The sequence below is a fragment of the Ctenocephalides felis genome, unplaced genomic scaffold, assembly GCF_003426905.1.
Source record: "Ctenocephalides felis isolate EL2017-DRISC unplaced genomic scaffold, ASM342690v1 CF-g0.4_SCAFFOLD_00845, whole genome shotgun sequence".
Classification (NCBI taxonomy): Eukaryota; Metazoa; Arthropoda; class Insecta; order Siphonaptera; family Pulicidae; genus Ctenocephalides; species Ctenocephalides felis.
The window spans coordinates 269,582-341,670 of NW_020536999.1; the positions used below are offsets into that span (position 1 = coordinate 269,582).

A 72,089-nucleotide genomic window follows, 5' to 3' on the forward strand; every position below is an offset into this window, starting at 1 on the left:
CTGGAAAAAAATAGAAAAGAGTTATGAGATTTCTTTGGGATAAAAAAATCAGGTATGTTAGTAATAAGTTATATTACTAGTTGGTAAATTTGTTGCGTAAACTAGGTGTTAATTGATAGATGTGTCTTGTAAATTTTTATCAGTCTTCTAAATGTTTCATGAATCTGGTAAATTTTTTATGAGTCTGGTAAATTTTTCACTATTTAGATAGTTGAGACGTTATACAATCAACATGGTTGATTTTTATCTATTCTGTTCAAACTGGTTGATTATCTACAAACCAAGTGAATTACCCATAAACCAAGCCAATTAGTCTGGTCATTCGTTACTTAAACGAGTAGTTAATTGAGCATTATGGAAAATTAGTAATCCATCTGTCCAATCAACCAATTAATCAACCAAACTGGTCAATTAATAAATTACGTTGATTTTTATGGATCAAATCACATGTAGCCCTATATTTTCAGCCTCATACCACAACAAACCCCTATTTCGTAAAAGTCATTTTAGATCTCGAATCAATTTTCATCTTAGTAAATGCTTGAATCATACTATAGAAAACTTATTTTGATGAGTATTAATATGTAACAAATATATGTGGCATGCGTTGCAATGGGTAAACCATTCAATTTGTATTAGCTGTTTCTCTAACTTATATTGCAGACATATTTACATTTACAATCAGTTAGTTATTTTTTCTACTAAAAATTTTCTAGAAATAATTTCTCATGGCTAAACGTTTGTCGGGTCAGCTAGTACATATATATATATATATATATATATATATATATATATATATATGTATATATATATATATTATATTGTGATAAAATTAATAATTGTATTGACGTAAATTGTAAATATTGAATTTAAATAAAGTATCTATCTATCTATATCTTCTTATGTATAAAAATGGAGCTCTCGATCAAATGCTCCGCTAAAACTCGAAAACGATTTGGTTAGTCTTAGAGTCTGAGATATTATTTCAAAATCTTCACATTTTTAATTTGAAAATTTTTGTAAAAGCGTAATTTCAATTAAACAATGGACGGTGGATAATACATGAAATGTCAAACGTTTTTGATAGATGATGTTCAATTACGTTTGATAGGATTTCTTACGTAAATGTTATTCAATAATGATTAAATTGAAGTAAGTAGTTTTGTTTGTAGTTTTATTTGTACACAAAAACGTTAGTAAACGGGTCGCAAGTGTTACTAGAAACCCAAAATATCATTTTTTTGAAATTCTAATATGAAAATGCACTTTTTAGCATATTTTTCTCAAACACGGTGCTCTGAAAGATTTCATTTTGTCGAATAACATTTTTCCAGTTATAATTTCCCAGAATTTATCGACAAATAGATAGTAATATATGAAGGTCCGGGGTTAAATAGGTCCACCAACGATGTGTCAAAAACCAGTAAAGTTAAGCATTGTTTAACAAGAATATTTGAAAGTATAATGAAAAAGATGTATAACCAGCTATAACCTTGATTCTCATGACTTTGCTATCGGGAGATAAACGGCAATTTTTGAAAATCCACAATAAAAGTAATTTTTCCGTTGATAGCTTTTTAGCATCAGTTAAAAATGTAATTATTTTGTAAAATACCTTTAAAATTAAAATAAGTTCCAAGTTACCCCGCCTATCGGGTAAAAAGGTCTGGATAACAAATTTTTGAAAGCAGCAAAAAAGCACATTTCTACAATGGTGAAGTAGGTGGCAGTCTTACTAAACGTAGTCAGATAATTGTTTTTGGTTTTCACAATATAATTAATATTTGCTCAAAATCAAATTGGACCTTTGTGCTTCGCCCTACTCTATATATATTAGGGTGGTCCTTAAAATGGCTCAAATGGTTCAAATTGATAAAAAACAATTCTCTGAAAGTTTTAGCTTTTAATATTAACATTTAGATAGAGCGCAATTCAATCAAAGTTTCGTATGGAGATAGCATGGAAAAATTTTCAAAAATTCTTAAACGCTTGAAGTACTAATATTTTTGATTCTCCAGAAATTGTTTAGAATATACCTTACTTAGCAAAACAACGTTTGCCGGGTCAGTTAGTATATTTAAATACATATACAGTATACACATTCTATTTCTATTATAAGTGGGTGTTATATTTCAGTGCGCATGTTATTATCGTTATGGTCCTCTGGGCTGAGCTTTTCCACTTTTCCACTTTTCCACTTTAACGAGATGATGGTGGTGTACGATGACAACCCGATTTTCCTTTTTATGGAAATTAGTTCGTTTTTCACAAGAACGGTTATTACTTTATACAAAACTCATATGGCGAAGCTCAAAGAGCATAACTTCTTCATGTACATAAAAATTTAGTGAAGTTAGTTAAAGTTGGAAAAAGAGATAAAGGAATAAAGGTCTCACTCGAGTTTTATGAATTATACTGGAAAAATGGTTGAATCTAATCTAAAAATAATAATAATGCATTTTATGAAACAATTATATAATGCATACTTAAAAATTATATTCAGGTATTGCAAACTCAACAACAATGGTCAAAAACAACAAAACTAACAACGTTAACAATACATTCGTCAAAATTGACAATCTAGTTGTTTATCTGCTGATATCAACGTGGCCCTATTTAAGGCTTTGGCTAGTTACACCCTTTTTACCCTCTACTTTAAATTAGTATTGCAAAGAAACACCATACTTTACTTGTTTTTTATTTTATATAATTCTGGTGGATCTTATTACCCTGATTTTTTCTCCTTTATTTTTCCAGATTGTTTTCCTCGTGTAAAAATTTGTTTCACGTGTACGAATTCAATTAACTGCGGTTAATTATTTATTTTTCATCCAGTTTTCGCAATCAGCGACCTTTCGCATAAATTAAAATTGTATGCCCTAGTAGCCCCGACCCCCAACCCTTAGCCCTTAGTTCCTGCTCCACTTCTGTTAATGAAGTGCGTTTGCTTTTTTGTCTTGGAAAACTTGTTATTCGAGCATTAATAATTAATTAACCTGAAAGAAAACGGAAGTAGAATTATTTTTCTGGAGGAAACGCTGGATGGGATCAAAGGTGCTCAAAGGTAGAGGATACTGGGATAGATAGATAAAAGAGTAATATTTTTGTTCTTATTTTTCTGTTTGTAAAATGCATATATGGGTGTATCATATGAGTATGTTTGGCTCCTTCAGCCGTGTTTTTCTATGTCAATGTCAAATGTGTGTTTTTACGAGTGTTATTACATTGTGTGCGACCCCAAAAGGGCACCGAAATCCCTTGTCTGATGAGTGTAATTACTATCAAGTTGCCTCTCCTCGGAATCCCTCTAAGTAGTTACGAACGAGTAACAGAATAAGAGAGTACTACGTACGTTCTGCGGATTCAAATCTGAGAGAATGTACACTCAAACATACATACATATATACGTACATACATATACCTATATATACATAGAAACAGATTCCTGCGTACATACTCCAAATTTAATCTATTTACCACTGAAGATGAAATAGGATTGTGTCAAAATGTTTGGAAACAATCCAAATTGACAATGTTTTAGTCAACTTTGTAATTTAAGCAGTTCTTATTTGTACATTAAAGGTTTTATTACTCAAGTTGGTTATAAATGCACGCAGCGGATAAATAAAATTTAAAATTGTTTAATTAATTTAAGAATGCATTCGGTACAAACATTGTGACACAATTGGATTAGTTTTGTATACTGTGGTTACACAAGTTGTCTTAAGGCAAAATGCCACTTACACCTAGTCAATTATAAAACGGCCGCCTGAGAAGTTTCACATCAAAATGGTTGAAAGCAATTATATATGGTTTTGTGCAATTTATTCGACAATTCAGTCATTTTATGGATTTAATCCTAGGATATAATATATATATGTATAAATATATATATATATATATATATATATATATATATATATATATTAGGGTGGTCTTTAATGTGAAGATTTTCAAATTTCTTTGCTCCCAAAAATTCAAATGCTTCCGAATTAATGAAAAAAGAACTCTAAAAAAATTAGCTATTAATATTAACATTTAGATAGTCCGCAATTTAATTAAAAGTTTCATATATTTTTTACCGTACATCATTTAATAAGTTCTTGCGCCATCTGTGATAGCAGACTTTCAGCACTTGTAATTTTTATGGCTATTTATTACTGATAATTTGAGAGTCAACATCACTAATTAAATAAATATTTTGGTGCAAAATTAATTTTGATCCCATGACGAATAAATATATCGTTAAACAGTCCACATAGATTTAATTAGAGCTTAAGTGATTTAAAAATATTTTTAAATGGCGTAATATTTGAGTTCACAAATACTACCACAGGTTTTTTTTTATTATATTTTTAACAGCAATCAGAACCTTCTATGAGCTGTTGGGCTGAAACTTCTCCTTACATCGTATTTTTAAATGATAACCCAATGGTTAATCCATCCATATTTGATGATTCTTGTTATTAGAAATAATCTAATAGGGCTGACTTTTTATTGGTGCAGCAATTCCGGGCAAGGGCTATTTTCACTTGGAAACATATTGCTATCTATATTTACTATCACAGGTGGCGCAAGATTTACTTAATGACATAATAAAAACAAATAAAAAATAATAAACTTTGATGACATGCGTCTATCTCAACTAGTCATACACATCATCTATTTATGTCGCTCTTTATAGGTTTTTATACATCTTCCTATTTTTTGTTATGAAATTTATGTTAAGTTGTCTTTGTATTTTTTATTTACTCACTATCGATTACTATCGTCGCCTAAGAAGTTTCACTTCGGCGTGTTTCCGGCCAATTCATTCGATAATCGTGTCGTTTTATGTCGGTAGGCACTTGTACAACTAGCGCGAACAATCCGCATATATATAATGGAGCGTTAGGTACGTATATTTCGCGTAAAATGCAAATTTATAATTTGTTCGGCGCGTTAGCGAGTCGGTACAATGGAGATTATATGGTTGGTTCTGTCAGTTCCAACAGCGTTCAACATTTTCCCCAGTCGAGCAGAGCCCCAACCCCAACCCCAACCCCAACGTGTTGGGGCACCCGCCCGTCCCCCCCATACAAGCCGACAACGATTCAAGTGCTTTACATAACCTCAAAAGCGTTGTAAAGTTATACCGGCAGACAGGCACGAGTAATACCGACCGACCGACCGCGTCTGTACCACCATACCATCAGAATAGGAATCGGAGAGATTTTTCTTTAGAAAATCATTAGAAAGGATTTTTCTTTATATTTTCATAATAATCAATTTGACCGTCGCAATTAGAAGTAAAACTTCTTAGGCGGTGATTCTATAAACTATAAACGGTAACGCTTATTTAGTTTTTTACTTCGCACTCTAGTATTTAACCACATTTTTAAATTTTCTGCAGAGTGGAAAAGTAAAATATTTGTATCTAAATTATATAGATTTCTCTCATGTTATGAATATTTTTTTGCCGTTATCATCATTTGTGGTATTTTGACTTGATTATATTCATTTTTATTAACTTTTCGTAGGGCAAGTTATAGTAATCGCAAAAAAAATCGAAAATGAAAATTTTTATATATCTTCACGTTTTAAAACCTTCTGAACATTTTGGCATACTTTAGAAAAAATGGATGTATGTGTGTGTGCATGTGCGTGTATGTGTGTGTGCGGATACAAATTTTCGTCGACGATTTCGGGAACACGGATGAAGCGATTTGAACAATTCAAAAAACATTTGATTCGTATTGATAAGGAGACGTGCTGATTAGTTTTTGGCGAAGGCCAAAAACGGTAACTCAGTTTTTAAAAGAACGGATCGTCCGATTTGAATAATTCAAAAAACATTTTATTTGTATTAACTGAGTGAAGAACTGTTGGAAAGGCAGGTGCAACGACTTCGGAGATACGGAAGAAAGAGTAAAAAAATGAGCCATTTGGCAGTCAAAAATAAACATTAGACATATGCGCATCAAATAATTAGATATTTTATAGAGATTTTAACAATAAGTATAAATTTTGTTTACATTCCTATGGGTTCCGTACCAATATGTTTATTTGTTACACGGCGACGCGGCGCTTACGCGCTTCGATATTTCGTCTTTATGCAGTTAAATCAGTACGATTGCTTTGAAAAAAAGTTCAGAATTTCCAAAATATTTCAAAATAAATGATTTGAGATAGAATGATTTAATATGGTTCGAAATTCTATTAAAAGTTTCAAATCATTGATCAACTTTAACTGATTATTATTATTGATTATTTTTAATTACTCGAATTTTGAATTGCGGTACGGGAAGTTCCAGCAATTTGCCTTAAGGCACGATGCCTTAATTGCCTTAAGACAGAATTCCACTTACAGCTAGTCTGGCTTTTTTTTTGAAGAGAAACTTCTTAGGTGTGAGTAAAATTTAACTACTGATCACGGTTAAGTGAGTTTTGTTATGCGAGAGAGATAAAAAATGACAGAGTAAAAGTGGGAGTAAAAGAGACAGAACTGTACATCATTCAAATTATTAAAATTTATCATATCTATTATGTGTATGTCTAACATCAAAAAACGACTAAATTATTACAATAAATACCCGCCCAAATTAAATTTTTGAAGAAAAACTTCTTAATGGATTCTATACGACGTTCGAAATATAAATAAATTTTCCAGAACTAGTATCTTATAAGTATAAATTGCGCTACACGAGAGAGACAACAATTTAGTGGTACAAGGAGAGAGCCATAGACTAGAGTAAAAGAAACTATGAACTTTTCTGAAAGAAATTCCATCAGTTCACCTTTCACATTTTAGAAGACAAAAATCTAATGGTAAAAAGCCACATGCCAAAGAAAAATAGAACAAGATATATACAACGATGCTCAACTATCTGTGTCTCTCACCCTTTCTCTATCTCTATTTTTCACAATCTCTAATTTTTATTATTGAATTTCCTTTTTTTTCTACTCACCGCTTCCTGATTCCCTGGTCGCCAAAATGGGCGCCAACCTCGGCCCTTCGTCCACGACAGTTTCGGCGTGCGCCCTATAAAGCTGAAACAGCTCGGCGACGCACCTCAGCCTCAATTTGCCATCTTCGAATAATTTCGACTCCAGCGGCAGTTCCAGAAAGATGGTAGTCTCTTTCTTTTCCGGAACGTTTGAAGTTCGAGACGAAATTATAGGTACTATGGTCGTGTAGGGACTTGTCGGAGGATTCTGCTGCTGTTGAGGCGGCGGCGGTGTCAGAAATCTTCGAGATCTACGAGGAGCTGAAAGATAAAAAAAAATAGAAGTAGATAATTGGATTTACAATTAGAAAACGTTTGTATGTCATTGAACTACTCCTAAACGGGTATTGCAATTTTGATGGAACTTTTTGTGTTAGTCCGAACAGGTTTATGGATGGTTTTGAAATAAAAACAATAATAATCAAGCAGATATAAGGGCGACTATACAGAAAATGAGTCACGATGTTTGTCCCGAATATATTCCTTAAGGGGCACAATTAGTGTGAAATTTTCAAAAAATCGAATTTTCAATTTTTCCATATTTCGATAGGTTACACCTTTAAAAATAACATACCAAAATTTTAAATCGATATCTTAAATAGTTTTTGAGTCACAGCCATTTAAAGAGTATTTATATAGTATATAGTATAACGATCATTTAATCTTTGAACGCGTTTTTCTCGAAACAGCATTTTTCGAATTTGCTGCAGCGATTACTCAAAAACAAATGATCCGATCACTATCAATTTTTTTTTACATATTCTATATATAGTTCTCCGTAAAATGAACTATCGATTTTTTGATCGGATCAAAAATCGAATTTTGGTAGTCCAAAAACGACCAAAATTTTGGGTAAAATTTGACTTTTTTTTTAAAAAAACGCCGTCATTTTGTCAATTTTCGATTTTTTTCTTTGTCGTAGTTTATTTTACAGACAATATTATCTAGTATAACAAGATTTTTTTTTAATTTCATCCACGTAGAAGGCCGGAATCCCTGCAGCAGTGAAGGGCATTTTTTTTGTCACGCTGTTGTAGATCAACGATAACTTAAAAAATATTAAATTTTTTTCTTCAACAATTTTACTATGTATTCTTAAAACATGTATAAATATATTCCTAAAATTTTGAAATGTTTGATAAAGTAGTTATTTTTTTTTAATATAAATTCCCAAAAATCACCTTTTTTAGGCGGTTTCACTAGTTGTGCCCCTTAACAATTGTAACTATAAATTTGAATCTTATATTTTAATTATGTCTATCTATAGTAATAGTATAAATATCAAATTTAAGTCAAAATATTGTATAATCAATATTTTTTTTTTTTTTTTTTATTGTTTGAACAGCAATCAGAACTCCTGTATGTTCTATAAGCTGTTGGTTCACGATTTAATACTACTTATTTATGAGAGGCAATCCATCGATTAACCATTCCCTTATGTGTGGGATATTTTTAATATTAGCTCTTACGTCTAATAGTTGCGTATGATTGGATGTTGCAGCTATGTCCACGAAGGACGATTTCCACTTGGAATTATATTGTGATCTATAATCCCAAGTGGAAATTTGACATCAAAGCTGCCTGATGTCGGGCTACGGCGGTAACGGGAATCGATCCAGCGAACCTGGAACTAGTTGCTGCTAGCCCACGCTCTAACCGATAACGCCACCGCCGGCCTATATAATCAATAATAGCAATTAATTTTGATATGTTTCTTTAAATTATTTAAGTACTTCAAATACACTTTTTCATTTAGCTTAGCAGAAACTAGATAAAATATGCTAACTAGCTTCACTCAAAATTTCCATCAATTTTAAACGTATTTTTTAAAAAATAAAGGCATGAGCGAAGACGCACTTTTCACAAAGCCTGATTCATAATATTTATTAGCATAATTTTATTCTAATAAAATAAATTATTTAATACATTTAGCATTAGTAAAATATTCAGTGCATAAATCACGTATCAGTTGATTCGCGTTCATAATTAATTACGTTCATTTATTTTTCATTGCCGTTTTCAGCGAAAAATCACAATTTTCCGTCCGTCATGCCGTGACGAACTAATAATATGTGTTAACAATTTTATAAATTCACAAAACACCCCCAACAAAACCCTCCTATCCATCCCAAAGGGTAGTTACAGCATAGTGGATAGACAGGGCGCTAAAGGGCTGTTGAATAATAATAAAGTTATAGAAAACTAACTTTATATTTAACTTGATGACCCGACTTTGTCCTGTACCCACATCTACATTTTTTCAATATCCTATACTAATATTTACCGTTTACCTAAAAATAATAATTATTGTTTTTTTTAATTACCCTTCATGCCAAAATGCATATACATTTATAATAAGAGCGATGCTAAATGTAGAACTGCTTTATAAAATGATGATTTCTACACTATATTGGAAATTGAAGTCTTTCAAACGGTATAACATAACCATAACCATAATATATCACTGGTACTTCATATTGGATTAAATTAATTTAATTTTTTATTATTTAAGATATCCAAAATTGCATCTTAAATTTCTCTTAATCGTTATCGTGAGGGCCGAATTGTATGTATTCATATTTACATTCCATTTGTTGTTATAAAGCGAAATTTGTACGAATTTTAAAAATATTGTGAAAAGATTAGTAAAAGATACAAAGAAATTATATATTGAAAAATAAAGCTATATTGAAAATTTAATACCCGAATCGTATGTAGGCGCCCTTTAAGGCGTGCGCTCGTATTTTTCGCATGCATCGTATCAAAAGTATGACCGGCTCTGATTAAAGCTTACTTAATTTCATATTTTAAGTGAATTAATTTGTCATATTTGTTTATATATGTATAATTCGATCTGTCATACATATACTGTATTTTATATTATTTTAATTTCTGGCACATCTCAGCTGCTTTTCGGCAATAATATTGTAGACATTTCATTTTTCTTATTCATAATCATAAATTTATTATACATATTCTAATGTTGTCTGGGTTCATGAGTAAATTGAAATTTTTGGCAGATGATAGTTTTCATTTATTTTCAATGCAAACAATGACATGTCGTTTTTTGCAATTTTTTTCATTTATTTCTACAATATTGCACATACATCCCAGTACTTTATAATCACATACATCCTAGAAAATTTCCTTAACGAACTTCAGAAAGATTTATCAAAATCCGAATAATCGTTTAGGAGGAGTATGCAGTGCTTGTAATTTAATATAAACTCTATATAATGGCAATAAAGCTAAAATTGATTCTACGTTTTAGTTAGAAAACGATTGAATATGAGAAAAAGATAAGGGCTGTTTTTAGGGTTTTTCCGGCAATTATAACATTTAAAAAAAATAATTTGCCAAATTGGTCTAGGCGTTATCTAGTTATGCGTTTACCAACACATTTTGCAATTCATTTCTATATTCGAGATTAATAATTTTCTATTAGATTGAATTCTCTCAATTCGTTTGTCCAGTAGGGTGTTTTGTTTTGTGCAGTCTGTAGTTTCGTCATGTTTATGTTTAATATCGCGTTTCACACTTGATAAATCTTGCGTGTTTCTCTTTTTTCTATTACACTGTATAATCGAAATTTGTATAATTATCAAAATCAGCCCTGTTTTCATCTTGCTCCCTTACTAAATCATCAATTCCAGTTGTGTTAGTATTTTCCATGCTCTCCATTTCGCGTTTTCATCATTTAATGATTACTAACGCGTCAAATGTAAAACCGCGCCGCCGTCGATGTTTGCATTTCGGATTTGCGACAAAACAACAATTCAACAATTCAACAACAATTGAATGGGCCGATTGTTAACAGTTGATAGTGATCGAAATGATGCAAATAACTGAAATTGTTAATTGCGGTGTGAATAATGCAAATATCCGCCCAACAAACAAACTAACTAGTGGTAGTCGATACACGTACGATAAACGCAATATTATTGACAGGCAACTTGTTGAATAGTGGAAGTTATAGTAATAGATATCGCTGCTGTCCGATGCCATGATGCGGGTTAATACAGTGTTTTTGTAGACATGTTGAAGTTGTGATGAGGTTTATTCAAAAATTTTATAAGGGAGTGTATAAGACAGTTTTTATGGGACAGTTATAAATTTTATCTAGTTTCTGCTAAATTAATCAAAAAAGAGTGTCCTGAATAAAATATTTAATTTATTTATACAAATGTAAGAAAATATTCCGAGTCCATAGAATTTTCACAGTGCATTACGGCGAGTTCTAACTAGCTTTAATTATAAAAATTGCATGGGAGTGTATAAAATAGTCTATACGCAAATGTAATAATTTTTTTGTAGTTTCTGCTAAGGTAACTAGAAAAGAGTGAGAACTTTTTTTTAGTCATTTGAAAAATTACAAAAAAAGTCCCGAATACCATACAATTTTCACAAATGTAAATTCAAATGAGTTTTAATTTAAATTTTTATATGATGGCGTATAAAACAATTTATACGAAAAAGTAGTAATTTTTTTCCAGTTTCTACCAAGCTAAAAAGAAAAGAATGCTTTCAGAAAAGTTTTCATATTATTTGAAAAAATATAAAAAAATGTTCCGAATCCATATAATTTTCACAGTACATTAGGGCGAGCTTTTGGTATTAATTACAATTTTGTATGGGGTACAAAAAATATATGTAAATTGTAAATTTTATCTAGTTTTGGCTCATATATATAAAATTGTTCTAAATTTTATTGAAGAGTGTCCAGAGAAAAGTTTTTAAGATATTTACACAAACGTCAAAAATTGTCCCGAATTCATTCTATTTTCACAAAACGTTAGAGTGAGTTCAAATTAGCTAAATTTTTAATTTAATTTAAATTTTTTGTATAAGTGTACATAAATCAGTTCATATGAAATCGTGATAAATTTTACCTAGTTTCTGCTGAGCTAATTAGAAAATAGTTCTTTAGAACAAATTTTCTTGTTATTTGAAGAATTGTAAATAAGTTTACTAAAAATTATAGTATCAGAGTTACCCGGAACAATTTTTCAAGTTATTTAAAAAAATGTTAAAAAACATCCCTGTATAGTAAATTTACATGTAATATTTAGGCAACTTCAAACACGGTTTATACAAAAATTTTGTGTGGAAATTTAAAAGCTTGTTTATGTCAATTGTTTGAAAATCTAATATAGTTTTTGCTAAGCTAACTAAAAAGAGTACGTAGAACGAATTTTCCAAGTAATTTGAAGAAGTGTAACAAAATGTCTCCATATTGTAAATTTGCATAATATATGAGGTATTTCAAATTCGTTTATTCCAATTTTTTTGTATCGGAGAAAATTGTTTATGTCAAATTTTATTAAATTTTGTCTATAATTTTCTGAACTAAGTTGATCGAATTGCCAAGAGCAAAGTTTTGAACTATTCAAATAAATTCAAAAAAAATCATCGCGTGTATTAACAAATTTGCAAAATGCATTGAAAGTAATTTTGAATTCTGCTAAGCCTAGGATATGATTTGTATCGACTTTTATTACATTTGAAATCAAAACAAGTTTTGTAAGCATTTTCAAAATCTTGTTTTTATTTTAATATGAATTTTCCTCCTTTGAAACGTCAAATACCGATAATAAAAGAGAAATAATATAGTTTTCACAAAAGACTGATCTGACAAGCAAAAAGCTTATAATCGTATAAAACACACCACTCGCAATCTATCGACTTCCCTTCTTGTATTGTATTGGATAATAAATCTATTTTGTGCAAAATATTTGCAATATCGAACGATATCGAGAACGAGATTTAATACGACTGTTGAGAAATTTATTACGTGTTTTCTCGATATTTGAAAACAGAACAAAAACATTTTGAGCAGATGAAAGTTACAAAACAATGTTAATAAATTATGTTCGCCTTTAGTGATTTCGCCTTTCTGGGCCCGATTTATTAATGGATTCTCTCAACGATATGGAATATCGAAGACTTCTTGCAACAGATTTTTCACAATGAAGACTTCAAGCTAGTTTTATTATCATTGAAATTTTTTGTAGAGGAACCTATAAAATTGTTAATGCAGACTTGTAATAAATTCTATATCATTTATGCTAAGCCTAGTTAAGAGTGCCCGAAATTAAGAAAAAAATGTCCAAAATATCACAAGTAACGAATTTTAAAATGTATTGATACTTGTAACATTGCATTGTGACTTTATACAAAATTTTCATACATCACGTATGATGTATATCCGTTCTGTATAAATAGTCTTATAAGCCCTCTCACAAAATTTCTGTCAAAACCACATTGAAATCGCGACATTAATGCATGTTATCTAACTAGTTGCTTGACGTACACTAAAATAAAGTTTCTTCCATTGAAAATTTTATAAATATAAAAATATCTCGAAAAAATATTTTGCATTAACTTATCTAATGTAATTGTTTTGGACAAGCTCTCTTATTTTATTGCAGAAAGATAAAAAATAACATATTGCAATTTCTTTATAAACACACTCTATAAATTTCTATATAAACTTCGCACATTTATTTTAAAACACGTAATTATTTTCAATAATAACAGTTTCAATTTTCAATTACTATCTACTTAGAAAACTTTTTTATTATTATCTTTATACAATTACAGAAAAAAACTGTTCAAGTTTAAAATAAATTCATGAACAAAAGTCGGAGACAATTTTTATTACTTGGTAAATTATTCTGTAGAACAAAAGAGCAAATAAATCTTCGGCGAAATCTGTTTGAAATGATCTTATTATTATTTTGTAAATAACGTTGTAAAAGTGAAAAGATAACAAAATTATATGCAATAAGAGAATATAAATAATTAATGTCTTTTTGGGTATTTTTATTTAAAAAAAATAGATATCCAAATAAAAAAATGGGGGAAGCAAAAAGTAGTTTAATTATAAAATGCATTAAAGTTCGTAATTAGTACTCTTACAAAACATTCTAAACAACTTGTTTTTTTTTTTTAATTAACTTCCCGTAGGGTAAGTTATTGTAATGGACCGAAAATCGAAATTGAAAATTTTTACATTTCTCGACGTTTTGAAGGTTTCTGAAAGTTTTAGCATACTTCAGAAAAAATTGATGTGTGTGTGTGAGTGTGTGTATGGATACAATTTTTCGTCCACGTTTTCGGGCGCACGGATCAACCGATTTGAATGGTTCAAAAAACATTCGATTCCTATTGATAGGAAAAAGCTGATTAGTTTTTGGCAAAGGTAGGTTCAGCCGTTTCGGAGATACGGAGCAAAGAATGCAGAAAATAGAAATTGACTTTTTGAGAGATCGGAGTATCCGATTTGAATGATCTAAGAAACATTCAATTAGTAATGATTGGGAGAAGTGTTTATTAGTTTTTGGCAAAGGCAGGCCCAGCCATTTCGAAGATACGGAGCTAAATATGTAAAAAATGGCAGTTTTTGAGAGAACTAAGCGTCCGATTTAAATGATTCAAAGAACTTTCTGCTTGTCTTAACAAAATAATTGATTTACAAAAAAAAATTGTATATATATTTTTTTTTGTATATCGAAAATAATTAAGATTTTATTTTTATTCTGACTAAAGTTCTAATATACTTTAAACAAATAATTCCAACTTTGGAATTCAGTTTATATAATTCTTATAAATATTAGACAATATTACAATATTTATAATGATCTATTTGAAAACATTCAGTATTCCTCGAACATTTCGTTACGGTACGGAAAGTTCCAGCAATTTGCCTTAAGGCACGATGCCATACACCCTACTAGTTTCAATTTAAATTGCAAATGATCACGAGGAATATACTCGTCAATGCACATTACTCTGACACTTCTCCATGACGAGTATATTCGTCATATAACATTTATCTCACCTGTCTTGGTCTGCTCGTATCTCGGCTCTCCCGGATCTTTTTCCGGGCTGTTCAGCCCGTGCACTATGTTTATCGTGTTCAAATGTTCCGGAGAATCGAGAAACTGGTGGACGTATAAGTTCGTCAAATGATCAGATCCGGAATCGTTCAGGATGGAACTTGTGAACGGCCTGTGGTTCCGGTACATGATCTGGTTCACCTGGAAAAAAAGAAAAAATTGAACATTGAAATAGAAAATTGAAAGCTGATTGAGTTGGACATGTTGATTATTTTTTGATCGGAAAATAATGATTCGAAAAGAAGATGTTGATAAGAAAATCGATACAGGTTACTTTTTTCATATTACTTCAAATATTTCAAATATTTCCAAGAAAACTAATCAATTTTAGTATTTGTCATCATAATAGACATATTGAAGTTCAACATACTTAAATTACAATTTTCTAGCGTAATTGAAAGTAAATTAAAACATTTTTCAAAGTTCACCTCTAGATAAGAAAGACATGGACAATCAATAATAGCGGCTTCAAATAAGGTTTTTTCTTCAATTATTTTAAATATCGCAAATAGTTCCAAGAATATCTATCAATTTTAGTATTTGTCGTTATACCAGACATATTAAAGTATAACATAAAAAAATTACAAGTATCTAGTATACCTATAAATAATTTAAAACATTTTTGTAAACTTTATTTTCTCAATAAATGAGTTTTGTATGTGACATTCCGGTTGCTTTTTCATAATGTTTCAAATATCTCGAATATTTCCAAGAAAACCTGTCAATTTTAGTATTTGTCCTCATAATAAATATATTAAAGTCTAACATAACTTAAAAAAAATACTCTCCTAGAATTAAAAATAATTTAAAACATTTTTGTAAAATTTATTCTCTCAATCAATCAATTTTATATGTGACCTTCCGGTACTTTTTTTATAATATTTCAAATATCTCAAATATTTCTGATAAAACTCATCAATAACAGTATTTGTCATTATAGTAGACATATTGAAGTTTAACATACTTAAATTACAACTTTCTAGTGTAATTGAACATAAAATAAAACATTTTTCAAAACTCACATTTAGATAAGAAAATCGTTAATGCCGGCTTCAAATAGAACTCTGTTCTTATATTATTTCAAATATCTTGAATATTGTCAAGAAAACTTGTAAATTTTAGTATTCGTCGTTATACTAGACATATTAAAGTATAACATAAGAAAATCACAAGTATCTAGTATACCTATAAATATTTTAAAACATTTTTGTAAACTTTATTTTCTCAATAAACGAATTTTGTATGTGACCTTCTGTGTACTTTTTCATGATATTCCAAATATCTCGAATATTTCTGAGAGAACTTATCAAATTTGGTATTTACCATTATACTAGGCATATTAAAGTATAACATAACTAAATTACAAGTATCCAATGTACTTATAAATGATTTAAAATTATTTTGTAAAATTGATTCTCTTAATTAATCAATTTCGTATTTGTCGGGTACTTTTTTATATTATTTTTAATATCTTGAATATTTCTAAGAACAACTATCAATTTCAGTATTTGTCACCATAGTAGACATATCAAAGTATAACATACGTAAAATACAACATTCTACTATGATTAAAAATAATTTAATACGATTTTACTGAAATTTACATTTCCCACTTAACAATAATACGATATACATTGTTCATGTATTTGACGCGTGTTTGTTTTTTGTTCAATATTGTATATCATTTAAATAATTTGTGTAAAATAGCTAGTATGTTTGGCAAAGTATAAAATTGAATAATATGCAAAGGCTCCATACAGTACAAGTACAAATCACACACCAATTAATTTATTGAATAAAAATTCGATTATTTAAACATGTTTTTGAAGCAAAATGTCGCTCGCCACCTTACTTATCCGATTTTTACGAAAACCCTTCAGGGTGCACGATTTTCTTTCCTCGGGTTTGTCTGCCATAAAAATATATTATCACAATAAAAGGTCCTAATTCGTGCATGAATTAGCAATAATCTCTGATCTATAATGACCGCTCTGGAGGCAATTCTAGATTTTGGTCTAAAAAGAACGCCGTTTTCTCTCCTTTTTGAGATTTTTGTATTCAGCAAACGTCAGGAATTAAGTACATCTCCTAAACATTTAGGAGAGGTCGTTAGTCGCGATCATTCTCTCGCTTTTATTTATTTTTTTGCAAGGATAATGGAAATATAGAGGAGGATTTAAGGACTTAGCCGCCCGTAATATTTATAGTAAGAACAAGGCAATTGGTAAAGGACAATTGTTCAATTTACTGAGCACACACTTGTGGGTGATGCAAATTGCCAGTTCAAATTAGTTTTATTCAAAAAAAATGTATTACAGGATATAAAGTGGTTGATGGGAATTTATATTAAATTTTATCTAATTTCTAAAAAGCTTAGTGGAAAATAATTCCCTAAACAAATTTGTCAAGTTATTTAATAAAATTCAGAAAAATATACTGAATATTCAATGGTGAATCTACGTAATATACGAGACTAAATTAGTTTTATTTAAAATTTTCGTTTTGGAGCATATTAGATTTCCTATACAGAAATTTAGTAAATTTTATCTAATTTCTGCTTGAACTAATGAACTAAAATAGAACGTACCACACAGAATTTTTAAGTTATTGTGAAAAATTGACTTCAATCCATATGTTTCAAATTACGCAATACATAATTTAGACAAACTGTATTGAATTTTTTTTGTATAAGAGTGTATAAGGCAGTTTATACAAAATTGTTTGAAATTTTATCTACCTTCTTCTAAGCTAGCTATCAAAAATTATACCGAATAAAGTTTTTATATTATTTAAATAATTGTAAAAACTGTCCTGTATTGTATTATGTAGCAAATTTGAAAAATGCATTGCTTGTGAAATTATTCAAAAATTTTGATATTGGTGTTTAAGAGATTTCTTATACAAAAATTTGGTTAATTATTATTAGATAAATATTAATTAATCTAGTTCTAGCTAACTAAAAAAGTTTCCAAGTTATTTTAATAAATGCTGCAAAATGTCATTGTAATTTTTGGGAAATATTTTGATAATTATTCAAGAGCATGAAAACTTATTCCAAAGCACTTTTTTCAGTTAGCTCAGCACAAATAAGATAAAATTTACAATAATTCTGCATGACCAGTCTCACAAGCTATGATACTAATTTTTTTACTAAATCTAGCTGGAACTCGTCAATATGCATTGTAAAAGTTCATAGTACAATATTCGAGATACTTTTTTACAATTCTTCAAATAGCGTGAAAAAGTTCTATCATAGCACTCTTTTTAAGTCAACTTAGCAGAAACTAAATAAAATTAAATCTAATTTGGTATTAACTATCTTATAAGCCCTAAGACTATAACTTTGCATAAAATGAGTTTGAAATCGCCTATATGTTATATGCAAATTTTCAATGTTATACTAAGGACATTTTTTCTACAATTCTTCAAATAACTTGAAAACATTTTTCACAACACTGTTTTTTACTCTATTTACTCTTTTTTCAAGTAAACAGCTTAATATAGTTCTATGCAAAAAAATTGATAAAATAAATAGTTGAAGTTTGATTTTATGTATTGGTCAAATCTGCTACATAATAATCCTGTCAATTTCGACATTTTTTTAAATAACTTGAAAACTTCTTTCGAAGCAATCTTTTTTAGTTAACTTAGCAGAAACAACATAAAATTTACAATAATTTTGTATAAACCGTCTTATAAGCTCTGATAGTAAAATTTTTAATAATTCAGTTTCGCCCCTGTCCATTCTACTTGTCTATACTATAATAAACGGGACAATTTTTACAATTTTTTAGATAACTAGATAAGTTTGTATTGTACACTCTTTTCTAGTTAGCTTAGCAGAACTTAGATGAAATTCACTGATATTATGTGTAAGCAGTCTTTTATAAGTTCTGCAACTAAAATTTGTAATAAATCTATTTTGAACGTCGATTTTCATGCAACTTGTGCTTCAAGGTAAAAACGCCTTACTCACGCCTAGTTCTATCACATTATCCGTTTAATTTTAAATATTTCCCAATCTTAAATCTTAATTCGCCTGCTGAAACTTATTAATCAGATTCGTTTATCGCCTTTTGTTGTTCGTCCATCCAACTAAATAACTAAGGAGGCGCCTTCGCCTTTCGTTCGTCCTTTAGAACAAAGTTGTTTCGGCGTGATAATGAAATCTTAATAAGTCGAAAAGATCTGATCTGATCTGATTAGCTTTCAAAGAACACTTTTAACCCTTTCGAGACAAAACTCTCATAAAACTTCTTTCTTCAACCCTTTACAAGAATTTACAGGCTCCTGTTTTTCGGACACAACTTTATCTCGCTCGGGAGATCGTAAATTCAAAAATGACTGTTGAAAATTGAAAGCGCCAAAATGGAAAATTTATTATGACCTCGTTATTATTATCGTCGGCTGGCGAATTGAAAAGTTTACGGGGGAAAGGAAAATTTAGATGAATAAGGGACTATTGGAAAATTCTTCTAAGTTGACTTGCATAGAAGTTCCCAAGTTATTCGAAAAAATGTAAAAAAATGTCCCTAATATTACGTAACATTGCATTATGAGTTTATTCAAAATATTCGTATCGGAGGTTATCAGCTTTTTTATATATAATTTTAGTAAATTTTATCTAGTTTCTGCTAAGCTAACTAAAAAATAGTGTCTATGACGAAGTTTTCGAGATATGTGAAAAAAAAAGAATAAAAACCTCTATTACATATAATTCCAACTACGCGATATATAACAGCGATTTTAGATCAATTTTACTCAAAAATATTATATGAAAGCGCACAAGACTGTTTATATGGAATAGTAGTAAATTTCATGTAGTTTCTGCTAAGCTACATAAAAATAGTGTACAGAACAAAGTTTTTAAGTAATTTGCAGAATTATAAAAAAGTGTCACGACTATAATACTGCAAACTTGTAGATTTCATATTGACAAGTTCAAACTAGATTTATTAAAAAATTTAGTATCAGGGCTTTTAAGAAAGTTTATACAAAATTGTTGTAAATTTTATCTAGTTTTTGCTAAGCTAACTAATAGAGAGTGTCTGGAACGAAGTTATAAAAATATTTTAAAAAATATCTCGGTTCCATATATGTATTTTCAATTACACCATATATAATAGCAAATTTAGATCAATTTTACGCAGAAAAAATATATAAGGGTGCATAAGATTGATTGTTCACATGAAATCGTAGCAAATTTAATTTAGTTTCTTCTAAACTAAATAAAAAAAAATTATTTTTAAACCAAAAGTTTAAAACAAGAGTAGAGTGTCATGATAGAAGTTTACAAATTATTTGAAAAATTGCAAAAAAGCGATTAAATATAGATTTAATATGTGAAAATTAAATATAGATACTTGATACAGAATACTTGAATTTAATAAAAAGAAATTATTTCAATAGTCTAATACTATTTGGAATAAACTACTATAAAATCGTGCACCCTTACCCTATATGAAAATAAATTTTATCCGATGTCAAAACTTTTTCGTCAGACCGCAGAATCACTTACATACACCTAACCTTTAAAAATATTTACATCCTCGGGAAATAACTTTAAGAAAAACTCTTCAAGAGTGGTTTTTTCCCTTAAAAAAAGGTGAACCCTTAGTAGACTCACTTTGAACTTATGACCGAAGTTCCTTTCTCGTTCATTACGACCATATTCATATTCAAAAGCAAATCCCTTCATCAATGAAATCGATGGAAGGATTCGGGATTTGTTATTTTTTACACGTGACATGTTTATAAAATATTTTCGGGAGAAAATACCACACAAGTAAAAATGATATTTGCTATATGGAATCCATGTCTCTGATTCCTACTGACCATTGCTTTAGTTATACAATTTTTTTCAAGTCAAAATCTAACTCAGTAGTTTATTAGAGTTTTCTCTAATTCGCTAGTCAGTAGTTTCCTCTTTCAAAAGTTTTCCTTGTCGGTAGACCACATTTTCATAAGTTAATTTTCATAAAAAAATCAAAATCAATCCCTTTACCCTTGGTTGGAAAATGGAAAATTCCCTTTTCCAAATACCCCGCCATACAGCATATATACAGCATAAACGAGCGTTAAATCGAGCGGCGTATTACACGTTATACACGCTTTTCCTACGGGAGAAACCTTATTGATGAAAATTGACTATTTCGAAAAATACCACGGAGATAGACCGACGGCCGGGGTAAAATTCGCAAGAACAATTATCTTAATTCTTAATAAAATAAATTTAAAGTATAATGCCATCGTCGAATGAGGACTGTACTGCTGAGGGCCATCGAAATATTTTTGATTGTTTATTTATTGTTTATTATGTTAGTACATTTCTTGAAAAATATGGGTAAAATCAGAATATGGATATTTTTACCAGAAAATTAACACAAAAGAAGTCTATAGACGAGCTAATAAACATACTTACAAGAAATACATTAAAATAATTTCACAATTCAGAAAATTGTAAAGAATGTTGGTAAAAAAAACACTACTGACGAGCTATGTGAAATTTTAAGATTTTTGGGCTATTTTTCAGCGATTTTAATATAAAAAAAAGCTTTATAACTGATATTTTAGACTTTTATAATGTAAGATGTATAATTTTAAAAATTTTAAGATTTTTGGGCTATTTCTCAGCAATTTTAACATAAAAAAGCAGCTTTATAACTGATATTTTAGACATTCTATAATGTAAGATGTACAATTTTAAAAATTTTAAGATTTTTGGGCTATTTCTCAGCGATTTTAACATAAAAAGGAGCTTTATAACTGATAATTTAGACTTTTATAATGTAAGATGTATGATTTTAAGATTTTTAAGATTTTTGGGCTATTTCTCAGCGATTTTAACATAAAAAGGAGCCTTATAACTGATATTTTAGACTTTTATAATGTAAGATGTATGATTTTAAGATTTTTAAGATTTTTGGGCCATTTCTCAGCGATTTTAACAAAAAAAGGAGCCTTATAACTGATATTTTAGACTTTTATAATGTAAGATGTATAATTTTAAAAATAACTTTACTGACTAGCAAACTGCTATTTAGGGAAATCATAAAAAATAACTCTATTGAGAAGCAAACTGATATTTAGGGGAATCTCTAAGTTGTTTTATCATAAAAAAGACCCTGCTGACTTTTATTTTTTATTTAATCTGTAAACAAAAAAGAACTCTACTGACGAGCAAACTGACATTTTGGACTTAGAGCAAGGTGGCTCATCATGAAGAGGAATTCTACTGACGGGCAAACTAATATTTTGTGAAAAACTACTGATGGACAAACTGATACTTTGTTTGTAAGCTTCATCAGAAAAAAGAACTCTACAGACCAGCAAACGGATATTCTTCTCTGAAACATAAATTTTGCTTAGAGCGCAAAATAAATTTTTTAAGTTATCTCAATTTTTCTATCATATTTAGCAAACTATAAATTCACTTTTCAATTTCAGCATTCACCAACAATTTAAATAAATAATTCAACATCAATAATAAATTGAATTATATTATCTGTCGGTTAATGGCTCCCTGACTAATCCTCAAACTAGAACATTCTCACACAATCATGTAATCAAAAAATTATAAATCTTTAATTATTAATATATAATACATTAATAATAATTTAATCGTCAATTACCTATCGATTTTGCCATCGGCTCTCGGACTAATGGGCCGCCCTTCCGAACGAGTGTAAATATATATAAAAAACACTTCCCCAAGGGCGTCCCGATATAAAGTTCTGCGGTAATCCCTTATTTTCGCCTTTCATCCTATTTGATATAGGAACAAATACATTCTATTTATTTGGGTTTTATTCCCTGGGCAGGGGTAAAGGGCCAAGGGCGGCGAAGGCCGATGGAAAGGGTGAGAGCATGGGTATTTAGCCTAACAACTATCAAATTGCCAGATTATAGATATTTCTGATTATCAAAGTGCCGAATGTTTTGAATTCGGTTCAACCGTTTTTGAAAAAACGTTGATTTACGGCAAAAAATCTGTTCATATACACGCACACACACATACATACACACAGATACATACACACACACATACTTTTTCCAAATTCCGTTTCATTCGATTCATAATGGCTTGAAACGTTCGGAAAACATATAATTAGCGAATCGGGTTTTTTTATGAAAACATAAACTTCTCCTTCGGGAAGTTAAAAAGTAGCAAAATTAGTATGAAAGTAGTAAGATTTACTAATATCTAAAAAAATTGTTATATACTGTTGGTTATTAAAATTTCTATTAATTTTTAGTTGAAATGCGGATTTCAGTATTTTGATAATAAACAGTCTTGTATGCTATGAATGTGAATTAACAAATCTTCTACTCATAATAAAAAACGTGAAAATTTCGAATAGAACATGACTGATTTAATTATAATTAAGTTTTATTTTATCCATGCGTCTGTAGTTTTCGCCAACAATCGATATTTTCATATTTCTCATCTCGTTCTGAGGAAAAGGAAGAGAAAAGTAGGTCGAAAACCTCAGATTTGGCGCGAGGCGCACGGATTATCCGGTATATGGGGCTGTGAAGGCAGCCACTCAGGGATTCCTTACGCGTCTTCAGTTTCAATAAATCGAGAATGCGTAACATGCACCCCCCCATATTCACCCTCCAGCAGACACACACTCTCATCCCTTACTACGAGGGATGGAGGATGGAGGAAATCCCTTAATAACGCCGGGAAATGGATAGTTGTAACGTCGCGGAGAATATTCAACATACTTTCATCAGTCTATAAGCAGATAATAATAATAAGGGCACACTGCCATACGGGGTAGCGTACTACTATTTTATCGTTGACCTATATATTTACAATAGACTTTGTACAAACAATTTACATAGGATTATATGTATCAACACTTTCAGAATAATGAACTTATTAACTTCCCGTAGGGTAAGTTATTGTAATCGTCCAAAGATCGAAATTCAAAATTTTTACATTTCTTCACAATTTGAAGGTTTTTGAACATTTTGGCATACCTCAGAAAAAATGAATGTGTGTGTGTATGTTTGTATATATGTATGTATGGATACAATTTTTCGTCCACGATTTCGGGCGCACGGATCAACCGATTTGAATGCTTTCGAAAAAACATTCGAATTCTATTGATGAATTTAATCAGAATGATAAATTTATGGCACTAACGAATAGAATTTTAATCATGAATTTCAAATTAAGTAATATTTTTGGTGAACGAATTAAAAACGCAATTAGAGAATATCACAGTTCGATGGCAAATAAAAAGTTATACGAGATCGACTTTTTGAATTACCAAAATATTTTGAAGTGTTCTCAAGATATTACAAATAAAGATTTTTAAAATTACGCACGCAAGCTTTAAATTTATATGTGCAAAATTAGGAGGCATTGAAAATGAAATATCTTGCAAACCCATGGAGATAATTTAGTAATTCAAAAAGTCATTCCAAATACACTAACACTTTTTATTGTTTAAATAAATAAAATGTTCGACTGACCTTTTTATCATTGATGAACCAGGTTAGATTAGCCGCAGGGCTGGTGGGCGGCGAAGTGCAACTTGCCTTCAGCATATCAGTCGCCACATATCTAATTTTTTCAGCGTAGATTACCGGAGGACCCTCTGGTAAATCTGAAACAAAAAAAAAATTAAAATTGTATGTCATAAAAAAAATTATAGATATCATATGTGACTTTTATCATGGGTTTCTTATATGTGTCTGAGTTGCAATGTGTAACACGAGATGAAAATAAAAACTAAAAAAGCAAAAATGCTGCAAGAGAAGGAAAACGATGAGGAAAATGAAAATGTTATCATGTCTCGTATCGTACTCGTATTATGTTTTCATTGTAAAACTTCTTACATTTGAACAAACAGACGTTTGATCGTAGACATATCTCTCATAAGAGTCATATCGTAGACGAGGGAATTTGATATTTTATTAAATAGAATGGATTGTAAAAATATCTAAAAATAAAACTAAACCAAAAATCAATCTAATAATACATACTAGCATTTCTAACCATATTTGTGATGGAAGTATTAAGAGACGTAAGGCACGAATTTATTAAATACGGTTTCAAAATTTCATGCAAATTTCAATTATCTACTACTATCTGCTGCATTATCATAAGTGTTTCCAAACATGCATACAAACACACGCAAAAAAGTAAACTGCTCTTACACGCGCAGAGATTATGCATAAAAAATATATAGAATTTGAGAAAACTAAAAATGTAATATTTCGAGAACCGTTCGAGATATTTTGGTAATTCAAAAAGTCGATCATATGGCATTTTTTATTAGCCATCGAACTATGTTACTGTAATTGTTAGATTTCAACTCGTTCACAAGAATTTCTTCAAAATTCAGGCATTATATTTTATACTAAATTTTTAAAATAGTTACCATCGGACTAGAATACTATAATTTGGTTATGTTGTACTTTAGCTTGTCGTCTATTAAGACAGTAAATGCTAAAATCGATAGGTCATCTAAAAAAAATTCAAGATAATTTCATAAATCCCTACACAGTGCACTATAAATATCGAACAAATCAATGCATATTTATATACTATAATTAACTGTTTTTTAAACTAAACGAGAAAAAATTCAAGATAATTACATAAATCCCTTTACAGTACACTATAAAATATCAAACAAAGCAATGCGTTTTTATACAGCATTTTCAACAATTTTTTTTTAATTATTGTAAATGAGCTAGAAAGCTATAATTTGTGTATGTTATATTTCAATATATATGCTTAGACAATAAATTCTAAAATCGATAGGAACGGGTAAATAAAATATTTTGATCCACATGTTATCAATGACAATACAAACCTATGTTACATTTTTAGTGAACGAGTTAAAAACGCAAATCGAGAGTATGACTGTTCGATGGGTCTTAAAAAATGTTATAAGAACAACCCTTTGAATTATCGAAATATCTCGAAGAGTTCTCGAGATATTACAAATAAAGATTTATAAAATTCGTCACGCAAGAATCATGTGTGTAGTTAAATCCATAAGCACACGTCGTAGGCATACAATCAATATTTATAAAATTTTACAAAACTAAAAATGTAATATTCTGGGAATCGTTGGAGGTAATTTGGTAATTCAAAAAGTCGGTCATATAACATTAAATATTTGCCATCGGTCTGTCGTACTCCCAAATAGAGCTTTTAACTTTTGCACTAAAAATGTTCAAATTATGGTGAAAGCAAAATGTTTGAAAATCGACCTTTTATATCACTAATTTATCTATAAGAGTTCTCGTTCCAATTATCTCCTATCTGCTGCATTATCATAAGTATACACCCCCCAACATCCACACACACACCCAAAGACTAAGACAAAAAAGTAAGTTCCTCTGGCGCTTTTGGATTTCAGTTTAGTCACGTCTTGATTGCATTTCGCTCGTTGCTATTAAAACTTACAAAACTGTATAGAATTACAGAATGAAATTTAATATTGTTTTCTTTATTATACTGTTGTTGTTTTTACTTTACTTTACTTCGTTCGTTCGTTCGTTTGTTCGTACAAAAGCAAAGGGATGCTTTTCATTGTATCGTTCTATTGTATTTCATTTAATTACAATGAATTATGCTTTTTAATCTTGTTATGTTTACTCTTAATTCTCGGTTTTATTTTAATGCAGAACCATTTCATTCCATTCTGCTGCTATTTTGTTGATTCGTTTTCTCCGGAGGGATGCATTTTAGTTTTCCGGAACACATTTTCCTCTCCCCGGACTCGGTAGTGTTTATTTAAGCAAAGTTCTTGTTGTCGCAAAATGAAAAGGACCATGTTTGTGCGAAAGGTTTAAATTATTAAATTATTTTTGTGTAAGCTCACAATTAGAACTACCCTTCTACTGTCGTCATTCTGTATTTGATTGCAGGTGACCCTACAAATGAACTGCTGGTAAAAAAATGTTCAATATTCAAACATATATTTGGTAAATGGTCTAAAAATGCTGTAGATCGTTTAAAATCGCTGTGAGTTATTTAAAATTGCTGTAAATGGTTTCAACTTGCTGAGTAGTTTAAGAATATTGTATTTCTTTTCTTAGTGCAAGAGTTAAAATATCGAATATCAAGTACCACAGATCGACGGCTGATGAAAAATGTTACATGATCGACTTTTTGAATTACCAAATTATCGCCAACGGTTCCCAAAATATTGCATTTTCAGTTTTGACAAATTTTATAAATCTTGATTGCATGCCTATGACGTGGGCGTATGGATTTAACTACACACGTGATTATTACGTGACGAATTTTATAAATATTTATTTGTAATATTTCGAGAATCCCTTTAGATATTTTGATAATTCAAAAAGTTGTTCTTATAACATTTTTCACGATCCATCAAACAGGCATACTCTCGATTCATGTTTTTATCTTTTTTCCTGAATATGTAATATAATTTTGCGTTCTTATAGATAACATGTTGATCAAAATATTTTATTTAACAGTTTCTATCAATTTCAGTATTTGTTGTCTTAGAAGACATACTAAAGTATAACGTACACAAATTATAGCTTTCTAGCTACTTTATATCAATTTTTAAAAATTAGTTGAAAATGCTGTTCAAATGCTTTGCTAGATATTTGATAGTGTGCTGGGTAAAGATTTATGTAATTAGTTTGATTTTTTCTAGATGACCTATCGATTTTAGTACTTGTTGTTTTTGTAGACATGCTAGAATACAACATAGCCAAATTATAACTTTTTAGCTCATTTGCAACAATTTTTGAAAAACAGTTAAAATTATCATACAAAAACGCATACTTTGTTTGATATTCGATGGTGTACTGTGTAGAGATATATGTAATTAGCTCGAATTTTTTTCAGATGACCTATTGATTTTAAGATTTGTTGTATTTGTAGTTATACTTAGATATAACATACACAAAATATAACCTTGCAGCTCGTTTGCAACAATTTAAAAACAAATGTTGAAAATATTATATAAAAACGCATTGCTTTGTTTGATATTTGATAGTGTACTGTGTAGAGATTTATGTAATTATCTTGAATTTTTTTGTTAATTTTTTTTTATTATTATTTCTTTTATTTACAACTGTCCAGTAAAGGACATTCAATAAATTTGATGAATTTACAATAGTCGGCCAAAAAGGGATATTGTATACAACTCAGTAGTTGTTTTTTCCATTCGATATAAAATTCACAATATTTTATTGACAATTATATAATTTTAACTATTTACTTATTGAATAAGTTCTTATAAATAATGATTAAGTTATTTCCATTTTTTGTTAAATAACTTAATAAATTTTGTATTTGCTGACTTAGTAGACATGCTAAAGTAAAACATAGCCAAATTGTAACTTTCTAGCTCATTTACAACTATTTTTAAAAAATAGTTGAAAATGATGTATACAAACGCATGCTTTGTTTGATATTTGATAGTGTACTGTGTAGAGATTTATGTAATTAGTTTGAATTTATTTTAAATAACCTATCGATTTTAGTATTTGCTATCTTAGTAAAGATGCTGAAGTATAGCATAACTAAATTCTAGTTCGCTAGTCCGATGGTAACTATTTTAAAAATTTAGTACAAAATATAATGCTAAAATTTTGAAAAAGTGCTTCATAAACGAGTCAAAATCCAATGATTAAAATATCACAGTTCGATGGCTCGAACGAAGTGTTATATGATCGACTTTTTGAATTACCAAATTATCTTTGTTGGTTTCCGAAATATAACATTTTTAGTTTTCCCAAATTCTATGTATTTTTAAGCGTAATCTCTGCGCGTGTAAGAGCAATTTACTTTTTGGTGTATGTGTGTATGCATGTTCGGAAACACTTATGATAATGCAGCAGATAGGAGCAGATAATTGAAATTTGTCGCTGGAATGGAATAGAAATTGCACGAAATTCCGGAACTGGATTTAAATACAAACGTGCGTAATGTCTCTTAAGAATTGGTGCAAGAGAGTCGATTGAAAATGAAATGAATTCTTTCTCATTTCCATTTCTGCATTAGGAAGTTTCATTTTTCCCAATCTATCTACTATATAACTATTTTAAAATCGACCTCATTAATGAGTTCACCCAGCAAAAAATGATACACTTTTTTTTAACTTCCCGAAGGAGAAGTTTGTTTTCATCAAAAAATCCAATTCGCTAACTTTATGTTTTCTCGACATTTCAAGCCATTCTGAATCGAATGAGACCAAATTTGGAAAAAGTATGTGTGCGCGTGTGTGTGAACAGATTTTTTGCCGTAAATCGACGTTTTCTCGAAAACGACTGGGTCGAATTCAAAAATTTGAAAGCCATTCGATGTATCTCGACGAGGACTATCGTTTGTCAGTTTTGTGGGACGATCGGCCGAGACGTTTCTTTATAAATAGCAGAAAAGTGTAAAAAATTTCGTCCACGTTTTAGCCCGCAATTCTGAACCGATTATGAAAATTCAAAAATCGTTCGAAAGATATTGATTGGGAATCGTGCTGATTAGTTTTTGGTAAAGATCGGCCGGGCCGTTTTCATGTAATAAAGTGTTAAAAAATATTTTTTCGACGATTTTCATTATTATTTTTTTGACGATAGATACTATAGTCTTCTAGATCATACTAAAATATTACGGCCCTACGATAATTGGTTTAACTTTGAAAATTCGTCAAAGATTGCAAAAATTGGTATCGTTTTTTTGGCATTTGTCAAAAGTAGACCTTTCATCGACGTTTTCTCAAAAGCGCCTGAACCGATGTCAGAAATTTAAAAGCCATTTGATGTATTTCGATGAGGACTATCATTTGTCAGTTTTGTGTGATGATATGCCAAGCCGTTTATTTGTAATTTGCAAAAATTGTTAAACATTTCGTCCACATTTAAGCTCAAACTACCGAACCGATTTTAAAAAAACAAAAACCGTTTGAAAAATATTGGTTGGGAATCGTGCTGATTAGTTTTAGGTGAAAATCTACCGAGCCGTTTTCTTGTAATTAACTGTTGAAAAAAAAATTAAGCCGATTTTTATGGAACTTTTTTTAGCGATATATATCATGGTCTTATAGAACTTACTGTAATATTACGGCCTTACGAAAAGTAGTTTAATTTTAATAATTCATCAAAGTTTGAGAAAATGAGTAGTTTTTTTGACGTTTGTTAAAATTAAAATCAGACGATTTACTTGGTATAACAATACTTGGTCTTAATAAACATACTAAACGATTAGAATCCTACGGAAACTGGTTCAAATATAAATAGAAAATACTCCGAGTTAACGTGTTCGTTCGTTTTCAATTGTGTAATAAATCCACTCATAAATTAATTTATTTTTTATTGATTAAGTCGATTATTTACACATATCGGGAAGTTCATATAACTTGCCTCAAGGTTAAATATCAATACCAACTAGTTTAATATAAATGTTATAAAGATTTCTGAGCAAATACACTATGACCTCAATATCAGAATGAAATACTAATAAGCGCATCTAATCCAATTTCCCTCACAGAATTCTATTTCTCTTGCATTTCGCGCAAACCGCAAAATATTTTCATCTTATTTTTCCATTCCGAGATTATGCTCCCATTCCACTCCCTCCAGCCACAACTACCATCTTGCATCTCACCCTTTTGTACCATTAACCCCAACTACCCTTACTACTACCCTTACTACTACTAGTACTATTACCACTATATCCCACTTTCCGCGGTAAAGTAGATCTAAGTAAATTTCTTATGCATTTTTGCGATAATATCCAGTTCAATAATCTAATGCGCCGAGGAAATTGGTTTCTGCATTACCCGTGCACCCCCCGCCCCCCCTGGACGTGATGCGAAGGCTACGATGGGGCGCTCCTGGAGAGAAAAAAACGGGGCGCCCATTAGCTACATTACTATGCGGGAGATACTTTGAATAGGGCGGCTTCGGAGGCACGTATAGTGGCAAAAGTGTTTAATAAAAGATCACAGGGCGGCGGAGGGGTTGGGGTTGGTTATTGCTCACTTTTGCCTAAGGAAGGGATAATGGGAATCTACTGCCAGTTATTGTGATTGAATGATAATTAGTGTTGATAAAAGTGTTTACATTATTTTTTGCAGAGCCTCGTTCATTTTTTGCTTAGTTGATAGTAAGGAGTAGTAATAATGGAAAAACATTATGTAAAAAATGGAAAATATTATTATTCATCAGATGCACTTATTAGTATTAACTTCCCGTAGGGTAGTTATAGTAAGGGGCCGAAAATCGAAAATGAAAATTTTAGCATTTCTCGACGTTTTGAAGGTTTCTGAACATTTTGGCATACCTCAGAAAAAATGGATGTGTGTGTGTGTATGTATGTGCGGATACAAATTTTCGTCGACGATTTAGGGAACACGGATGAAGCAATTTGAATAACTCAAAAAACATTCGGTTCGTATTGGTAAGGAGACGTGCGGAGAATTGGGTTGGTTATTGCTCACTTTTGCCAGGGGAAGGGATAATGGGAATCTACTGCCAGTTATTATTATTGGATGATAATTAGTGTTGGTAAAAGTAATAATGTAAACATTATTTAACAGAGCCTCGTTAATTTTTTGCTTAGTTAATAGTAAGGAGTAGTAATAATGGAAAAACATTATGTAAAAAAATGGAAAATATTATTATTCATCAGATGCACTTATTAGTATTAACTTCCCGTAGGGTAGTTATAGTAATGGGCCGAAAATCGAAAATGGAAATTTTGGCATTTCTCGACGTTTTGAAGGTTTCTGAACATTTTGGCATACCTCAGAAAAAATGCATTTGTGTGTGTGTGTGTGTGTGTTTTGTACGTCCGCATTTTTTCGTCCACGTTTTAGGGCGCACGGATCAACCAATTTAATTAGTTTAAAAAACATTCGATCCCTATTGATAAGAAGATGTGCTGATTAGTTTTTGGCGATGGCAGGTGCAAAGAGTGCAGAAAATACAAATAGAGTTTTTGAGAGAACGGAGTATCGGATTTGAATGATCTAAAAAACCTTCTGCTTGTATTGACAAGACAATTGCTTTTGAGGATAAAATATTATTACATCTATTTTATTTTCCTTAAAATATTTTTGTAATTTTTTATTAAAAATTGAAAAAATTACCCAGACTAAGCACAGTCTAAGCGCCACTCTGGTACAAATGTTTACCCAAGTGCGTTTAGACTGTTTATGTACACTGTAGCACTTTTCTAATTTTGTGAGAAGAAAACTATTGAAAAATGTGAAATACCGCCAACCTAAGCACAGTATAAGTGAAAATGTCGCACAGAATAATTTGCAAGTGCGTTTAGACTGTGACTATACGGGAGCACTTTTTCAATTTTGTGTAAATTAGGCAACTATTTTTTTTTTTTTGAAATTGAATTCGAAATGAAATGACGATTGTTAATGTTCTGGAGATAAAATGATTTATGATTTACATTTGATTTGCTCAGATATAACAAGATAGCAAAAACAATAAAAGTTACAGTATTTGTAATAATATATTTGAAAACGTTTAGAATTTCTCGAATATTTCATTACGGTACGGGAAGTTCCAGCAATTTGCCTTAAGGCCCGATGCCATATACCACTAGTTTGTTTTTAATATGGTGGTTTTAAAATAGTAAGTAGACAAGCAAAAATTAAATAATGTGGGAAATATAATAGAAAAAAAGAAATTTTTGACTTGACTCAAATTCTCTTTTTGAACTTAACTTTATTTTATTAACACTACTTACAATTCTCAATTGATGATTGCGTCTTTAAATTATCATTTTGCAGAACATTAAAATGTAAATCGACGACATTTTCAGATAATTTACAACATTTTCAAATAAAATGCAATATTTTTAGATAATTTTTAACATCATTAAACAATTTAAAATACTTTTGCAATTTACATTTTAATACAATATACTACACTTTCACACAATTTACAAAATTTTATAATAATTTCCTATATATTTAGACATCTTGTAGCACTTTCTAGCAATAATTTACAACACTTTTAGACACCTTACAGCATTTTCAGACGTTCTACGTCTGTTTGAACAATTTTCAACAGTTTTAGACAATCTATAACAATTTCAGACAATTTGCGTTTTCTGGCATACACAACATTTTCAGAAAAGATTTTTAGATAATTTACAAGATTTTTAGACAGTCTACAAGATTTCTAGACCATTTATATCATTTTCAAACGAATTAGAACATTTTCAACCAAATTAGAACATTTTCAGGCAACTTACAACATTTTTAGACGCCTTATAATATTTTCAGAGAATTTACAAAAAAAATCCAGTCATATTATAAGATTTGTAAACAATTTACAATACTTTCAGATAATTTACAGCATTCGCAGACAATTTACTCCATTTTCAGACAATTTGTGCTTAAAAACTTTACTGGCGAGCAAAATGAATAATCTACTAAAAAAGTCTGTAAAAAGTGACACTAGTAATTAACTACATTTGGAATGTATTTCTGCTAGATCAGAAACGTGGACTCTTGAATAATCCAGAAACTATATTTCCTATAGTTACTAAATACTTTAGATAATAGAAATAGAATATAAATGCGGTTACAATAGTAAGTATATATGGACATATCTTTGCATGGATCAGAGATAGAGATTATTGGAAAAACTATAACCTTGGTGTCGGGATACCTCATTATCTAGAAGACATTTTAGAGAAGAATTTTGACAATGCATTTATTTTTCTGACTAATTTCTAGAACATTTTCTAACCTTTAAGAAATTCTTCTGACGAGCAAACTAAATATCGGACTTGTGTAACTAACCCGATAATTCAATACGTTACTCTATTCTAAAAATACTCTACTGACAAATAGATTTGCAACATTTGTAATAAATCTCTCGTTAGATCAGAGACATGGACCCTTCATAAACTAGTTATCCTGCGGTTTCGTGTATGTATCTGGTTTATGATGTTGATTAATTAATGGTAGTAGTTAGCGGCAATATGTTGCTGTTGCCAAGTTAAGTTCAGCATCAAGAAGACATATGCTGCAACTGCCGAGTCGAAGACATCAAAGGGCGCGGCGTTAATTTTACATTTCCTGTCTCTGACTGAAAATAAAGTTTTGTCGTCAAAGAGCTCCTCCTCGTCTTTAAAGATCGCAACTACTTTGCTTTTATTATTAATAGTCGGATAGATAGTACGGGCGACGGAGGAAAAAATTAATTGATCGTGATTTTTTTTCGTACTTTTCATTTAGTACTTAAGAACAAACAAGCTTAAGAATAAATATATACTTTCAAATTGTTTTCATATACACCCACTATTTTCATTTCCACGAAATTTATTTCAACTATTTGTATTTTCATCCAAGTATTATTATCTATTTATTAACTTCCCGTAGGGTAAGTTATTGTAATGGGCCGAAAATCGAAATTGAAAATTTTTACATTTCTCGACGTTTTGAAGGTTTCTGAAAGTTTTGGCATACCTCAGAAAAAATGGATGTGTGTGTGTGTATGTATGTATGGATACAAATTTCCAGTCACGTTTTCGGTCGCACGGATCAACCGATTTGAATGGTTCAAAAAATATTCGATTCCTATTGATAAGGAAAAGAGCTGATTAATTTTTGGCGAAGGCAGATCCAGCCGTTTCGGAGATACGGAGCAAAGAGTGCAGAAAATAGAAATCGACTTTTTGAGAGAACGGAGTATCCGATTTGAATGATCTAAAAAACATTCAATTAGTAATGATTGGGAGAAGCGTCTATTAGTTTTTGGCAAAGGCATGCCCAGCCATTTCGAAGATACGGAGCTAAATATGTAAAAAATGGCAGTTTTTGAGAGAACTAAGCGTCCGATTTAAATGATTCAAAAAAACTTTCTGCTTGTCTTAACAAAATAATTGATATTGGAAAAACATTTTTTTTTGTTTCAACTTTTTTTAAAAAAAATCATTTTTTTGTATATCGAAAATAATTCAGATTTTATTTTTAATACTGACTATAGTTCTAATATACTTACAAACAATTTCAACTCTGCAATTCAGTTTATATAATTCTTATAAATATTAGACAATGTTACAATATTTATAATAATTTATTTGAAAACATTCAGTATTCCTCGAACATTTCGTTATGGTACGGGAAGTTCCAGCAATTTGCCTTAAGGCACGATGCCACCCACCCCACTAGTTATTTATTATTTTAGATACGGTTCCGTATTTTATATACATATCGTAATACAATGTTGTTTTAAAATAGCATCCACCACCATTATGATAGCAAAGTAAACAATTTCTCGGGATAAGTTTAGATGAAATTGGTCCAACGTGCATCGCTTGTAATAACATATCTTTGTGCAACTATCCGTGCAAAATTATATATATATATATATATATATATATATATATATATATATATATATATATATATATATATATATATATCTTCGAGTCATAACTTCAAAGCCAATCGTTTAATATGAATGAGGAATATGAAAAATCTATTTAAAATTAAATAATATACAACATTGCTAAACATTATAATGTCCTACAGCAACTCCGTATACTTTAAAACGCAATTAAAAACGCGTTTTTACGCGTTATAAAAATGCATGTATTCAGTAAATGAGTCATAACTTCTAAAGCATTCTTTTATTATGAATGATGTTTTCAACAAAATACAAAATTAATTCATGTAAAAACGTGTCTAATACTGGAATACTCTAAAACCACTCGATATACTTCAAAAGCTCAATGGAATGAATCAAATAATTAAAGTTGAAAGTATACTAAGTTCCATACAAACTAAACCTTGTAAAGGATTTCCTTCATAGTGTTCGAAACGAAATCTTGCTTTGGAATTTTGTATGCCACTTTATTTTTAAGTGCTTCTTTTTGGTTTGCCGCTTGTAACTTTTTAAACTTTTGTTTAATATAAGTGGTGTATATGAAAAATCTATTTAAAATTTAATAATCTACAATATCGTCTAACATTATAAGCCCTTATAGCAATTCGATATGCTTTAAAATAGAATTAAAAACAATTCTACAGTTCAATTTGCATAAGAATACACTTATTCATTATATTTGCTATAACTTTAAAACCATTCGTTCAATATGAATTATGTATATAAAAAAGTTGTTTGAAATTAAATGATCTACAACATTGTCTAACATTATAAGGCCTTATACGAACTTGATTAGAAATAAACCTACAGTTCAATTTGCATAAAAATGCACTTATTAACTTCCTGTAGGGTAAGTTATTGTAATCGTCCAAAAATCGAAATTGAACATTTTTGCATTTCTTGACGTTTTGAAAGTTTCTGAACACTTTGGCATACCTCAGAAAAAATGGATGTGTGTGTGTGTGGAGATAATTTTTCGTCAATGTTTTCGGGCGCACGGATCAACCGAGTAAAATGGTTCAAAAAACATTCGATTCTTATTGGTAGGGAGATGCGCTGATTAGTTTTTGGCAAAGACAGGTCCCATAATCCCATAATTTTTCAACCGGTTTTTGACCGACAAACCCTAAATACAATACACTACGAGTAGTTTCTATGTTAGAAAATTCTTTCGTCTCCAGTTGTTTGCTCCATGAATCTTTGCCGTCAAAAATCTGCAAAACAGATTTAGAGTGAAAAAGGCTATGTCGTCGGTGAAATGGACTTGAATGGCCTTTTAAAAACGCTTTCAACTTATCCACCTCCGCCACAACCACCACAACCACCAGTACTATTTTTTTGCTTTATGTATTTCGCGTATGTCATATTTTAAAAACGATGACACAGAAACCCTCTTATGCCAACAATTTATTTCACATAAAATATATAGACACGCATGAACATAAGCATACGTATACACATTATATATATATATATATATATATAATATATGTATATATATATATATATATATATATATATATATATTATCCCCTAAATCTGTTCTTCGGAAAGCAAAATCAAATGACTTTCTAATTTTGCAAAGAAAATAGATTTAAATGGAAGAAAATTAAAACGGCGCCTCCGGCTAGAATAAATAGAGGCAAATGAGAGGAGAAAGGTAATGGTGTGAAATAATTACAAAAATAAATAGCCCGTAAACCGACCGGAGAGATTTACTTTTCCCTTTTTCGAACACACACACACACCCATATACACACACATTCTATATGTCGCCTTTTACCAGGAAAAATTTATTAGGTCGGACAATTGATAATTCTGATGGGACATAAGAGCAAATTTCCGAATTTCTAGTATCATTTTTATAAAGCAGATTAAATTTCCACCAGTATCACAATAACAAACGACTCCAACAAAACTAATTACGTATACACAGAATACAAAATCAAATTCAAAATAGTTTTTTCTGCTAAACAAAAATAAATATAAAAAGTATACCAACTAACTCTGTACAAAATAAATTTAAATTATTCTCATCCAGGTGTTTGAAACTTTTTTCAACCGGCGGGGCCATTGTGTGTGCGAGAAATTTGAATAATTTTGTATTTCATGAAAAGGGCGGCGGAAGTGGGATAGGGGATGACGACGGGTGTGTGTGTGTGTTTGCTATATGTTAATGAGGTGGAATTGTCGAGGAATTTCGTAGGAGGATTTTGTACTGAAAATATTTCCATGTTGTGTTGATTTTTTTTGAGTGTGATCAAATTAGTTTTGGCACTACGTTGTGGTATGTCAATAAAACACTGAAACGTCTTTGATTGAAGTTTGCCTTGTACGGGGTGTCCCAGAATACAACGTCAAGCCGAAGCGGGGTGACAGTATTGATTGTAAATATAATGAAATAAATAGGAAACAATTGTTCTAAGTAGTTTGAAATTATGGATTAGGGCTTCGGTCCATATATCGTTATTGTGGTCCATATTATTGTAATTTGATTTTTTTTTTGTTTCTTAATCTTAAGTTTTCTTCTTTGTTTCTTAATCTTTAAGTTTTTTAATAATTATATTATTGTTCAAATCTATTATTTACATATTTCAGCAAATTTATGCAACTTGCCAAGGCAAAATGCCATATAACTAGTTCATACATATTTTAAGAATTCATTTTTTGTTTACTATGTCGCAATTCAATATGCTCGAAAGTACAGTTCTTTTTTATAATTCATATAATTTATTCATGTTCTAAGTTTCTCGTTAGTAGAATCCTATTTGTCTCGTGGCTGTTTTTATTAAATTTATTGACAGTAGAATCCTCTTTTTGCATTATTTATTTATATCTTAAAATACTTGCATTTTTTTTTAAATTCTGATTCCTCGTCCTTTTTTATACAATCTATTTGTATTTTAAGGTTATTAAATTGAATGTCGTGATACAACTTGCTTGTCATTAGTTATTTTTATATACTATCCATTTATGTTTAGGGCATAGAAATTTTCCTGGTCGTTTTTGAGATACATTTTGATAGTAAGTAGAGTTCTCTTTTTATATTATTTATTTATGACCTGTGACATGTTTTTCTTCACGTGTTGAGAAACAGTTTGCTCGTCAGTAGGGTCCTTTTTATTTATTTATGAATAATTTGCTAGTAATCATATTTTTCTTCAGTTGAAATTTAAATTTCCCAGCAGAGTTAATTTTGTAGTCAGTATTAATTTCGTGCGTCAGTAGAGGTCTTTTTTTCAGCCTCAGACTTTATTTGAATGAATGTTTCTATTTTGCTTCGTAATATTAGAAATAAGGAAAATCAGTTTCAGATTAGGATGAATTTCAGAATGATTATCAATGTTCCCCAGGATCGTTAATATGTGACTAAAGTTAGTTATATTTTATAGGTACTAAAAATTTTCTAGATTTTTTTATGACTAAACATTTGCCGGGTCGGCTAGTATATATATATATATATGTCTATTCGATTAATTGAAAATTTTCCACCGTGTTTTACTAATTAAATATAAAATATTTCCCGATGCATCGGAATGCATAAAATAAAAGTGACTTTGCACAAAGCAAAGCGCAGTATTTCATTCTTCACTAATTAAAAATGAAAATAACACATTGCTGCTGTTTTTATTTATTTTCTCCACTTTTTACTATCTATTTTTAATCAGCACAATGGAATCTTGTGCCTTTATTAAGCTCCAAGGTAATACTATTATACAGATGCAGTGTGTTATTTAATATCATGACAGATATTAAATATTAAATCAAGAAAAACAAGAGTATTTGTTTTTGCCGCCTTCTGAGAATTTTATATGAAAATCGCAAAAGGTAAATAATTAATAAAACTGCACAGTTCATAGTTTTTATTTACAATGAATCTTGATATTAATGAAAATTCAAGAGATGATAATTATAATTTGTAGTCTAATAAATGGCGACGCAACACATTTATTTTTTACCTTATTTTTACATTCAAATTTATATTATTTATTATGTTTCAAATTTAATAAATATATTATTAGTAATAAACCACATATATATTACTATTGTGCAGATGTTTTTTACTTCTTTTGAGCAATAATATTTGTAATTTTAATTACTATATCTCCTTTAACTTGTGTTTACATTAAAATAAACAAAGTTAAACAAATAATTTATACAAAACCATAATAATACATTCCGATATAAAAGTTTTGAATAAAACGACTTTGAAGTCGATATTTCATTCTTTAGCAATAAATAGAAAATTCGGGACATTTTTGGGTTTTTGTCAAATAACCCAACTAGTTGGTTTGGTATTTAGCCTTGAGGCAAGTTACATGAACTTCCCGATATATGTAATTAATTGACTTAATTAATAAAAAATAAATTAATTTACGAGTGATTAGAAGTATTCCGAGTGGATTTATTACACATGATTGAGAACGAACGCACACTTTGACTCGGAGTATTTTCTAGTAGCAAATTTTCAAAAATCGTCAGTTTTTATAATTGAACCAGTTTCCATAAGACCTTAATGGTTTACTATGTTTATTAAAACCAAGTATTCTATCGTTAAACGAAGTAAATCGTCTAATTTTAATTTTAACAATCGTCAAAAAAACTACTCATTTTCTCAAACTTTGATGAATTTTTAAAATTAAACTACTTGTCGTAAGATCGTAATGTCTCAGTAAGTTCTATAAGATCATGATATATATGGCCAAAAAAGTTCCATGAAAATCGGCTTCAATTTTTGTTTCAACAGTTAATTACAAGAAAACGGCTCGGTAGATTTTCACCTAAAACTAATCAGTATCATTCCCAACTTATATCTTTCGAACAGTTTTTGATTTTCTAAAATCGATTTGGTAGTTTGAGCTTAAATGTGGACGAAAAGTTTAACACTTTTTTCAAATTACAAAGAAACGGCTCGGCAGACCGTCTCGCAATACTGACTCATAGTCCTCATTGAGATACATCAATTTTAATTTTTTAAAATTTTTTAAAAGATTTTAAATTTATGAAATCGGTTCAGGCGTTTTTGAGAAAACGTCGATCTACGGCAAAAAATCTGTTCACACACACATACACACACACTTTTTCCAAATTTGGTCTCATTCGATTCAGAATGGCTTGAAACGTCGAGAAAACATAAAATTAGCGAGTCGGATTTTTTGATGAAAACATAAACTTCTCCTTCGGGAAGTTAAAAATTTCATATAGAACTACCCCTTTTCAGTCAGATAGGGTAAAACTAGATAAAATTTACTACATTCACTTGGGAACAGTTAATTACTATTCGATATAAAAGTTTTGGATAAAACGACTTTGAATTCGATATTTCATTTTTTAGCATTAAGTAGAAAATTCGGGACATTTTTTTGGTTTTTGTCAAATAACTCACAAATTTTATATGAAAGCACCCTTTTCTAGTTAGATAGGATAACACTAGATAAAATTTACTACATTCACTTGGGAACAGTTATTTACATTTCGATATAAAAGTTTTGGACAAAACGACTTTGAATTCGATATTTCATTCTTTAGCCATAAATAAAAAATTCGGTACATGTTTTTGGTTTTTGTCTAAATAAATCTTGTCAGTTCAAAAGCTAAAGCCAACTTACAACCCCTCAGACAACTATCTACATATCCACTTATCCAAATAGTCCAACAATTCCGAAGTCACCTGGAAGTCTATTTATACAGAATTCAAAGTAATCCTCAGACTTCGGCTCCATCTACTAATTAAACTGTTCGGTGAACAAAGATCCAGGTAAATCTACCCCTATCTATCCTACTCTGTCTGCTGCTACAACCCGAATTAAACGAATTTATATAATAATATCAACCGTCCCACATATGTTGTTTTAAATTTATGAATAAACCGAATAAACTGAATAAAATGAATAAAATGAATGAAATGAACATCACAAGGAACGACTCATGAATAAACATAAGGGTGCTCCTGGGGGTTGGTTTACCAGGAGTACCAGGAGAAGGATTTGAATAGATGTGATTTGGAGCATGTGTAAAATTGTATTTCTAAAGGCGGATTAAGCTTTTTCGTTATTTCCATCCCTCCGGTGTTGAAAGGAAATTTTCAGTTTGTTGTTTTGTTTAATTCTGCTGATATGTTTTCGCATATTAATAGATAGACACACGGTTAAAGTTTCGAGCTTTCGGGAAAGTAATTGCATTTGGGCGGAAAATTTGTTAAAATATATAGTTGTATTTGATTGAGTTTTTTACTTTTATAAATATGTTTTGCTTGTCAGCAGAGTGCTCTGTTAAGGATTAATTCACATATGTAAATTTGATATTCCTCAGTAAATCCATTTTTTCTACCATGTCAAGATGCTATATGTCCTCTTTTTATATTAGTAGTAAACGTTTTATTTGCTCGTCAGTAGAGTTCTTTTTTAACTTCCCGAAGGAGAAGTTTATGTTTTCATCAAAAAATCCGAATCGCTAATTTTATGTTTTCTCGACGTTTCAAGCCATTCTGAATCGAATGAGATCAAATTTGGAAAAAGTATGTGAATGTGAACAGATTTTTTGCCGTAAATCGACGTTTTCTCAAAAACGGCTGGACCGATTTCAAAAATTTAAAAGCCATTTGATGTATTTCGATGAAGACTATCGTTTGTCAGTTTTGTGCGACGATCTGCCAAGCCGTTTCTTTGTAATTTGAAAAAAAAGTGTTAAACTTTTCGTCCACATTTAAGCCCATGCTACCGAACCGATTTTAGAAAATCAAAAACTGTTTGAAAAATATAAGTTGGTAATAATATTGATTAGTTTTAGATGAAAATCTACCGTGCCGTTTTCTTGTAATTAACTGTTGAAAAAAAAATTTAAGCCGATTTTTATGGAACTTTTTTTAGCGATATATATCATGGTTCTATAGGACTTACTGCAATATTACGGCCTTACGACAAGTAGTTGAATTTTAAAAATTTATCAAATTTTGAGAAAATGAGTAGTTTTTCTGACGTTAGCTAAAATGAAAATTAGACGATTTACTTGATATAACGATAGAGTACTTAATCTTAATGAACATACTTAAGCCAATAAAGTCCTACGAAAACTGGTTCAATTATAAAAATTATTAATTTGTGAAAATTTGCTTTAAGAGAATACTCCGAGTTAACGTATTCGTTCGTTCATTTTCAATTATGTGTAATAATTCCACTCAAAATACTTTTAATCACTCATGAATTAATCTATTTCTTATTGATTAAGTCGATTATTTACACATATCGTGAAGTTCATGTAACTTGCCTCAAGGCTAAATACCAATGCCAACTAGTTTTCCCTAACATTCGTACATTTTCGTATGTTATTCTCAGTGTGTATCACCTGTGTGAAAACGTTTTATGTCTGATAGTTCTCCAGAGAATTCCTCGTGTGGAATATTGGAAGAAAATGCCAGGACATGCCGTGTCTAATATAAAATAAACTGCGAAAAGGAACTTGTATCTTTTCCAAACAGGAATTGCGAGGGAAAAGTAGATACAGTTGGCATTGTATAGAAATGTTTAGCCTAATCGGATCAGAAAACTAGAGCAAAAAAATTTTACACAATTATTATTAGTTTCAGTATTATTATGATTTCCTCATCCCATAAGTTTCTGTGTAACCTCTCTCCATCTCCAAGTTGAAATTGTTAAGGGTTGTCGGCTTGTCGGGTGCTCCCCTTGTAATATCTCTGCCCTGTCATCTAGTGCGCCTCCGGGGGGCAACATCTGCGACCGCCCCCCCCGAAGTCCCCAACTGAACTAACTTACTACTCGGTATGAACGATTGTAAATCCATGTCGGAAATAGTTAGGTACATGGGTTATGGAAAATCAATATAATTGTGCCCCTTAGTTGTACTTCGACATTCAGGACTCATAATTTTTCATCGTAAACTTTCTTCAGTAAATTCTTCGGTGGTTACGTTTTTCAATTTTATATATGACGATTCAAACTAAAACAAATGTTATATTCGTAATGTGCTCGTCAAGACCTTTTCAACGATATATCACATGCAAAATGTTCTTAGAAAATTGCCTAGTGGCAAGTTGCAGTGGCAATATTATTGAAGAAGATTTGCACGGGCGCGATGAAACTATAAAATTTATAATACTATAGATGTTTATAAGACAGTTTATATAGAATTTTAAAAAAAATTATCTACTTTCTAATAAACTAACTAAAAAAGAATGCTAATAACACAACTTTTAATATATTTAAAAAAAATGTCAAAAAATGTACTTTATCTACTACAGCATAGTTGTATAATATACAATAAGGATTTCAAAATTTTATTCAAAATTTTCGTATAGGACTATAGTGAACTATTTATGCAGATCTGTCATAAATTTTATCTAGTTTTTGATAAGCTAACTAGAAAAGAGTGCCAAGAACAAAATTTTCAAGTCTTTTCAAAAATATCAAATGTATCCGTACATCATCGCAAGATAATATACTTTGTTGATTTCAAATTAGATTTATTCAAACTGTCAGTATCCTGATTTATAAATCTGTTTGACTAAAAAGTAAGTTTTATTTTTTTTCTGATAAGGTAACTAGAAAAGAGTGCCAGAAACAAAATTTTCAAGTTACCTAAAAATATTAAAAAATATACCTTATACATCACAACAAATTTAGAAAATATACATTGACGAAATCGAAGTAGTTTTATTCAAAATTTTTGTATCGGTATATATAAATCTGTCTATACAGAATCTTAGTAAACTTTATCTATTTTCTGCTAAACTAACAAGAAACGAGTCCACAAAACAAAATTTCTAAGATATTTGAAGAAATGTAAGAAAAATGTACGTCATGTACCAAGGCTTTGTACAATAACTTCAAATTAATTTTATTCAAAACTTTCCTGGATTACTATAGTAAACTAGTTGAGTGCATCAGTAGTAAATTTCATCTAGTTTATGCTAAGCTAACTAAAAAAAGTGCCAGGAACAAAATTTTAAAGTATTTAAAAAATTATCAAAAAATAACCCGTATATTACACTGAAAATTTGTTAGATTTCAAATTAGGTTTATTTATATCTTTTGTATCGGAGTATATTAGTTTTGATACTGGATTATAGTAAATTTAGTTTAGTATCTACCAAGCTAACTATAAAAGAGTATGCAGAACCAAGTTTTCAATTTATTTAAAAAACATCACAAAATGTACCATATACACCATAGCAAATTTGGATAATACAAATTGGCGACTTCAAATACGTTTTAATCAAAATTTTCATATTAGACATATAAGATTGTTAATACTGAAACATAGCAAATTTTATCTAGTTTCTGCTAAGCTAACTATATTGCGATGTATGAAATGAAGTTTTCAAGTTATTTAAAGAAATGTAGCAGAATATCCAAATATATAACTTGGCGACTTCAAACAAGTTTCATATAAAATTTTCCTATGCAGCTGTACCACAATTTTGTGAAAATCGTGAAAAGTATTTCTCCATTCCTCTCCTTTTCAATTTTTTTTTAATCTCTGCACAAAACACGTTACTCGATTCGTCTTCGCAAACTGTCAATCTGCCTTCGAAACCTCTTTTCTCCTCCTCCAGCAGGTTGAGGAAATGTCATCTCCGCCGCATTGATTTTCTTTCCAAAATCAATCTTTCAAACTTTTCACTCATGAAATTTCGATGAAATAATCCCGAATCGGAAGCCTGCTGCTGCAGCAGCAGCACATGTGGCCGCAGATTTGACAGCAGCAGCAGGGAGGAGGAACATTATTACATTTTCCGTCCGCATTGCGTTTTCTCTATATAAGTTTTTGGGAAATGCATTAAGTTCAGTGGAAAAGTTTTTCCATCGGTGCCATTATAATAAATACTTATACACTTATGGCTATATCTTATATAGAAAATTCTTCTGTACGGATGTGTGAATAGAAACTCTTTTTGGAGTTTGTTGAGAGAATTTTTAAGGTGTGATGAATTATACAACTATAGTACTATTGTAGAAATAAATAATATAGCATATGGGAATTACAACTTAAAATAATTCTTATAGAAAAATGTTCAAAACTATTAAATTTAAACACGCTCTTATATATTGCTCAAAATTTTACATATAGCAATTCTGGACGTTTTGTTATATTTTTCAAAATAACTTAAGAGGGTATTCTAGTGTAGAAATTCAAAAAAATCGTTTTTTTTTTATTTCATATTTTGAAAGTTTAACTATCTAAAAATATAGGTACGAGAAGATTTTTGAAAATTTGAATTATTTTCGGAGATATAGGCATTTTACTGACTCGGTCTCCATACTGGTTTGGCTTCACGCAAAACTTTAAATGCGTTTCTCTCATTTCAGAACAGACTCTTTCAGTACTGTTGACACGATTTCTCGAGTTTTAATCGATCGATTCACTTGAAATGTTTAGAGAGTCTTGTTTATAGACCTATCTATAGCCCGAACTAGGATTATCCTCAAATTCAAATTTTTACTATTTTTAAAAAATTCGAGAAACTCTAAAAAACAGTAAAAAAAAACACTTTTATTTTTCAAACAGTCGCCAATTTGTAAAAAAAATTTTTTTTTACTCATTGCTAGTTCGGGCGAATGCGACATCATTGTAGATTAATAATCTTTATATCTTTTGCATTTTCGATGGCTAGGAGGGCTAAAATCATGTCAAGAATGAGGTGCCAATTTTTTGAGATTTTTTTAAATATCTTGAAAACTTTATACTTGACAATCTTTTCTATTTAGTTTAGCACAAACTAGATAAAAATTACAACTTTCTCGTATAAACAACATTATACAGCCCTATACGAATATTATGAATAAATTCATTTTGAAACCGCCAATGTATATTAAACAAATTTGCAGGGTATTTGAAGGCCTTTTTAACTTCCCGTAGGGTAAGTTATAGTAATCGCAAAAAAATCGAAAATGAAAATTTTTATATATCTTTACGTTTCAGAGGTTTCTGAACATTTTGGCATACCTTAGAAAAAATGGATGTATGTGTGTGTGTGTGTGTGTGTGTGTGTGTGTATGTATGTATGTATGTATGTATGTATGTATGTATGTATGTATGTATGTGTGTATGTATGTGCGGATACAAATTTTCGTCGACGATTTCGGGAACACGGATCAACCGATTTGAATAATTCAAAAAACATTCGATTCGTATTGATAAGGAGACGTGCTGATTAGTTTTTGGTGAAGGCAGGTCCAGCGGTTCCGAAGATACGGGGCAAAAAGTGCCAAAAACAGTACCTCCGTTTTTAAGAGAACGGAGCGTCCGATTTGAATAATTCAAAAAACATTTTACTTGTATTGACAAGATGTAGAAGTGATCAAATTTTCATAAAGGCAGGCCTAGCGGTTTCGGAGATCTAATGAAAAAAGTAAAAAAAAATGCCATTCGGCGGTTAAAAATGATCATTAGACATATGCACATCAAATTGTCAGATTTTTTATAGATATTTTAACAATAAGTATAATTTTTTTTACATTTCTATGGGTTCCGTACCAATGCTTATGCGTTAGACGGCGGCGCGGCACCTGCGAGCTTTGACATTTCGTCTCCATGCAGTTCAAGCAGTGCGATTGCTTTGAAAAAAAGTTCAGAATTTTCAAAATATGTCAAAATGAAGAAAACATTTTTTTTTCAAAAAAATTTTTTGTTTTCAAAAAAAAAAAAATTTCTCAAAAAAAAATTTTTTTTTCAAATAAAAAATTTTTTTTTTCAAAAAAACGGTATTTTTTTGTCAAATTTATAGTTTCTCAAAAATCTATTTTTTTCGAAGTAAAATTTTTTCAAAAATGTTAATCGTTTTTAAAAAAATAATAATTTTTGGTACGGGAAGTTCCAGCAATTTGCCTTAAGGCACGATGCCCTAATTGCCTTAAGACAGAATTCCACTTACAGCTAGTTTGATATTTATTTGAATAACTTGGAAATTTTGTTCTCGGCATTTTGTTCTGAACAGCTTAGCAGAAACTAGATAAAATTTACTATTTTTAACTATAGTCTTATAAACTCCAATACGAAAATTTTAAATAAAACGATTTTGAATTGTGTTTTGCCAATAATTGTTTTTTAATACTAACGACTCGTTTTGCTAACGTTGAAATCTAGAAATATTTTTTATCCGGATAAAAAAGATGTTTCCAGACCTCATCATCATTATTTTATTACTAAAGCTCTATTTAAAGTTAACGATACCCACTCATGGTGTTCTTGGCAGCATTCCCTCAAATTCCCGAATATCAATCATGTCATGATTCCTGCTCTACCAGAAGTGAAAAAAAAAGAGAAAGACATTTCCATATGAAAACAAAGTTGTGAAACTCTAAAGTGATAATTCATCCCTTTCCATCCCTCTAGTCTCCTAACCAGTGTGGTGTTATTCGAACATTTTGAGTCTTTTGTCACGAGAAGTTGTCAGTTTTGGATGGTTACCAAGAAAACCCTTTAACATACATCATTATCACGACATTTAATGCGAAAATGGAAGATAGATAAAGATGTAGATGTAGATGTGGATATAGATAATGGTTGGCACTATCTGTCTGTCTTTTGGTGGTGGTGGTGGTGGTGGTGTCGCCATTAGCCCCTTAAGAAAACTTTGCACTTAAGAAAACACTTGTGCTACGTCATTAGGCGATCGGGCGCCGAATAACTTCCATTGCAGACGGCGGTAGAAATAGTGCGGGCCCTAGAGCGATATGATTACTCAAATGTAATAGTAACTTAAAACAAATCTCACGAGTGACATTTTGCCTTGAGGCGAGTTGCACAAACTTTCCGATGTGTTAATAATCGACTTAATCAATAAAAGTCGATTTATTAATTTAGGAGCTATTTATAAGTGTACTGAATTTCTGTGTGTAGAGCATTATTGAATTTCAAGCACGTTTCATTTAATTTTTTTGTACCAGAACCTAAAAGGCTGTTTATACAAAATAGTAGCTATATAATCAACGTCATTGAAAATATTTAAAAAAAATGTCCCTCGTATACTGTAGTAAATTTGTATGATATACACATTGGCGTCTTCAAATTAATTTTATCCAAAATGCTTGTATTGGAGTATATAAATCTGTTTACATAGAATTGTCGTAAAATCAATTTAGTTTCTACTAAACTAATTAAGAAAGAGTGTACGGCATGAAATTTTCAAGTTATTTAAATAAATGTCAAAAAATATCCTTTATACTCACCACCAAATTCGTATAATATATATTAGCGATTTCGAAGTAGTTTCATTCAAAATATTCATATCGAGGTATATAAATTTATTTTATATGTTATAGAACTGTAGTTAATTTCTTTCTTGTTTGTGCTAAGCTTACTAGAAAGGAGTGCAAGGAACAAAATTTCATATAGTTTCTACTAAATTAGCTACATAAGGAACACAGTTTTGAAGTTATTTAAATAAATATAAACTAGCTGTAAGTGGAATTCTGTCTTAAGGCAATTAAGGCATCGTGCCTTAAGGCAAATTGCTGGAACTTCCCGTACCAAAATTTTTTTTTTAAAAACGATTAAGATTTTTGAAAAAAATTTACTTTGAAAAAATAAGATTTTTGAGAAACTATATATTGGACAAAAAATTACTTTTTTTTGAAAAAAAAAAAATTTTTTTTATTTTTTTTTTTTTAAAAAAAAATGTTTTATTTTATTTTGACATATTTTGGAAGATCTAAACTTTTTTTCAGAGCAATCGTACTGCTTTAACTGCATAAAGGCGAAATATCAAAGCCCGTAAGCGCCGCGTCGCCGTCTAACGCGTAAACATTGGTACGGAACCCATAGAAATGTAAAAAAAATTTATACTTATTGTTAAAATCTCTATAAAATATTTGATAATTTGATGTGCATATGTCTAATGATCATTTTTGACCGCCAAATGGCATTTTTTTTTACTTTTTTCATCAGATCTCCGAAACCGTTAGACCTGCCTTCATGAAAATTTGATCAATTCTTTATCTTGTCAATACAAGTAAAATGTTTTTTGAAATATTCAAATCGGACGCTCCGTTCTCTTAAAAACTGAGTTACCGTTTTCGGCACTTTTTGCCCCGTATCTTTGGAACGGCTAGACCTGCTTTCGCCAAAAACTAATCAGCACGTCTCCTTATTAATACGAATCGAATGTTTTTTGAATTATTCAAATCGGTTGATCCGTGTTCCCGAAATCGTCGACGAAAATTTGTATCCGCACATACATACACACACGCACATACATACATACATACATACATACATACATACATACATACATACATACACACACACACACACACACACACATACATCCATTTTTTCTAAGGTATGCCAAAATGTTCAGAAACCTCTGAAACGTAAAGATATATAAACATTTTCATTTTCGATTTTTTTGCGATTACTATAACTTGCCCTACGGGAAGTTAAAAATGGTCTCTAATATTACACTGCAAATATATATTTATTTATTTATTTTACAAGCCGTCGGTATAATAATATTATAATAAGGCTCAAGTCAATATTTTGCGGATTTAATTAACTATTATCTATTTTATTACTTATTTAATTATTATTGAATTTATTTACTATAAACTTATTTATAATTAGTTAATTTTTTTTTTATTTATTTACTATAAACTTATTTATATTTAGTTTATTTTAATTATTTTTAAATATAACTAGATTGTTGCAAGTATTTTTTAAAAACTTAATAAGTATTTTAATAAGCTTTACAATACTTTTACAATATAATTATTTTAATTAACAAATTTTAGGTATTTTATGATATTTTAACAAATTTAAGTGTTTTATATTATTATTATTATTATCATTATCATTATTATTATTGAGTATTTTTTTTATGATGCACCTCAAACGAATTTTATTCAAAAAAAAATTATTGTAACATTTTCAGACGATTTACAATATTTTTAGACTATCTATAACATTATCATATTAGCTAAAATTCTTTCAGACTATCCAAAATATTTGCAGATTATCTTGAATATTTTCAGACTATCTAGAAGAAGATTTTCGAACGATTTAGAACATTTGCAACTCTCTAAAAACTTTACAGGCTATTTAGAATATTTGTAGGCTAGTTAGAATATTGTCGGACTATCTGCAAAATTTCCAGCTCTCTACAACATTTCTAGACATTCTACATCATTTTTAAACCATCTAGAACATTTTTAGACTGTAGAATATTCTAGATAGATCTAGTTCTACATCAAGTGTAACCTAGCTAGAACTTTTTTGTACAATCTAGAATTTCGGGAAACCTCTGCTAAGGAATTTTATACACTCTTCACAGTAAACTTAAATTAAGTCGCATTAGAAGTTTTACTTCAATCAACAACACTTTAAGTTCAAGTATTCATTTTAAATGACAAACTATATATCAGAGTTTTTTTATTTCCTTCAAAAGAACAATAAAAATACAACGAAATCTTATACGACGCTATTGTTACATGAAATGGCTAATAATTCTGAAAATACTCCATCAAGAGAAGTCTAGTGTTTCAACTTTTAACGCTAAGTCAAATAAAAAAATATTGTCGTAGATCTATTTATTATCATTTATCCACTTACCCACAATTGTCAAGTACTTGCCGACCATGGCGGTGTCGAAGGATGGCGCGTCCGCCGACACTTCGCACCTGTACCTGCCCGACATGGCGGGCGTGAGGTCCATCAGGACGACCTGATGCGGCCCTGACTTTCCCTCGTCGACCGACAGGCCGGCGCCGGGAAAGGTGCGCGTGTGCGGCAACTCTTTGGGCAGATAGCGGAAGAACTCGCTTCGGCCGCGGTACCATTTCACAGTGTACAGGGGGTCACCTGCGAAAGGAAAATAAATTATAGAGAGTCGACCTTTGGAATCAATTGTCTTTTAATTTCAATTTTGTAAGGCGAAATTAAAAAATGCATAGAACTTCCAATTTTCACCCTATTTTTACAAACTCTAGTTCATAATAGTCATTTTAGTAATCGAATAAGTTATCACCACGCTTTTCGTCAGGGAGTGTTTTTTTACTGAATTTAAATTCTTTTTTTTTGGCCTTATGATGAAAACATGAATTTGACTAGAAATATTTTTTATGACAAAACAACGTTTGCCGCGTCAGCTAGTATATATATATATATATATATATATATATATATATATATATATATATATATCTTCTATATTTATAAAAATAAGTCGGGTTTTCCTTCCTGACGAAATAACTCCAGAACGCACGAACCGATTTCGACAATTTTGCATTCGTTGGAAAGGTCTCGAGCTCCGCAAGGTTTATAGCTAAGAAAATTCATTGTGCATGGCATCGTGCCTTAATGCAAGCTGCTGGAACTTCACGCACCGTAATTAAGAATTCGAGTAATGACATTAGTGAGAATTATCAGAATTATGCTTGGTTAAGTCAACGAGCAATTCTTGCCGCAAAGAATAATGATGTACACGCACTGAATTTCACCATTCAATCAAAAATTGCTGGCAATTTGGTTTGATTTCGAACGATTGCAATTTCCAGTTCGCCTTGCGTTCGCAATAACAAGTCGCAAGACCAATCGCTTAGTGATTGCGGGATAAATTTCAAATAGATTATTTAGAAAATCATTGTTTTTCACATGGACAGTTATACGTTGCCTGTTCACGAGTTGGAAAACCATCCGCTTTGTTTAAGTTAACGTCAAACCAAAAAATAAAAAATATGGTTTACCAAAGAGAGCACTTCAATGAAACGGATAATTTGCGGATTCACTTTTATTTACTTAGAGAAGTTCAACTAAAAACGCTTCATTTTTGTAATCGAAATAAATTCATTACTGTTGTATAATAAAATCAAATTTTTTCTTTTCAAATATAAAACAAACAAAAAATTTCTTCATCTTTCTCTCGAAACCATCTGGTGGCGAAACGGAGTTCGTCGGGTTTGCTAGTATATATATATATATATATATATATATATATATATATATACAACTTTTTAATCTACTCCCACTACATATTAGGAAACTGAATGATCGTCAATTTCATAATACTATTGTTAAACTTTTAATAGCTCAAAGTTTCTACGATACTTCTGAGTTTGCCAATTTTGATATCAAACATTATTTTGATAATGAAATGCCTACTGACACTGATAATAATTGATTCTTTTTTTCCAACAGTTAAATTTTTTTTCCTTTTTCAATACTTTTTCTAATTTTTATTCTAAATTATTTTAACATTTTTCTACTTTAAGTATTTTTTCATATTATATATTCTTTTTTGATACTGCTCTTATTATTTTCCAGATATGAGACACAAGTAAAAATTGCATAACGGATATTTAAAGGATTTTTTTACCATAAAAAGACTCTCAAGATCTACAAGCCTTAATTAAACTATTTGAATTTTATTACATTTATTTTTCTTCAAGTTATTGTATTAGATATTGCTTATGTTAGGCTTAATATTTTTAATAGTTGTATTTTACTGCAGTTATTTCAATTAAGATAATTTATTTTCTGTAATTATTAAATCTAATCCTGTATCCGTAATATAAATATAAATATAAATATATATATATATATATATATATATATATATATATATATATATATTAGAGTGGTCCTTAATTTGGACATTTTCGAATTTTCTTGCTCCCAGGGGCTCAAATGGTTCCAAATTGATAAAAAACAATTCTCTTAAAGTTTTAGCTCTTAATATTGTTTTTTGTTTGTTTCTATACTGTCTAAAAATATTTTTCAAAAATAGCTAAAACGTTTGCCAGGTCAGCTAGTATATATATATAAATATATATATATATATATATATATATATATATATATATATTCGAAAATGTCCTTAACTTGGACATTTTCGAATTTCCTTGCTCCCAGGGGCTCAAATGGTTCCAAATTGATAAAAAACTAAAACATATATATAAATTTGGTAAATTATCGGTCTATTAACGGTTTCTAACGAATTATTCTTAACGGTTAATATTTGCCAAAGTGGTAACACTGTCCAAAATCCTCAACCAATCAGAGATCACCATTTTGACACTTACTAAAATGGCGTCCAAGCAGGGCCCGCCCCTTTTGAGGCGGCCATAACAAAAAGCGGCCATAATAAAAAGCGGTCGCATTGAAAGTCCACTGAATTAAAACGCGGCCAAATTGAAAGACCGCTAGATTAAGAGGCGGTCAAACTAATGGCCAATGTTAGTTATTTTTTATAAATGGTTTCAAAATTAAGTATTATTGAATAAGAAAAAAACGTATAGTATGTTCATTAAGAACAGGATCCAAAACTCGCCAAAAGAATTTGTCAATTAATAACTGAGAAACGACTCGACCGATCATCGACAAAAACTAATCAGCACGATTCTCAAATAGTACCTTTGTAGTGGTTTTTGGATTTTCAAAATCGATTCACGAATTTAGACTATAACGTGAATAAGATATTTTACACTTTTGATAATCCTAAAGAAACGGCTCGGCCGATCGTGAAGCAAAAGTAACCAGCACGAGTGCTTATCGAATTTCATCGATTTTTCAAATATGATTGCGCATTTTTAAAAAAACGTGGACTAAAGATGAAAATTTGCCTCACGTTAAAAAGTGCTGCTCATTTTTTCAAACTGTCATCGTAAAAATATATTAATATGAATATTTAACAATTAAATACGAAGAAACGATCCGTCCGATCTCTTAAAACTAATCAGAACGATTCCCAAATGATATCTTTCAAACAGTTTCTGAATGTTTAAAAACGATGCAGTATTTTTGGCTAAAACATGTACGAAAATTTGTAGACTTTTCTGTTGATTAGAAACGGCTTGGCCGATTGTTGCACAAAACTGACAGACGGTAGTCGTTATCTAGTTACATCAAATGACTTTTAAATTTTTGAAATCGATTTACCCGATTTTCAGAGAAAACGTTAACAAAAAATTAAAAATCGACTCATATACATACTTTTTCACAAAGGTCTCGAACGATTCAGAATGACTAGAAACGTAGAGAAAACATTAAAATTACAAGTCGAGTACATATTTGATATTTTCCTATTATGTTAAAAAAACTGTATAAGTGTTTTGTTTGATATTAAGTGATTTTTTTATTATTTCAGGATAATAACAAAAGTGCTGTGTGAATAAATAAGTCGGCAAAGGATTTTGGGGTTTCATCAGTGACGGTGAGTGATTTTTATTATTGATTTATATATTTTTAACAAACACTTCATGATTAATTGTGAAATTGCCAGTATGAAAATTGCATCGCATTTAGAAAATGTTTTGTTACATTACTTGGCTTTGTCAACTCTATACATATGTTCTATTATTTGATCGATTTCTTTGACAAAACATAACCTCATTCTAAAAGTCAGTTGCATTTAGATAACATTACATAGTCATTTTCCTCGTCAGTAGAGTCCCTCATACATATTTTTATGAAAAAGAGTATTTTTAGTAAAACATGTGTCGTGTCGGGGTTCATGTATAGTCAATGGATGGATTTATTTCGGATATATTTTTTTATGTGGCTTGTAAATACACATCGGGGCGAAAATTGTACAACACATAAAATCGATGATGTACCTACACGAGTGTACGTGATTTTGTTACAAAGGGAATATTATTGCACATTTCGAATATTGGAGCGGAAATGTTTTATGTGACATCGAAAAAAGAACGAATCGTATAGGAAAAAAATATGTTTTTATAGTAGAACGTAATAAAAATTTTAACTGAAATAGTATGACTATAATAGTCTTTCGAATAACCCTGAAGAAGAGTCTTAAATTTAAATTAACTTTTTTTTATTCTAGCTCTCTTATCTATTAGTAAGATAACACTGTAAGCTTATTTTACAAGAGGTCTATCAATTATTTAAATAAAATATGTTTTATTACCTTCTAAATCGTATTGACATCTTAGAGTAACGGATTCCCCTGATGGTATCGCTTCTGGCAGAGTCAACGTCACATCTCTCAATGATGTTGATACTGAAAACAGAAAGAAATACATATTAATATAAACTAGTGGTGTATGGCATCGTGCCTTAAGGCAAATTGCTGGAACTTCCCGTACCGTAATGAAATATTCGAAAAATTTTAAACGTTTTCAAATCTATTATTACAAAAACTATAACTTTCATAATTTTTGCTATCTTGTTATATCTGAACAATGTAAATCATAAATCAATTTATCTCCAGAACATTGACAATCGTCATTTCATTTCGAATTGAATTTCAAAAAAAAAATAGTTGCCTAATTTACACAAAATTGAAGAAGTGCTCCCGTATGGTCACAGTCTAAACGCATTTGCGAATAATTTTGTGCGACATTTTCACTTATACTGTGCTTAGCTTGGAGGTATTTTTACATTTTTCAATAGTTTTCACAAAATTGGAAAAGTGCTCCGTGCAGTACATAAACAGTCTAAACGCACTTGGCTAAACATTTGTACCAGAGTGGCGCTTAGACTGTTCTTAGCCAGGATAATTTTTTTATTTGAATTTTTAATCCAAAATTACAAAAATATTTGTTGATGTAATAATTTATTATCCTCAAAAGCGATTGTTTTGTCAATACAAGCAGAAAACTGTCATTTTTTGCACATTTAGCTCTGTATCTTCGAAATGGCAGGACCTGTCTCTGCCAAAAACTAATCACTTCTTCTCCCAATCATTACAAATTGAATGTTTTTTAAATCATTCAAATCGGATACTCCTTTCTCTCAAAAACTCGATTTGTATTTTTTATGCTCTTTGCTCCGTATCTCCGTAACGGCTGGACCTGCCTTTGCCAAAAACTAATCAGCACATCTCCCCATCTATAGGAATCGAATGGTAAATGAATCATTCAAATCGGTTGATCCGTGCGCCCGAAAACGTGGACGAAAAAATGCGGACATACAAAACACAAACATACACATCCATTTTTTCTGAGGTATGACAAAATGTTCAGAAACCTTCAAATCGTCGAGAAATGCAAAAATTTTCATTTTCGATTTTCGGCCCATTACTATAACTACCCTACGGGAAGTTAATAACATAAGTATATAATGAAAATTCAGTGAATGATCGAATATGCATTCGGATGATACACAACTCCTTTAAAACATTTTGTTTTTAAAAACTATGCACACCTTTGGGCAAGGTGTAAGTGTAAAGGGAAGCACTAAAAAATCTATTGGACGACTATGCCAATTAATTTATTACTTTTTTAAACTGTCTACAATTAAATGTAGAATTTTTCTTCAGACGATTTTCTATCTTCTCCATTTACGTGTCATGAAAACTAGACACGATATTATTAGTCCAAGAATTTATCATATATATGAAAGATCTTGCTCCGCAATGTCAGAGGATATTTCTTATTGTTGCGTCTGCACAAGAAGAAGAAGAAAATATTAATGTTATATTTTCAGCACAATTTCAATTTCCAAACCTTCATTTCGCTCCTGATAACTTCATGAATTATTCATAACAGGATTCTTACTGAACAGGAGCAGGAGGAAAAGCAGATGTGGATTTTTTCCCTCATCTTTTTGCTTCGTTTTCATTTAAATAATAATTTCCCCGTTCGTTCGATATTCGTTTTGATTTGATATCGATAACTACCGGTGAAGGAAAAATTGATAATGATGGATATTTGAATATATATTGCTCCAGGATTTTGATAGTTTATTGGAAATAAGGAATGACAGTCACAGTCCTCGAGTAATTGAAAATGCCTTATTGATTTTGAGACTTTTCTGGTATCGAATATATGATTACAGCATTTTTGTTTAAACCAACAAAATCTAAAGTTGAGTTTTCATTTTTTTGTTTTTTGATTTTTTATCAACCAAATATTATGATTACAGCAAGTTTTGGCTACAAAATTGATCCAAAAGACAAAACTGGACTAAACTGGTAGTCGTTTTAATGAATTTGATGAACTTTCCTGTAGCTTCATACCTTATCTGAAGTTTTTTGTTTTGCTCAAATATTTTTCTCGGAAACTTGATTTTCATGTATTCTAAACCTTTATAATACTTTAGAATATATTTTATAGTAATATTTTATAGTAATATATTTTACCAGAATTTAGATGATTTTTGTCATAACTAGTGGTGTGTATGGCATCGTGCCTTAAGGCAAATTGCTGAAACTTCCCGTACAGTAACGAAATATTCGAGAAATATTAAATGAATTTAAATAGATTATTATAAATAAATACAGTAATATTGCCTAGAAAGATTATATAAACTGAATTGCAAAGTTGAAAATATTTGTTTTAAGTATATTAGAATTTAAGTCAAAATTACAATTAAAATCAGAATTATTTTCTATATTCAAAAAATATATTTTTTGAAAAAAAAAATTAAACAATTTTTTTTCAAAGCAATTATTTTGTTAAAACAAGCAGAAAGTTCTTTGAATCATTCAAATCGGACGCTTAGTTCTCTTAAAAACTGCCATTTTCTGCACATTTAGCTCTGTATCTCCGAAACTGCTAAACCTGCCTTTGCGAAAAACTAATCACCCCTTCTCCTCGTCATTACGATATGAATGTTTTTTGGATCATTCAAATCGGATGCTCTAATCTCTCAAAAACTCGAGTTCTATTTTCTGCACTCTTTGCTCCGTATCTCCGAAACGCCTGGACCAGCCTTTGCCAAAAACTAATTAGCACATCTCCCTATCAATAGGAATCAAATGGTTTTTGAAACCATTCAAATCGGTTGATCCGTGCGCCCGAAAACGTGGATGAAAAAATGCGAACATAAAAACACACACACACATCAATTTTTTCTGAGGTTTGCTAAAATGTTCAGAAACCTTCAAAACGTCGAGAAATGCAAAAATTTTCATTTTCGATTTTAGGCCCATTACTATAACTACCCTACAGGAAGTTAAATGTAATAAGTACCTTAAATGCAAAATATTTTCCTTTATTTTGTCTCCTTTATCATTATCTCCGTGACCGAAGTGATTTATTTCATTTTTCGTTTCCTCGCATATAAATATAAAAGTGAACGTGATACAATGTAAATACTTATGAATAATTCTCAATTACATAATCCTACTTAGACTTTAATTCTTAAGTATTCAAATATAATTGGAAATACTTTTTTCTTCTGCGCTCTCTCTTATTTTACAGATTTATTCTATATAAGCCAAATAAAATAAAATATTAGTATTAGTGGTGGACGGAGGAGACTTTTTCCACTTTTCCACGAGGAAACATCGAAATGTACTTTCGCCCAGGAAATATAATCGGATTAAGAAATAATGAGAATATTGAATCAATATTTTGAGATTTTTTTAGGGAAGGAGAAATGATGGCAGTGAGTGGAAAATGCCCATGTATAATCCTATTGCCTGTAGTAATGGATTTTTGGGAGGATCATTTCTAATGTGTCCGAAGATTATTCAACAAAATTATTAAAAACCGTAAAAATCTATATATCAGTTACTACTTTGTTCATATCTAAATTAGTTTTGGTTACTTTATAAATTTTCTGTTTAAAATTATCAAGTCAGATTTTTTTGTGAAATAATTTCATTCGAGAAATTAAAAAAAATCATGATAGTTGTTGAGTTTTTGTATATTATTACGTTTCAAAGATTTCTGAACGTTTTGGCGAATATGGATATGTGTGTATGTATGTGCGGATACAATTTTTTGTCGGCGATTTCGCAAGCATGAATTGACTGATTTGAATGATTCAAAACATTTGATTTGTATTGATGATCAGACTTGCTGATTAGTTTTTGACCAAAGCAGGTCCAACCGTTTCAGAGATACGGGACAAAAAGTGCCAAAAATGGTTTTTTAATTTTTGGGAAAACGGCGCATCCAAATCGAGTATTTCAAGAAACATTTTACTTTTCGCAGAATAAAAAATTGACTGAATTTTTAGAAAAGCAGGTCTAGCGGTTTAGGAGAGTTTAAACTTTTGATTTTTCGGAATTTTAAAATCAAATCAAAGTTTTGCAAAAAAATTAAATAAATTCAAAATGTTCATAAACAAAATCTTTTTTTTTTCAAATGTTTCAAAATGTCATGTTTTTATTGAACTTTTTCAAGAAATTTCAAAACTTTCAAAAAATATTAAAAATTTCGAAATTGTGAAAAACGTCATAATATTGAAAAAAATCGAATTTTAATGATTAATATTTTCAAAAAAAATGTTCTCAAGAACGACGTTTTCAACTAGCTGTAAGTGGAATTCTGTCTTAAGGCAATTAAGGCATCATGTCTGAAGGCAAATTGCTGGAACTTCCCGTACCGCAATTCAAAATTCGAGCAATTAAAAATAATCAATAATAATCAATAAAAGTTGATCAATGATTTGAAACTTTTAATAGAATTTCGAACCATATTAAATCATTCTATCTTAAATCATTTATTTTGAAATATTTTGAAAACTCTGAATTTTTTTTCAAAGCAATCGTACTGCTTTCACTGCATAAAGACGAAATATCGAAGCGCGTAAGCGCCGCGTCGCCGTTTAACGGATAAACATTGGTACGGAACCCATAGGAATGTAAACAAAATTTATACCTATTGTTAAAATCTCTATAAAATATCTGATAATTTGATGTGCATATGTCTTGACCGCTAAATGGCATTTTTTTACTTTTTTTTGTTAGATCTCCGAAACCGCTAGACCTGCCTTCATGAAAATTTGATCAATTCTTCATCTTGTCAATACAAGTAAAATGCTCCGTTCTCTTAAAAACTGAGTTACCGTTTTTGGCACTTTTTGCCCCATATCTTCGGAACGGCTAGACCTGCCTTCACCAAAAACTAATCAGTACGTCTCCTTATCAATACAAATCGAATGTTTTTTGAATTATTCAAATCGCTTTATCCGTGTTCCCGAAATCGTCAACGAAAATTTGTATCCGCACACACACACATACACACACATACATTCATTTTTTCTAAGGTATGCCAAAATGTTCAGAAACCCCTGAAACGTAAAAATATATAAAAATTTTCTTTTTCGATTTTTTGCGATTACTATAACTTGCCCCACGGAAAGTTAAAAATTTTAAATTTTCCAAAAATTCAAATGTTCAAAGATTTCATTTGAAGATTTTTTCCTTTCGAACAAATCCTCCGCGTCAACCGTAATAATCCTTGGCGCAATAATGAAGTTACTGCTCCTCGTTTTTATAAACCAATTTATATTTTCCATCCCCCAAAACACAAGCTCCACAATTTTCTCACAGCATCCCTCCTGCCCCCCCTGCTCCTTCGGGAAAAGAAACAAAATCCAATGAAATTATGAACCGGCACGAACTTCGGGTTCGCCGTCCGCCTAATTAATGCAAAGAACATGAAATTGTCTTAAGCGGGATGGTGGTAAATGGTGATATAGATGGTGGTATCATGAACATCACGCCCATCGTCTCGTAAATCATAATAAAGTGCTTTTATTTGATACGAGGAGGATAAAATCAGATCTTTTTCTCAAATGTTATTAATGGATTTTGATAGGGATGATAATTCATAACGAGTGCTCGTCGTTTTTATTTGCTGTTTGCTGATAATTTTAATGGGCTTATTTTATTTGCGCTTCCTACAAAATACCACTTCAGCATAATTAGGATTTTTACTTTTTGCACTTGCCAGAGTATTAAAATTTTTAGAAAAATACAATAGAAAATTTTAATTTTAATAATAATTTAAATAATATAGAAGTACAAAGACATCGTGGATGAAAAAAACTTCCTTTATTAACTTAAAATTAATATGAACTAGTGGTGTATGGCATCGTGCCTTAAGGCAAATTGCTAGAACTTCCTGTACTGTTATCAAATATTCGAGAAATTTTAAACGCTTTCAAATATGTATATCATTACAAATACTGTAACTTTCATTATTTTTGCTATCTTGTTATATCTGAGCAAATCAAAAGTAAATCTAACAATTTATCTCCAGAACATTAAGAATCATCATTTCATTTCGAATTCAATTTAAAAAAAATAGTTGCCTAATTTCGACACAAAATTGAAAAAGTGCTCCCGTATAGTCACAGTCTAAACGCATTTGCAAATAATTTTGGGCGACATTTTCATTTATACTGTGCTTAGCTTGGCGGCATTTTTACATTTTTCAATAGTTTTCGCCAAATTGGAAAAGTATTTCAGTACTTAAACAATCTAAACGCGCTTGGGTAAACATTTGTACCAGGGTGGCGCTTAGACTGGGTCATTTTTTATTTGAATTTTTAATCCAAAACAACAGAATTATTTTATGCAAAATATAAAAAGATGTAATAATTTTTTATCCTCAAAAGCAATCCTATTGCTTTGTCAATACAAGCAGAAAGTTTTTTAGATCATTCAAATCTCTCAAATTAGACCTGTCTTTGCAAAAACTAATCACCTCTTCTCCCAATAATTACAAATTGAATGTTTTTTAGATTATTCAAATCGGATGCTCCGTTCTCTCAAAAACTCGATTTGTATTTTCTGCACTCTTTGCTCCGTATCTCCGTAACGGCTGGACCTGCCTTTGCCAAAAACTAATCAGCGCAGTGATAATCAATAAATAAAATAACGTCATATAAAAACTATATTTATTCAGTAACGTTGTAGAGACCTCCAGTTCTAATTTAAGGTCTACAAAACCCTTCTACTCATCATATGAGACCTTAATTATTGCCTCATTTACCTCCGCCGAATATATTTATGCACGACCAAACAGATAGAAGACGGGTCTCCCCTCTTCGGTAGTACACAAGAACTTTATCAAACAGTCGTTAAGTTTAAGTATCAGAACTATTCCTCTCCAGAAAGGCAAAAGCACACACACTAACACACACCGACATACATACATACATCGATATTCGAATGAATTCCCAAGGACCCATCTTCCACTACATCTAGGATCCTCTCTCTTTCAAAGAAGTACCTACCACTTTAAGGAAACAACTGATAGCAGTAGAAGGAGCAGTTCAGAAAGGTCATGTTCTTCGTCCTTCATCCTTTCGTCAAAGGACTTCCCTTTGGCAAACTATTTGCCCTGCGGTAGGACAGGACAGTAGAGGACAATTTGTAAATTGTAACTTCTTCGAGGAATCTCTTCTCTCGGTTTGGCATTTGTGTTAATAAAAGGACAAGGGCTAGAATTTGAGCAAGAATTGGATAATTGTGATTCCTGTGGTGTGCATTGATAGTTAATGTACTTTGGAAGTAAATTGTGTGACAAGAATTCTGTTTAGGCATTTTTTTTAATTCTTTTTCAGTGGCTGGTTTTTGGATGCAAAGCAAATTAGAACTTATAGAACCAAATTTTTGCATAATATACTTCGAATGAACTTTTTGTACTATGAATTAGATACAGTTAAGTGTCCGGCATTGATTCATTAATATTAACTTCCCGTAGGGTAGTTATTGTAATGGGCCGAAAATCGAAAATGGAAATTTTTGCATTTCTCGACGTTTTGAAGGTTTCTGAACATTTTGGCGTACCTCAGAAAAAATGTATGTGTGTGTGTGTTTTGTATGTCCGCATTTTTTCGTCCAGGTTTTCGGACGCACAAATCAACCGATTTGAATGGTTCGAAAAACATTCATTTCCTATTGATAGAGAGATGTACTGATTAGTTTTTGGCAAAGGCAGGTCCAGCGGTTTCGGAGAAATGGAGAAAAGAGTGCAGAAAATAGAAATCGAGTTTTTGAAAGCATCCGATTTGAATGATCTAAAAAACATTCAATTAGCAATGATTGGGAGAGATGGTTATTAGTTTTTGGCAAAGGCAGGTCCAGCCATTTCGAAGATACAAAGCTAAATATACAAAAAATGGCAGTTTTTGAGAGAAATAAGCGTCCGAATTAAATGATTCAAAAAACTTTCTGCTTGTTTTAACAAAATAATTGCTTTTGTAAAAAAATTTGTATTATTGTTTTTTCAATTTTTTTTTTTACTTTCAGAACTTTTTGTTTGTTTACAGAAAATAATTCTGATTTTAATTGTAATTTGGACTTAAGTTTTAATATACTTTAAACAAATAATTTCAACTTTGCAATTCAGTTTATATAATTCTTATAAATATTAGACAATGTTACAATATTTATAATAATCTATTTGAAAACATTTAATATTCCTCGAACATTTCGTTACGGTACGGGAAGTTTCAGCAATTTGCCTTAAGGCACGATGCCACACACACCACTAGTCTAATTTTTGTTCAGAATGACTTGAATGATGTCTAGAATATTACACACATATGCACTAAAGTACAATTAGAAAAAAGGAAAACCTTCTCATCCTGTTCCCGTTTTTTCCATTTATATCTAACCGCAACCCACCCCAGTTTCCCCATCAAATCAATATAGAATATCAATTTGCGAGTGTGTGTATGTATATATGTATGTACGTCATCGAAATAATTTGCTTCCGGTCGAGTGTGTTTCGTATCCGTTGTTGACACAGGCGCTTCCAGCGATACTTTATTTCGATTCGGTCCGAGTCCGAGAGAAACGAAATAAAGATTTTCCCCAAAATAACGAAAGATTTCCTTCCATCGAACAGGAGCAGGAGAAGGAAATGGTATCTTGAAACAATAATAAGAAGAAACGTAGACGGTCATTTTGACCAGGAGGATAATAATAGTCCAGGCAGAAGGATGAGTTTGCGGACGATGATGATGATGTAGTCAAGGAGAGAGATGGGATTTATTGTTATGTTGACGCCGAAGGAAAGCGAATGAATAGATGGATTTATTGGCAGTATTTTTGACTCTCATGTCTATCCATTACTGCACCAGTTTATTTAAGGGACACAACTAGTGTAACCGCCTAAAAAAGGTTATTTTTGGGAGTTTATATTGACAAAAAAAGGCCCTTCACTGCTGCAGTGATTCCGGCCTTCCACGTGGATGAAATTTAAACTATAGTTGGTTTGGTATTTAGACTTGAAGCAAGTTACATGAACTTCAGGATATGTGTAAAAAATCGACCAATCAATCGATCAATAAAAAATAAATTAATTTATGAGTGATTAAAAGTATTCCGAGTGGATTTATTACACACCATTGAAAACGAAGAAACACGTAAATCGGAGTATTTTCTAAAAGCAAATTTTCAAAAATCAATAATTTTTTAATTGTACCAGTTTCCGTAGGACATTAATGATTTATTACGTTTATTTAGACCAAGTACCTTATCGTTATATCAAGTGAATCCTCTAATTTTAATTCTAACAAACGTCAAAAAAACTACTCATTTTCTTAAACTTTGATGAATTAAACTAGTCGTAAGGCCGTAATAATTCAGTAAGTTCTATAAGACCATGGTATATATCGCCAAAAAAAGTTCCATAAACATCGTCTTAATTTTTTTTCAACAGTTAATTACAAGAGAACGGCTCGGTAGATTTTCACCTAAAACTAATCAGTTTCATTCCCAACTAATATCTTTTGAACAGTTTTTGATTTTTTAAAATCAATTCGGTAGAATGAGCTTAAATGTGGACGAAAAGTTTAACACTTTTTTCCAAATTTCAAAGAAACGGCTCGGCCGATCGTCGCACAAACGTCGCGATAGTCCTCATTGAGACACATCAAATGGTTTATAAATTTCTGAAATCGGTTCAGGCGTTTTTGAGCAATCGCCGATGAAAGGTCTAATTTTGACATAAGCCGAAAAAACGATACTAATTTTTGCAAGCTTTGACGATTTTTTAAAGCTAAACGAGTTGTCGCAGGGCCGTAATATTTTAGTATGATCTAGAAGACTATGGTATCTATATTCAAAAAAATAATAATAAAAATCGTCGAAAAAAAAATGTTAACACTTTATTACAAGCACGATTCCCAACCAATATCTTTCGGTTTTTGAATTTTCAAAATCGATTCAGAATGGCTTTTAAATTTTTGAAATCGGTTTAGCCGTTTCTGAGAAATCGTCAATTACGGCAAAAAAACTGTTCACATACACGCACACACACACACATACTTTTTCCAAATTTGGTTTCATTCGATACAGAATGGCTTGAAACGTCGAGAAAACATAAAATTAGCAAATCGATTTTTTTATGAAAACATAAACTTCTCCTTCGGGAAGTTAAAAAAAAATCTCGTTAAACTAGATAATATTGTCTGTAAAATGAACTAAGATAAAGAAAAAAAATCATAAATTTACAAAATGACGGAGTTTTTTTAAAAAAAAGTCGAATTTTACCCAAAATTTTGGTCGTTTTTAGACTGCCAAAATTCGATTTTTGATCCGGTAAAAAAATCGATAGTTTATTTTACGGAGAACTATATATAGAACATGTAAAAAAAAATCGATAATGATCGGATCATTTGTTTTTGAGTAATCGCTGCAGTAAATTCGGAAATAGTTTTTTCGAGAAAAACGCATTTAAAGATAAAGTGATCGTTATACTATATACTATATATATATACTCTTTGAATGGCTGTGACTCAAAAACTATTTAAGATGTCGATTTAAAATTTTGGTATGTTATTTTTGAAGGTATAACCTATCGGAATATAAAAAAATTAAAAATTCGGTTTTTTGAAAATTTCACACTAGTTGTACCCCTTAAATCCATATCACAGATCCGGCGGCAGCGATTCCAACTCCTATCTAATATATTATTAACTGGATCCTGGCAAATAGTGTAAACTTTGCATGTTTCTCTCGGGCGCATTTATTTTGTTTAATTCTCTATCGTAACAAACTGCTGCTGCAGCAGCACAGCAATAGCGGCAATAGTAGAGGCTGTAACAGCACTAACAGCAGAATATGGGGTTTTGTTTTGCTAGTACTACAGAACTATAATAAAACTTTGATAAGCGAAATTATTTGCTCTCCATCTGAATGTTTGTCTGTTTGTTTAGAATTTGTTTCAGAAATAACAGACAGACGTGTTTTTGAAGTCGAAACGAAACGAAAGGAAGGGAAGATAATGGCGATATTAATTAAGGGAATTATCGAGACTAATGAGATAAATGATGTATTAATTAGTGATTTGTATATATATACATATATATATTTCTGAATTTAATTTAATTTTTTGCTTCATTAGGACAAATCTGCTCAAACTGACACATTTATATCAATTTGGGTGTCGATCAATTTAAAATAACTAGAAACGTCATGATTACATAAAATCAGTAAATCGAATTTTCTGATTATAATATCTACTTCGGAAATTTAATAGTGGTATCAATAAATACTTTGTAATTTCACTTCACGTAATGTTAAGTTGAAATTAATAGTTGAACTTTTTTACAATTTTGATAAAACAAATCTTGGAGCATATTAATATACTAATATATAACGAACCTACAACAGGTGGTTTAAGTGTGAAAAAACATTACAATTCGGAGTAATGACTAGTGTCAATCTTCGGATATTCTATCGCTGCAAATTTAAAAGTTTTTATTTATTAAGTCGATTATTTACCAAAATCAGGAAAATTTCTGCAACTTTCGTTTGTTCAAAATGTCACTTACACCTAATATTTAAGGCGAATTAACTGGTAAATTATTTTTCATTTATTAATTTATAGGTTTCAACCTTTGACATATGTCATCATTTACTACATAAACCAAGAAAAATCTCAACAAAAAAGTTCATTAGACATAAAAAATAGTATTTTCCCAGGAATTTTGGCAAACAATTTTTTTTCTTCGATGCATTAAGTTTTCTAGATGCATTTTTAAATTTAACTAAATTATTTAATAAAGTTACTATAGCCCATGTGAATTTTTTTCTGATATTTTCGTTGCAATCAATTTTCAAGTCGATCAAGTTTGCAAACTTTAAAATCGTAGTTTAACAAATAATTTAATTCTAGAAACCTTCAAGCAATTGTGTCATTATTTTTATGTGTGGTCTTAGATGTGTTATTTACGGTTCCAAATTGGAAACGAACAAAAATAATAAAAATAAAACACAATAACCGAAAAATGCTCAGAGTGTCATCAATAGTTTGTACATATACGCTTATAATTTACAAACTATGGAGTTTTTTTATTTACTGTTTCTCAGTTTCATATTTCATATAAAGACATTTTTCAGTAAAGCTAATAATAAAAGAAACTTAAAATAATGACAATTAAAACAAAAATGCAGGAACCTCCTCCCTTGGGAACTAGTGTAACCGCCTAAAAAAAAGGAAATTTTTGAGAATTTATATTAAAAAAAACTACTTTATCAATCATTTCAACAGTTTAGGAATATATTTATACATGTTTTAAGAATACATAGTAAAATTTTCGAAGAAAAAAATAAAATATTTTTCAAGTTATCGTCGATCTCCAACGGCGCGACAAAAAAAAGGCCTTTCACTGCTGCAGTGATTCCGGCCTTCTACGTGGATGAAATTAAAAAAAAAAAATTCGTTAAACTAGATAATATTGTCTGTAAAATAAATTACGATGAAGAAAAAAAATCAAAAATTGACCAAATGACGGCGTTTTTTAAAAGAAAGTTAAATGTTACCTAAAATTTTGGTCATTTTTGGACTGTCAAAATTCGATTTTTGATCCGATCAAAAAATCGATAGTTCATTTTACGGAGAACTATATATAGAACATGTAAAAAAATTGATAGTGATCGAATCATTTGTTTTTGAGTAATCGCTGCAGCAAATTCGGAAAATGCTGTTTCGAGAAAAACGCTTTTAAAGATAAAATGATCGTTATACTATATTATATATTATATTTATACTCTTTAAATGTCTGTAACTCAAAAACTATTTAAGATATCGTTTTAAAATTTTGGTATGTTATATTTAAAGGTATAACCTATCGAAACATGAAAAAATTGAAAATTCGATTTTTTGAAAATTTCACACTAGTTGTGCCCCTTAAAAATTTGAACAAGAGGCATTTACCAAGTGGATTATTGATCAGCTGTGTATATATTGATTTTATAGGAAATTGAGGGGATCGATGAGAGCAATAAAATAATTCAATGACGAGTCAATAAATCAACAAGTGCCTATCCACCCACCATACACACCATAATCGATTCGATGTGCATGTGCTCAATTAATTAGCGCATTATAAATTAATCCACCGCCGAATTATCCACTGACCGTATGTTATATCGATAAATTACCGCCATCGCCGAGTAGTAGAGTAGGTAGTAGGTGGTATCGAGAGGAGATCGACTCGATGACTTGTCGACTGTCGGTCGTCCAAATGGTAAATGGCGAATGGCAAACGACGCGTGTTGCCCCTTTTGCGCCCCGATGCCGCGACTGCCCGCATATTCTACGTACGCTCGATGTATTCTTTCGGGCGGTTTGGCTTCGGCTTCGACTTCGGAATGGAACTACCGTGGAACGGCCTCTCGCTCAAATTCACCGTGTCAAAGAAATGGACTTTTAATTTGATCCCTCGGTGGCCACAGTTTCACATTTCACGTCTCTCATCGATAGAAGAACAAGGGGATGAATGGATGGATGGATGAACTGCACACCGCAATAGATATATATATATATATATATATATATATATATATATATATATATATATATATATATATATATATATATTTATATACAAAGATATTTATACATTGTTGCGCACCCAACGGTTTATAAGTACAATGTACACTTCACAATTTATATCCGATTATCATGTCTCAACATTGTATTCCATCGTAAGAATTGCGAAAGCAAAACCAATATTTTAAAATAAACAGTTGAAATTTTATCTAATTAGCTAAAATCAGTGGTGTTGTCGAGCCGGAACGTCGTTCGGGCAAATCATTTTTGGGGCGAAACGCGTTCCGGCAAGAAAAAATATACAAAAATCGCTACATACAGAAAATGATTTAATAAGTAAATTTTATAAGTTATTATTCAACTAATTTTTATTAAATGTTATTATTGTAATAAACATACATATATGTGCACAAAATGGGTTTTGTAATAATTTTTGTTTCTTTCCTTTTCGAACGTAACCGGAAAAAACATGAAAACCTGTTTTTAAACCGGTTTATGAACCGGTTTTTAAATTTTAGCGTTCCGGCAAAAAATATTAGCACAACACCACTGGTTTTATCCAAGTCGTTTTTAATTTAGTTACAAATTGAGGTGTATGAACTGAAATATTAATTACAGTACAGTAGTGTATTTCAAATTTCACAATGTTACTTTAAGACCGAAAAGTGTCTGATGCCCTAATATGTCGGATATAAGTTGGACTTGTTTCGGACATAGCGGGCGTTAGTCGAATAAAATAAATAATTTAAGATATTCATATAATGGAAATTGATTGTAGCGAAAAAAGCAATTCTATAAATACAAAAGCTTAAGAACTGCAAAAAAAATTTAATATTTTAATAATTGGATGAATTTTTTGCCATCTTAGGCAAAAATATAAGCCGTTCGATCGCTTGTAAATTTTTACAATCCAACATTTATTGGTAATTTTTTTTAATCATTGTTTTATTGACATTTATTTATTGGTAAATTAGTTGACAATTTATAGCAAAAGAGTTACCCTGATATTTCAATAGACTTATTGTCTCAATTTCGGCCTACAATTTGAGATTTGTATGCATATTTATAGAAACTTTGATCTTTTAAAAATCTGATGAAGGTGCTGTGGAATTGATGATCACTCAATCATTTTAACCTGGTAGTAGATTAAAAAATTGTACTCCTAGACTAGTAATTCCCAACGTGGGGCACACGCCCCACAGAAAAATCCATTTTTAAATTCAAAGGGGGGAGGCAAATTGAAAAAATACACGACTTCAACCCACTTGCTTTGGGTGATTTGAATGTAATTTGTAAATACTATTAAAAATTCGTTAAATATATTATGATCATTGTTTAGTTTAAGTGAGCACAGGATGCATGTGCAAATCATATAATTTTTCCATATATATTTCCATAGCTTAGGTAAATAAGCATCCCTTGTTAGGTCTAATGCACACTTTCTCAATATTACGGATTATAGAAAAATTCCAAATTCTGTATGTATTAGTCTGTATGTGTTAGTATGTATACCGAGATAAAAATTCGAATAGAAAAAATAATATTTATAAATTAAATCTTATATTCATTCGCATTTCTTATACGCTAACACCTACATCATAGCTTCCTATTCGTGTATTTTTATAGCCTTACGTATGCCTATACGTTGCATTCTATACTACACGCCTTACATCTATACCATACGCTATATTTCATCATATACTCTCAAATCCCTACATTGTATACCGAATACACCTAACCTATATCTACTATATATCCTATTACCTATAATTTTCCTTACACGCTACATTAACCCTACCGAGAATCGAACCCGGGTCCGCCGCGTGGAACGCGACGACCTTATCCACTACACCACCGTAACGCTACAATCAACCATCTTTTTTTCGCGTGTCTTCGCGCCACCTTAGTATTAATTATCCAATTAATTAGAAAATGACCCGCGGAAACAACAGTGCGTCCCATATTATATTATTAATGGGGGTGCCCGATAGGGTAGTGGCTAAGGTGCGCGACCGTCACGCGGCGGTCCCGGGTTCAATTCCCGGTGTAGACAATAGATAGGTAGAGATAATACATAGGGCGTAAGGTAAACCTATATAATATAGGTGAATATATAAATTAGACAGTGATATTTATAAGAAGTAAAAAGTATGTAGGTATATAAGAAGTAATGACGGTATAGGTATCTCACAGGCATAAGGTAAACCTATATAATATAGGTGAATATATAAATTAGACAGTAATATTTATAAGAAGTAAAAAGTATGTAGGTATATAATAAGTAATGACGGTATAGGTATCTCACGGTATGATTGATAATAGATATCTACCTACGATATACAATAATATAGTATAGTAAGATAAGTAATAGGTTATATATCGTATTATTAGGTTAAGTCTTATAAAGTATTGTAATAAATCTTGAGTACTTTTATATCACAATAAATACCTGTAAGTATTAATGAATACAAATAATACCACAATGAATATAATTAATGTTATTAAAGAATATAAATTATGTACTCAATGATTACCTCATACTTGTACAATTTAATGTATAGACTAGCTGTATATAATAGAGTTAATTATATAAAAAGTTAATATATTAGATTTGTGAGTTCTTATCGAAATATATCAAATTTTTTGAATCGGTTTATGAACCGGATTTTAAATTTTAGCGTTCCGGCAAAAAAATATTAGCACAACACCACTGGCTAAAATCAATTCTCATTAATCCAGTCGGTTTTTACTCATTGCAGGAAATTCATGCTTCTTGTTCCAAGTCAAAACACCACTTACACATGTAAAAACCGATAAATGAATAATTGATATTTCTATCATACAAATTACAAACATTTCAATCATTTCAATCTCCATATTTGCTAAATGGACCTCCATGTATATATGTATCTATCTATCATTATTTATTGCACGGCCTGCTGTTGCTGTTGCATTTATTTACGATATAATGTCATTTGGCTAAGTGATATTTATTTGCCGCAATTAGTATAAAAGCTTTTGTGCTGCGCGAACAAATAAAATATGGAATACGTGTGTGTGTGTGTACGTGTGGAAATTTCAAAGAGCTGCTGCTACTAATGATCTTCATGTACCGGATTTAATTAATTTAAATCGCAACAATTGTAGGTATAATAATTGACCCGGGTTTATATACACATATTGTTCCATTTGCATATGAAAAGAGCCCGGTATAAAATTTCACGCGACTATTGTAATTTTCTGAATTTTCTCGCCGGAATTCTTCGTGGAATATTTATGTCCCTGCATAGTTCAGTGTTCGTGTCGATGTCGATGTCGTTTTATCTCGTGTCCACCTTGTCCACTAAATATATTAAAATATATGCATACGTATGTAATAATATGTACCCCCATGTACA

The 72,089-nt window shown here is 30.5% G+C and overlaps 1 protein-coding gene across 1 annotated transcript; it reads right to left on the reverse strand.

Annotated features, from left to right (window-relative positions):
* Positions 1–6,939: 6,939 nt before the first annotated feature.
* Positions 6,940–55,242, reverse strand: LOC113364172. The gene is made up of 5 exons (XM_026606652.1): positions 55,128–55,242; positions 50,813–51,061; positions 24,371–24,504; positions 14,827–15,025; positions 6,940–7,247 (listed from the first exon to the last, which is right to left on the reverse strand). The coding sequence occupies exons 1-5, from the start codon at positions 55,240–55,242 to the stop codon at positions 6,940–6,942; spliced, it is 1,005 nt and encodes a 334-aa protein (XP_026462437.1).
* Between the last annotated feature and the right edge of the window lie 16,847 nt (positions 55,243–72,089).

Bases quoted from the DNA above. Each gene is read 5' to 3' on its own strand.
- LOC113364172 (XM_026606652.1), bottom strand. From the start codon at position 55,242: ATGTATTTCTTTCTGTTTTCAGTATCAACATCATTGAGAGATGTGACG. The intron at 24,505-50,812 runs GTAAGTGGATAA...TTTTTGTTTCAG, and splicing joins CAAGTACTTGACAATTGTGG to ATTTACCAGAGGGTCCTCCG. The intron at 7,248-14,826 runs GTGAGATAAATG...TTTATCTTTCAG, and splicing joins ATACGAGCAGACCAAGACAG to CTCCTCGTAGATCTCGAAGA.